Raw genomic sequence first — 72,089 nt, 5'->3', positions numbered from 1 at the left:
TATCCATATCTGTCTAATATATGATTTGTATCTATATCCGAAAAATAAAAACGAAGACGGATATAATTTTACCACTATCCGATCCGTTTGCACCCCTAAATGTGATACACGATTAGAGGTGTTCAAACGGTTCAGTTTTTAACCAAACCGGAATATTTCAGTTGAAATGGATTGATTTTTCAGTTTAAATGGATCGGTTTAGTTGAAATTTTGAATAATTTCAGTTTAAATGGATAGGTTCGGCTTAGACTTCTCAAAACCGACTAAACCAAACCGACCGGTTTATATTGGTTCGACTGATACGACTCTAATTTTATTAGTGTTATAATTATTTTATTAAACCAAATCGGACCGAATCAAACCGAACTTTAATTGTTATGTATGACAATGTATTCTTTTCGTTAATAATAGTACCCATAAGTTTACTTCGGTTTGAACCGAACAAACCGAAATTTATTTCAGTTTGTTCGGTTTGGTTCGGTTCTATTTTTAAAAACCGAAGAAAATTTTAATTTGATCATTTTACTTCGGTTTGAACCGAACCGTCAACACCTAACACAATTGGCTTAGTCATTATAACAAATACCTTAGTTACAAGATATTGATTATTTTTCCCAATTTATTTAAGAGTTGAAGATTTTTTTTTTCCCGAGGAAAAGAAATTTATCTCGTGGGCAACCGTTAATTGCGATTGTTGGAGGGTTGAAGAATTGGATTCAAATTTGCTCTGTTTTTTTTTTTGAAAAAAGGAACATTTTATTCTTCCATCTAAACTGTTCAAAATCAATCACACGGCTTCAATTACATTCAAGGTTCTAAATAGCGTTTATAGCGAAAGCTATAGCGAATAACGTAGCTATAGCGAAAGCTATCATAAATAACATTTTTTTTATATCAAAAATTATATTTTATATTTCTACTAATAGTAAACATGTCTCATAAAAAAACACATCAAATTGATTAAAAAGTTATAATATTCAAATTATCATTCAAAATATTCCTAATTCAAAAACTATTGATATATTTTATATCCAAATTTCAAAATATATCACTACCATATATTAATGCATGATACAAAATTTAATTGATATAGCGGTATAGCCCGCATACATTTCATTGTATTGATATACCTTGATAAAGTAAAAAAAGCTCATCTGAACATTAAGGTCCATTAAAATTGCAAAATTATAAGCCCATGTAGCATAGCAGACCACTATTGCCGCTACGCGCTATAGGGGATCACTATTAGCGCTATAGCAGCTGTAGCTCAATTAGCGTAGTTTTACCTTATAACTTAGCTTTCTAGGTCCAAAACTGCTATAGCTAGCTATTTAGAATACTGATTACATTTGATTCGTTTTAATAGATTATATTGATATAAAAGAAAAAAAAGTAATTGAAACTGTGTGATCATTTAAAAACGGTTTGGATAAAAGAACATGAGGGTGGTCCTTTTCAGATATAAATCGGGAGAAATTGTGAAGTGTGATTGTTGTAGGACCACTGGACCAGACATAAATTGTTTATCGTCGAAACTATTAAAAGCACATGACATGGGTATTATCACCATTCTTGATTGATTTGATCAGACGGTTCCTACATCTCTCCAAAGCACTTGCGAGTTGCGACAAGCAAAGAAAGCTTCCCAACCGCACGAGCAAGCAAAGAAAGGAACCCAATCCATAACAAATACCAACAAAAAAGAAATAAAGAATAAAGGAAAATTACTTAAACAAATAAAATGAGAAATCACTGCATACAAATACAATAATCCCTTACTTCTCCTTCTTCCTGTTCACACACTCAATTGGGATTTGGGAGAGAGAGAGACAAAATGGGAAGAGCATTTGTTTATGTTATTCTAGGCGGAGGTGTGGCGGCGGGATATGCTGCGCTGGAATTCTCTCGCCGACAAGTGGCCCCAGGCGAGCTATGCATCATCTCCGAAGAATTAGTGAGTTCACTTGTTAATCGCTCTTCTTATCGAATATTCTCAAACCTCCTTGCAATTTTGGTCAATTTGCATTTTATCATTTGTCTTAGCTGCAAAACTTTGAGTTCCTATAACTTCTGCATAAACCATCTGTACCAGTATAATACCAGCACCACAGTATAATATCAGCATATGACAGTAAACAAATTATAACAAAAGGCAAGAACATCTGGGCCAAAGCCAAGGCAAAATTTGCAAAAAGCCTGTTTTTTACACTCAGTCAGGCCCTTCCAATTATTGAAATTATGCATTCTTCGTAAAACTTTAAGCATGCATTGGCACCAGCTGTCCCACTAGTTATGTAATAGGGTTCTTCTAGTCCCGAATCTTATAAGTTGAATTATAATGATATTACAGGCTGCAACTTTAATTTGATGATATGATGGATACTGGTTAATAACAAAATCCCAATAACTAGGTTGTTTCTTTTGTAAGCTTCAAGAATGAAAATTTACTATGATACTTTATAAAAGGAGATCCCTATTTGAAATAAAGGATATAATTGACTCTCGATGACATATGCCATACTTGGAAAATATTACATGTTTCACAAAAAATAGAAAGGAAATTCTGACACCTCTGATATGAATCTGACTAGACTTCTTATATATTTTGCTGTTGAATATCTGATCACATTTATTAAATTTTTTATAGGTTGCTCCTTATGAACGCCCTGCATTGAGCAAAGGCTATCTTCTACCAGAAAGTACATTATCTTACTTTCTGTCTATGTAATCATAGATCCCGCAAGTACATTATCTTTAACACTTACTTCTATTTTACTTTGAATTATAGATCCGGCAAGACTTCCTCAATTTCACACTTGTGTTGGTGCCAATGAGGAGAGGCTAACCCCAAAATGGTACCAAGAAAAAGGTACAGATATTAAATAGTATTTTACTAACTATTTTTGTCCTTACACTGATCATCAACTAAGGTAAAACTTTGTTTGGTGCATTGAGGTATTGAGCTGATTCTTGGAACAAGAGTAAAATCGGCAGATCTAAAAATGAAGGAATTACTAACAGCGTCTGGAGAAACAATCACGTACAATTATCTCATTATTGCAACAGGTGCTCGGGTACTCTTCTTAACTTAAATTTAGAAACTTTATTATTTGTAGCAGTTCTCTATGCAGCTAGTTTGTTTACTTATATTGTATAATTTTACATGGCTTGTAATTGGGCTCTCCTGCCAGTCCTGATCAGGTTGTATCGACATTTTTTTTGTTGGGTTATCTTTGTGTTTTGCATACTGCCGCCGACCTTAACCTGTACAAATTAGCTGGTACAGCTAATTTTTTTTTAAGCATGATAGTACATGATTGGGATAATTTCTCTTTCAAGACAAATATCTTGGTGGTTTTTATTTTACCATAATAAATCTTATCTTCTTTCATGTAGGCCCTGAAGTTGGAAGAATTCGGAGTGCAGGGCTCAGAGGCAGAGAATGTATGCTATTTACGAGATATAGCTGATGCTGATAGGATGGTAAATATAATGCAGTCATGCGCTGGGAAAAATGCAGTGGTAATTGGTGGGGGATATATTGGTATGGAATGCACAGCAGCTTTAGTCACAAATAAGATAAAGGTCACCATGGTTTTCCCTGAAAAACACTGCAGTAAGTACTGCTGATTTTTGTAATTCCTTTTTCTCTTTTATTGCTTTCTATTTTTTGTCTTAATGCTGATCTTAATATTTACAGTGGGCCGGCTATTTACGGCGAAGATGGCAGAATTTTATGAAAACTACTACAAAGCGAGGGGTGTAAAATTTGTTAAGGGAAATGTTCTGACATCTTTTGTAAAGGACCCATCTGGCAAGGTAAATGATCAAGTCTATATATCTATTAGTTATAATTGGGAATTAAATTTTGCATATTGTACCATTTTGATTTTTGAGGTATCACTTCTAGCAATATAAATTTTATTTTCTTACTTGTTAGGTGACAGCTGTTATTCTGAGAGATGAGACCCGCATCCCCGCTGACATGGTTGTGGTTGGCATTGGTATCCGTGCAAACACAACCCTGTTTGATGGTCTAAAGCTAGCACTAGAAAAGGGTGGTATAAAGGTAAATAGTAGAATGCAAACTAGCGACAGCTCAGTCTATGCTGTCGGTGATGTGGCGGCCTTCCCAGTAAAGCTCTTTGGAAATGACATCCGCCGGCTCGAGCATGTTGACTCGGCCCGTAAAACTGCACGGTAACTTTCTAGTTATTTTTAATTTCATTTTTTTTTTATTTGTGGTGGGCAAACAATTCATTTCAGTACCAGACCCCTTATAGAAACAGACTTTTCTAGTTGTAGTCATTGGTTTTAGTTGATATATTTTTTATTTATGAATTTGTCTAATTTATTTATTTCATTTTGTTTCATCATATTTTTCAATTTTTATTTTTGTCAATTTAATAGGCATGCTGTCTCAGCAATAATGGCACCTAATGAAACTGGTGACCTGGACTACTTACCGTTCTTCTACTCGAGGGTTTTTGCCTTATCATGGCAATTTTATGGGGACAATGTTGGAGAAGCAGTTCATTTCGGGGACTTCACAAATGGCCGGTTTGGTGTGTACTGGGTTAATGAAGGCTGTATCATAGGGGCATTTTTGGAAGGCGGAGCCAAAGAAGAATATGAGGCCATTTCCAAGGTGGTCAAGACAAGAGCCAAAGTGTCCAATGTCGGTGAGTTGGAGAAACTAGGGTTGGGGTTTGCTTTAAGAGAGAGCCAGAAGTTGATTGAGAGTACTGGTACTGGTGGTATTGCCAGTTCAGGTACAGGTACTGGTACGTGTTCAATTATGCAGAAGCCACTGTACAAGTGGCATGCCACTGCAGGGGTTGTCGCAGCAGCTTCCATAGCAGTATTTGCATATTGGTATGGGGTAAGGCGCCGCAGATGGTGAAGAGTATTGTGCAATGCCCTGTTGCTTTTATTGTTATTTAAATTGGAATTCCCTATTTTAAGGGAGTGATTGTATAATGGAGAGGAGACACAGAAATGGCGTTTCTAGTTTTACAGAAAAATAAAATATAGTTGCATTGAATAAATAGCTCCACTTGTATATTATCAAACACAACCATGGTTTATAGTAACGATATCCGTTATATTATGTGTCACATGTTGATTGTTTGCTTCTCTTTCTTTTAAATAAATCTTTGTTGTGAGTTTACTTCCAAGCTTACTGGACAACCATTTTTTTTATTATTCTGTTTGCTAGAGATCGGTTTTAAGGGGATTCAGGGGCTTTGAGATAATATTTTCTTCTATATAAAATTCATCTAAAAAATATTTAACAGCTATAAATTTTCATCTATATATTACAGATTTGTTCTCTGGATGAGCCAATCTATAGTATTTTTCTTTACATACCTATAACATATTGCCTCTATTTAATAGCATTTCCTATGACTATTAGTTGAGATTCAAATGTCTAAAACTTTTATAAAATACTCATTTCCCCTTCTTCAAACAAGTGATTGTCGGTTGAATCGGTGCCTTCGTATCTCCAAATGCATTCCAACAAAAAGGACCATTCGAATGATTGATTCCCTGATCTGTTGGCTGGAGCTCGATGTCGGCCAGGTGAATATTTGTACATGGTGTATTATCGCTGCATGCTAGGTACACAGGCTGTACCGTGTAGGTCCCAACAATGCCTTGGAATGTGATGTCCGACAAGGTGACAGCCGATGATTTATTTGCACAGTGGCTCTGGATCTGGCCGTTGCAGTAATACTGATCAATCACAATTGGTGTTTTCACATCTGACACTTGAATGTTTGAAAACCGTACATTTTTAACCGATCCTGAGCCTCCCTGTTTATTGTTACTAGTTAGTTAACAAGGAGGGTGGGGGATAACTTCATAGCACAAAGCGTTATTCAATTTCTTTTTTCATTTTTGAGGAAAGGTACTGAAATTTTACCTGCCAAGTTTTGATTCTGGCAGCTGTCTGGGTACCAGTCATGTTTATATTTTGAACATTTATGCCTGACACAACTGCCATCGTATTATCTTTTCCTAGTCCTCCGATACTGATACCATGGCCTGGCCCACAACTGACATCATGTATGAACACATTTGAGCAGCCTGTCTGTATCGATACACAGTCATCACCTGCTCAAAATAACCCATAAGTCAAGCTTCAATGGATTCCTGATCTCAGAATGTAAAATGAAATTCAGTATTATTTTGAGACGTTACCGCAAGCCAAGGAGGAGTGGTGAATGGTAACACCAGCTGAATTCTGGAGATGGATTCCATCAGTATTTGGGCTATCACCTGGTGATGAAATTGTAATTCCGTGCACCTCTACTGATTGGCACGTGTCGAATTTCAGGTGGAATTGTGGGCTATTCCTGATTGTTATTCCAGTTACTGTCACATTGTAGCTCCCATAAAACCTCACTGACTGGAAAATCAACAAGTGCTTTATCAAAATGGGATACATCTCTTGAAGATGATAAAATTTTATTTTGGTTTTCGTAACAAATATAAGTGAAACAGTACATTCTTACCGTTGGCCTGGTTTGTGACACACTTCCAGTAATATCCTACAAGAAGAAGATTGACACAGTTAAAATTGATTGTAAGCAAATTACATTTCTTTCACCACTTTCTTTATCTATGTTTCAATAATCCCATTGTTTAATATGAAAAAAAAAAAAAAATTGGTAAGAGATTACTTACTGGCTCATCGTCAGAAACAGAATCAGAGTTTATATTCCACCAATAATTGCCACGTCCTTCAACAATTCCTTGTCCTTGGATTGTTATTCCTCTTAATTTCGTGAATTCTATCCACTGTAGAAGCCCAGATGTAAAACCTTTATGATTTAATGGTGCAACTATTGTGCCATCTAGCTGAAATGGGAAAAAAAAGAAAAAAAAAAAGGAGATGTCAAATATGAAAAGAAAAAAAATGTTCTATACGAAATAGAACTCAGAAATTAGGCTTTAATTATACTGGCATGCAAAATGAAATAATTGCCTGGAAAACTAAGTTGGGCTGACAAACGGGGCCCGCAAAAGAGATGGGCCCAACTAAGAATTCGTAGTTGGAGGGGACCACCATAGTTGATGCCGCTATCTTGCATGCCGCTGCCCATGTATCTTGAAATGCCTATAACAAACAACTTGATAGTCAACTTTGTTTCCCCAATTTTTCACAGTAATCTTTTGCTAATTACTGTATAACATTTACAAATAATCTATATTTCCTATTACAACTTTTGTCTATTTCTCTATGCGATGGTCCTCTTCTGGAAAGATGCATATATAACATAACATTAATGATGCAAATTCATATATAGTTCACAAAATTATTCAATTATTTATCATGGATAAGTCTAATATATACTAAAGGACATCACCCTTGATTGTTTCAATCATTTTGATTGTAATTAAGAAGCCTCATAAAAGTTTGTGTTCCAGCTTTAACATTGAAATTCAAAAATAGTGCCCTTGAGGGAAAAAAAAAAAAACAAGAATTAACAGTCTTTTAGAACCATCACCTTGGTATCGTCAGTGGCACCATCACCCTTAGCCCCATAATCTAGCACATTGAAAGTAGTACTGAGCAGCACCGGTGGCGCTGGTGGTACCGGTGCATACGGGCTTGGACCTGATGGTGGGCTCGGTGGGGGAGGAGGATTTAGTTTTGGGCTTGGATGGTGTTTGGAGCTATGGTTATGATGTGTGGTGCCATTAGCTTTTCCTTTTTGTTTCATTTTGGAAAATGATGATTCAATTTCATCTTTGGTTCTCCAGTGAGTATTCTTTCTAGCATGACATCTCTCTACATAGGTGCTTGTAAGGGTAATAAAGAGGATTGTAAGAGCAAAAAAGTGTTGCCTAAGGCTTCTCATTGTACTTTTTGTATATATCTAGTGCTAGTTTTATGCTGAAACTTTTGTGTGTGTGTGTGTGTGTGGGATGGGGTTGCCAAGAGAGAGGTTTGATGATATTGGAGAGGGAATGTAGGCTGTGTTTAAATAGGGAAAGTATTTTGGAAGTTTGTAGCACACAAAGAAAGAATTGATTGCAAGGAATCCTTTGTCTTATTCTATCATGATTCACATTTTGTTGGTGTTGCTTAATCAGGGTTTACAAGTGTACCAATGGTACACAAATCCAGTACCAGCACCACACAGTTAATCTTTTTTTATATCAACCATTTTAGAATTTTAGTTATCCTTATTCTATAGATGCTTAATTATATATATATTAATGAATTGAGAGAAAAAAGTTATTATATAAGTTCCAGTATATAATTAAATTTTATGACCACACACAATATATATATGTATATATATATACTGCCTACAAAAATACAAATGCAAACTTTTTTGGCACTTGAGTCCAGAGCAAGCTTGTAGTGACCCTTGAGATGGGTCCCATTTGTAGTAGGAGAAGTAGCTAATAACTAATCTCTTGTTGGCATTGCAACGGTCACGGGAGGGAATCTAATAATGGAAATAAATCTGCTGCGATCCAAAAATCCCTGCAATCCCTGTGGTTCCAAATCTGTCCGTTCATTTGTTTAGAGATTTGCACATAAAAAATAATTTCTCCTTGAGATTTGTGCATTGTAGAGAATGTGAAGGGAGGGATTTGGAATGCAGGGATTGCATGGAATTTTGGATCGCAGCAGATTTATTTCCTCTAATAAGTACTTGGTTGTGTCTACTCTTTAATTTATCAAGGGACAAGGGGATGGAAATTTTTTATCTATATAAATTATTAAATTCATAATTTCATGCGTACGAAAACACAAAGAGTACTTCATTTCCAACAAATCTAGAAAGATTTAAATATATGGATCGGTATCAATAGTCTAGATCTATCAATATATTTTATTTTAAAGAAAAATAGACGTCGATGGAAAATATTTGGAATATAGATGCCACAGAAAATCCAATTCTAGGTGGACCGGCATCAACAGTGAAGATCCAATTCTAGATAGATTGGTCTTAATGATAAAAATAAAAAAAAATCCTGATTAAATGTGACAACTCTTTTCTACCAAATTAAATAAATAAATATATATATATATAGAGAGAGAGAGAGAGAGTGGCTAATATGCATTCGGTTGCATATGGACCGAAGTGCTACCGGTCCAAATTTGATTTTTCAAAATCCAAACGGTCAATCTGAACCGTCCATCTTGTTCTCCATATTAATATGTGCTTGGAGACCAAATTTTATATTTTTCTGAATTTTTTTACTATTTATTAAGTATTTTACAAAATTGTTGATCCAACGGTGGCTGCTGATTTTACTGTTTTGTTAAGCCACCGTTGGATCAACAATTTTGTAAAATACTTAATAAATAGTAAAAAAATTCAGAAAAATATAAAATTTGGTCTCCAAGCACATATTAATATGGAGAACAAGATGAACGGTTCAGATTGACCGTTTGAATTTTGAAAAATCAAATTTGGACCGGTAGCACTTCGGTCCATATGCAACCGAATGCATATTAGTCACTCTCTCTCTCTCTCTCTCTCTCTCTATATATATATATATATATATATATATATCTCGATGGATCTAGACCATTGAGTCCGATCCATATATTTGGGTCGGACTCATTGAGCTAGATCTTTCTAAATTTGTTGTAAACCAGATACTCTTTATGTTTATGTACAAGTGACTTTAATAATTTCTATAGATAAAATTTTTTCCAAGGGGATCATCATTAGCAAATAAAACTAAAACTAATCATATCAGGAGCTAGCTAGTAAGCTAGGTTGGGCCTACAAAATTACTTGTAAAATCTTTTAACCCAATCCTTCACTCAATGAACTCTGTTACTCTGTAGTTTGTATGCATGCATGTGCTTCTGCTAAGGAATTTATTATTGTGAATTTTTTTCCTTGCCTACTAGTATGTTCTTCTAGTGATAATGGTTGAGAAGTAACAACTTAGATAATCAGTTCAAAAGTCAGCACAAGCTACCTTAATTAATGTTATAAATAGTATCTATACAATGTATATATAATGGTATTAAATATTAAGAATAATTATTTCAATCCCCACACTCCAGTACCCACATTGTACCTCCATCTCTTAAACAGATTTTAACTTTCCATAAACTAACTTAACTAACTAGTTTAATTAAATTTATTCACAACACTGTGATCTTCCAAGTTTAATTAAATTCATGGGTATAAATACTTGAAAGATAATAAATTAATACTTGCAAATTAAGTTATTAATACTTGCATGTCTAACTTGATATAACTATATAGAGGGACCACTCAAATTACATGGGAGAAGAATTATACACGTTTTTAGAGGTGGGGTTTTTTTTTCAATATCTTCCACATTTCTCACGTTTTATGAGAAATTTTGCGAATCTAAAACCATAAACGTATTCTACGCAATTTTATCTTTCAAATGAGATCAATAATGACGTACTTTTTGATTCATCATCACACAAGTATTTATACCTCATTGTGCAAGTATTTATACCTCATCGTGCAAGTATTTAGACCTATACTTGTAAGTATTTTATCTCTAATCGTGGACCCCGCATCTCTGCATCACATTTCCCTAATCGTCCCTGTATCAACCTTTCTCTAACAAAAATAGTTGACCACATAGATATAAATACTTCCGTGCATAGGTATAAATACTTGTAATACTTGATATTAATACTTTTAAATGTCAGCAGTGTCATATGTGAAAAATACTAGGTATAAATACTTAAATGACGAGGTATAAATACTTGTGTGATGACGAGCTCAAAAGTATATCATCATGGATCTCATTTGAAAGATAAAATTGCGTAGAAGACATTCGTGATTTTAGATTGACAAAATTCCTTATAGATCATGAGAAATATGGATGAGATTGAACAAATAAAATTGGGGGGATAATGGGGGGATGAGAGTGCGGGTACTCATATCACATCCCAAATATTAATATTGAGAAAATTTTAATGGAAAATGGACCGTCATTATGACATCATAAATTCATCAAAACCCGTTAAAAAACTCAATCTTTACAAAATTATAATTATTTAACAAATTTCTTAACAATTTTCGAATTAGTTCATATTTGATACATTAAATAAAAAAAAATCTACAATTTTAATTTCAATAATATTTTTGAAAATAATGTACCATAAAAGTTAATTAAATACACGTTACAACTACCCCATATAAAAATATAATTACAAATTTTAAAATAATGACATTATAAAAGGAGAAAAAATTAAGATAAAGAAATAATAACGGGTTAAGCCCAGTAAGCATTTAATTTGGTGGGGCCTAAACTAATTAAGTACTGCTGTAGATTAGGTTACATTATATTATAATATAGTGTAATATCACAGTATATCTCTGAAACAATTTGCAAATTTTTACTATTTGAGAGAAACTCTACGCCAAGTTTTTCTCTTGTCAGTAGCTTACATACCTTGGCAAATACTCGACCAAAGAAATTAAAGTAGGTGTGGTTTGGATCTATTAAGCTACACTGTTCTATAAAAGACTCATTATCACAAACCTTGACTTATTAATTAGGCAGTGGTTTGTTAGGATTTGGTAAGATGAAAGTTACATATATATCCTTAAATAAAACTATAATAAGAGAGAGCTAATGGCCATATTTGTAGTTTACCAAAACAAAACCCTACATAATATATATATATAGAGAGAGATGAGCTACGGTGAGCCATGGAGTAAAACGCGTTTGTACTCCATGCCGTATTTCATTTTGGAAGTCCAAACGACCGATCCGAACCATTAGATGTGATCTCCATATTGAAATGTGCTTGGAGACCAAATTTTATATTTTTTGAAATTCTTTTTACTATTTATTAAGCAATTTTGAAAATTGTTGTTTTGTTGTGAACAGTAAAAAGCAGTAAAAATTTCTGGACCATCGGATGAGCGATTTTCAAAATTGCTTAATAAATAGTAAAAAAAAAAAATCCAAAAAATGTAAAATTTGGTCTCCAAGCACATTTCAATATGGAGATCATGTTGAGCGGTTCGGATTGGTCATTTGAATTTTCAAAATAAAAATATAGTGCCATGGAGCACCAACTCATTTTACTCCATGGCACACCGTAGCCCATCTCTCTCTCTCTCTCTCTCTATATATATATATAAGCAAGTCAGGAAAAGATTTGTTGGGTAAAAAACATTCAAATTCACAAAAAAATATAATAGACAACAAATTATTACACTTTTTGCCTAAAATAATGTACTCTTTAATCTTTTATCTAATTAATATTTAATTAAAATAAAAAGTTATATCACAAAATATAAAAATTACAAAAATCACACACATAGCTCATTGGTTAAGGCAATTAATGTTCTCTATCAATATCAATTTTTCTTTTATTTTAACATATATTTTTTTTATACTCAATCAATATCAATTTTTAATCATAAAAAATAAATTAAGTTTAATATCTAACAAAGAACAGGCAACTGGTTATTTTGTTCATGATCAGTGAAATCATTATGTTTTTTTTTTCTCTTTATTTTTAATATAAATGGGTCCGTTCAACATATATATTCCAATATGAATAAATTAATTAATGAGATTTTTCTAGAAGGTTTGCTTGCTTCTATCATTGGCTGATCCGTTGTCATAATATACAGAATTTTAGTCACCTTTCTACATGACAAAATAAATTGAAAATAACAGATAATTAAGCACATGCATGCATTGAAATATCAAATCAAAATATATTCATGCAAATGAGTATCAAATTGAATAATTGAATCGTCAATTAAAAGAAAGTTCAACAAATTAGGGATTCAAAAGCATGCATGCATGGCGATCATTGAGCCTTTAGATCGACTGTTTGAAAAAGGTAAGATAAACGATCGTTATATAACCGATCACAAATGGTTCTATCAACCACATGTCCATGCCTACGCCGTTTTTTATGGAGGCGCATGCAATCTCTCTTTTTCATATCCCTTTTATTGAAGCTCTATATATAATTAATAATTAATATCACTATCGAAAAAGCACCTTATCTAGCTAGCTGTAAACGAGATGGAGCAAGCTGGACCTAGGTCTCCTGAGCCGAAAGCCTTGGCTCAATTTATGACAAGTCAGCCCGAGCTAGCTCGCGAGCTGATGAGCTAGCTCACTGGACTTTATTGGGATGCTGTTATACAAATTCAAAAATATAAAATAAGAAAGCTCATTCCACTACAGCAGAAAAGACTATCAGCGACCGGTTTTCCGGTCGCTGATAGTCATGACGCCGGTCTCTGATAGTAATCCCGGTCGCAGATATCTGATTCCGGTCGCTGATAGTCCGGTCGCTGAAAGCATTGTCGCAGATACTCTTCTGATGACGTCACCGGTCGCTGATTGATGTCATCCGGTCTCTGATAAGTTTTCTGCGACTAATTTTTTTTGTCGCTGTTGTTTTTTGCTGACGTCAGAAAAAAGTATCAGAGACCGGTTTTCCGGTCGCTGATACTCAAAACCGGTCGCTGATGATTCTACCAACATTTTTTTTTGTTTGTTTTATTATTTACATTTCTCCATAATATTTGATAACAAACATACAACATTACATCAATACACATAAATAAGACAACAAATATCAAACATACAAGTGCCAAAAAAACATAACAAATTAAACATACCAAAAATCAAACATAAATGCCAATCATATCTCAAATAATATCTAAACAAAACATTTAAACTACATAAGTCATTGTATCATACCAAATAACATCTAAACTACACAAACCTATATCTAACTTGTCAATACCAGTACCGTTCTAATTTGGTACCACCCGGATACAATTATTTAAATACATGATAATTAAGTACCGTTCTCTGGCTGCGATCAAGGTAGCTTCTGAACTCAAACTCTGCTGGCCCTCTTCCTAATTGCTTCTTCAATTCTTTTAGCAGACTCCTCTTCCAATAGCTAGATTAATATCAAATTAACGAAAAAAAAAATTAATCCAGAATCTCACTAAGCAAAATCGAACAAGGGAAAAGAGAGAAGATACCAGTGTCGCCTCTGCTGGTTCACCGAGCCTCTGCTGGTCCACTCAAGCTCCTTCTAACCACGAATTGAAAAAAATACGAATTGAATAGAAAATCGAATTGAGCAGAAATTTGAGAAGAGATTCGAGGTTCTAACCTGTTGAGCAGAGATTTGAGCACAAAATCGCAGCAAATCACCAAAAATCACTGAAATTTGAATTGGGCGCGGGGGAAAATTGAAAAAACTAGGGTTCTGTCTGGCGCGGGGGAGAAGGCTAACGCCTTTTTTTTTTTACCCAATACTTTCAGCGACCGGTAATGGCGCCGGTCGCTGATATGGTCGTAGATGCCAGTGGTCGCCTGATGAATGGAATTTATTTTATTTTTTTTCGAGAAATTGAATTTCTGCGACCGGCGTCATCCCCGGTCGCTAATACCGGTCGCAGAAATTCCATTTTGCTGTAGTGTTCATACATGCAACAGTCAAGCCCACTAAATATTATAAATACATGCAACAACCCACCAAATATTATAAATTCATGTAACAGCCAAGCCAATTCATACAATTAAATTCATACAACATATAAATAAACACAAAAATCAGCTAATGGGCCGAGCTGGTTATGGACCGAGCTGGCTCGGTCTAAGCTGACCTCTAGCTCAACTTGTTTATTTTGACCTGAGCTTGGGCTGAGCTGGCTCGTTAACAGCTCGATCCACTATCGAGCGAGCTGTTAGCGAGCGAGCTAGAAGCGAGTCACGAGCGAGCCACGAGCCATGAGCCACGAGCCACGACAGCCCTATGCATGGGTGATAGATAAAATATAATGAAGGCTAGAGTGGGAAAAATGGCACGGCGTAGCCTGCTCCGTCACGGAACGGCACGATTACGGTACAGAACTGTATGGCACGTGTGTCGTTTACATACCGTGACCATCTTTAGAAAATTTGGCATGACATGCACGGTAGTAGTCACGTGACCACGCATAATTAGTACTGTTAAATCTTGATCAAATAGTAAATCTTTAATAAACTAACCTAAATTATAATTAAATTGTCACGTGAGTCAAGTTTGGTTACGGCACGTTTAGACACAACGTGACTCGCGTAGTGTGACCATTCGCGTGCCATGATCATCTCTTGACATTTTAATCACAGCACAACATGAGACTAAAATCACGGTGTATTAGTCACAACACAACACATGACGGCACATTTTTTCCACTCTAATGAAGGCTATTACATATGATGCACCAGAAGTTATGATCTGCTATGGTCCAGTTCAAAAATGGGACCATCTTTTAGGCTAGTTTCAGATTTCAACTTTTGAAGCACATAGGTCTCAATGACATGCTTTAGCACGTGTTGCATGTTTTTACTCTATTTGTCCACAATGAGAAGAGATGGACTACGAAATATTGCAATGTATAACTTTTTTTTGTATATTACACTATAAATCACGTGATTCAGAATTCAAATAATCGATCCAAACCGTTCTTCTTGTTGTCCATATTAATATGTGTTCAAAGACCAAATTTTACATTTTTTAGAATTTTTTTACTATTTTTTTAGATTTATTGAAAATCGCTGTTTTCAGACAAATCTGGACCATAAAAAAACAGCGATTTTCAATAAATCTAACAAAATAGTAAAAAAATTTCAAAAAATGTAAAATTTGGTCTCCAAACACCTATTAATATGGACAACAAGACGAACGATTTGGATCGGTTATTTGGACTTTGAATCACCTGATTTATATATAGTCCAATGTACAAAGAAGCTATACATTGCAATGTAACATAGCCCATCTCCAATGAGAATATATAAAGAATAAGTAGGGATTATATTATTTAACTTGATATATAATTATGACAATTTCTTCTAAAAGTTAATATTAAAAAAAAATTATATACTATTGTTTGTCTAATAGATCGATTAATTTTGAATCAGTTTATATGCAATATGAATATAATTGGATATTTATAAAATATTATTAAATTTGAATTTTTTAAATTTAAATTATATATTTGATGAAGGATAAATTAAATTTACATCAAAATTTATTATTTTATATATATATATATATAGAGTGTGTTGGGCTATGGTGCATTGCAATGTATAATCTCTCTTATACATTGGACTATAAATCGCTAGTTTTGATATCCATATTAAAATGTTATTGTATACCAAATTTTATATATTTTTTAAAATTGTTTACTATTTTTTAGAATTTTTGAAAATCACTATTTTTCTATGGTCCAAAAATTTATGAAAAACAACGATTTTCAAAAATTCTAAAAAAATAGTAAATTTTTTTCAAAAACTATAAAATTTGGTCTCCAAGCACATTTTAATATGGTGAACATGTTGAGCCCGTTAAATCGACTGTTTAAACTTCAAATCCAACATTTTATAGTCCAATATACAAAAGGAGTTTTACATTGCAATGCACCATAGTCCAACACACACACACTCTCTCTCTCTCTCTCTCTCTCTCTATATATATATATATATATATATACTAGTAATCGTGCTCGTGCACAGCAACGAGAGCAAATTATGTAGTAGAAAACATTAAGCTCCTTAATAAGGAGAAGAGATAATTTAAACCAAATTTGTAGAGAAAAATAGTTAAATACTATATTTATCTACAAGATGACACATGTGAACTCTAGTGTAGTGGTAAGAATTTTGGCACCAACAGAACCCAACTGAAAAAAAGGGTGCGCGGTGCACAGGCTCGGTCCGCAGGTGCCGTGCGTGGTTTAGAGGCGCGGTCCACGGGTGCGGCGCGCGGTCTATGGGCACTGGGATCATATGCGGTGCGACCAATGCATACTTAAGTGTTGAAGCTCATAATTTTGAAAATTCATCTATGTGCGATCTGGAAATTCAACGGCTGAGCATCATTCCGAAAAAAAAAAATCAGGACCCTTGCAGGATCTAGACATTAAGCTCCTTAATAAGAAGGATATATATATATATATAGGGTCTGTCTAAATTGCTGCTGGCAGCATTTCGGCAGAGGTGCTGCCGGGGCTATATTTAGCCGTGTGATATCCAAACAACAAATACAAACCGTTAGATATTTAATCTATATTATAATCTACTTGGAGACCAAATTTTACATTTTTTTGAATTTTTTTACTATATATTAAGCTGGTTTGAAAACCGCTGATTTCAGTAAATTTCTGCAGCATTGAAATCAGCGGTTTTCAAACCAGCTTAATATATAGTAAAAAAATTCCAAAAAATATAAAATTTGGTCTCCAAGTAGATTATAATATAGATTAAACATCTAACGGTTTAGATTTGTCGTTTGAACATCAAAAAATAGAAAAAATAGTGGCAGCACCGCCGGCAGAAATGCTGCCGGCAGCAAATTAGCCACGGCCTATATATATATATATATATATTCACAGCACATACCTATGTATGCATTGCAAAGTACCATAGCTTTACTTGTATATAAAATTTTTATAACCGTTGGATTTTAAAATTATAAATTTTAAGTGTGTTAATTACTTGTCGATATGTCCACACCAATTTGATATACAACAGAAATATTCACCCCCGAATCTGCACATGCAACTTTCATACTATTGATATTGAGTGAGAGATGAGAGAGAGAGAGAGGGGCTTTTGCACAGTTTTAACTTTTGATACAAGTTGGTGATGAGAGAGAGGTTTGGAGCATCCTGGCGTCGGGGGCAATTGAAAGAAAAGTCATATCAAAACATCAATTTCTCTTCTGCATGCTCAAGGTAAAACTATCATCATTATCATCATCATCATCATCATAATAATAATAATAATAATAACAACAACAATTATTATTATTATTATAGTAACAGAAAATGTCAAGAGAGAGGCGCGCAACAATTAAAAGTGAGGGATTATATTTATATTTTTTAGTGCTTTATTATAATTGCAGATATTCTTTATTAATAACTTAATATTGAAATTCCGAAAATGAAATGGCCGATCTTATTTTGAATTTGTTTTGTATAATATTAATAAAAAATTGAAAAATCAAAGGTTTACTATAAAATAAGATGAAATTAATTCAGAAAATGAAATTTGATTTTTATACAATACAAACTGCATATTTGAGGATTTTTGACATGAGTACATTTATTTAGAAATAAAATAAGATGATGAATAGCTCGCATTTATCGTTGAAATTTAATTTGAATTATTTAAAAAATACATGGTCGTGATTAGGCACAAAAATATATATAGACATTAGATCCCTCAAGAATATTGTGAAAACTGAAGCGGGTTGGGGAGAATTCGCATCCTCTGAGATATCTCATATTTTGCGTGACTTTTTGGGAAATCACAACCGTTGAAATATCAAATACGTTCAGCACGAATCTGAAAGCTGAAATAATACTGGCTCCCGCACCATTCCCGAATAGACACCGGACACATCGGTCACGCAAAATATGAGATATCTCAGAGGAAACGCACTCGGTTGGGGATTGGTTTCACTTGAAAATTGAAATTGTTGTTGTTATACATAAAGCATTGGAGCGTTTCTACTACCTAGCATAACAGCCTACATCTAATCGAGTTCGTATCCTCTCAGGTATTGCAGAGGATTACTCTCATTTTACGGTTTGAGATTAAATCTCAACCGGTTTGGAATTCGGGTCAAGACAGTATTATTGGGCTTTGAGATTCATGCCAAGTTAAAAAGAATGGAAGGCAGCTCACCTGATTCTCTTAAACAACATCGATAAGCGTGCTGTATTCATCAATAAAATGCCTTGGATTAAGCCAAAGTCGATATACTGCTACTAGGCTAATTCACTGAAAATGTACCAGTAGGAAGTTGGCCTCGCCCAGGAAGAAAACTGTTCATGTCCCTTATAAGTTATAAGTATCAATGATACTTGGTGATATTTTTAGCATAATTTCTGTAAGTTGAATGTCTTCATGTTTTCACGAAGAAACAATATGATTATTGTTCTAGCTCTTTTGTGACTTCGCTTTTCAGCTTAAGGCTGTTATATTTTTTTATTAAGGGAAGTTTGGTAAGACTGGGATTTTCTGAGATTTGAAAACCACACCTGTTTTCTAGAATCTGGAACAATATTTTTTTTGGAAGTTTGATATCAGGCATCGAAAGCTCATAAAAGCCTAATTCATTTTTTTTTAAATGTGGGAAAGCCCAACTAAAGGCCTGGCACTATGTCAGATTAAGTTGAGTTGAAATGTAACCATATTTTGGAAAGCTTGTAATATTGCTATTATATTATTTTTTAAAATTTTGTGTTCGCTTTCTAGAGCACAGCAAGTCAGCAACACACCAACCAAATAACTAACCTTATTGCTCTCTCTGACTCTATATATAATATGCTAAATTAAAATAATTGATGGGTAGGTTGACAAAACACTTTATTCTTGCACTCAATAATTATTTATTTGACTTCAAATATCGTTATTCATGTCTGATTACGACTGAAAGAGTGTATCTAGAACAAAAATCAGAGCATCACGCTAATTATATGTAATTTCTGGTAAATAATTACGTGCCATAATTTTAGTTTCAATTAATGAAAAATAATCTTTAAAATTACAAACTGTGCTGAATTAACAAAAAGATTAACATATATATTACAGTATGACATGTACCATTTTACCACATTTGTTTTAGTTATAGAATCACAGGAAACATAAATATCATACAAAAATATTGGAGTTGTTGCAACCATGCATCTAAACCAACAACTTATATATATATTAACAGATGGTGTTAGATTACCTTCCTCCTCTTATATATAAGGGCCCCACAACTGCCCAAGGAATATATAAGAGGAGGAAGGTAATCTAACACCATCTGTTAATATATATAAGTTGTTGGTTTAGATGGTTGCATATATGCAACTGACAAAAGGGCCCCATCACTCATCCTCCAATCATAAAGCTCCACATCAGCCAAGAAAATAAGAAATCTTCACGTAACTTAATCAGCACATATATGATCGATGTTGACCTCACCTATTGTCTCGATCTCTTATTAATAGCCCCTAAGTCATGGTGTAATCTCATTGCTACTATACACTCCTGATAATTCCTCAAGGGAAAAAAGGAAGTAAGAAAGCTTTGAATCCAATTAAAAGAGCAAAAATATGGTGAACTTGGTTGATGCGCAAAAGCCGTTACTACACTGGCTTGTGAAAAGGGCAGGTCTTCGAGAGCAGCTGGTCGAGATCGAACCGGGCACGTACATGAACTTTTGGGCACCAAAAGAAACCATCCAATCCAAACCAACCGATGCAAAGCACAAAAAGGCCAGAAAGCCGAAGCCACCAGTAGTCTTGATTCACGGTTTTGCGTCCGAAGGCATCATCACATGGCAATTCCAATTTGGTGTGCTACTTACAAATTACGCGATTTACATCCCCGACTTATTATTCTTTGGAAAGTCGACATCAACAAGTCTTGACCGATCGCCCGATTATCAAGCCAGTTGCATCGCCAGGGGACTGACGAAGCTGGGAGTTGAGCGATGTGATGCTGTCGGGTTTAGTTATGGTGGCATGGTTGCATTTAAACTGGCAGAGGAGTACCCCGACTTGATACGGTCTCTTGTTATATCAGGATCTGTCATTACTATGACCGACTCAATCAATGAGGCTAGCTTGAAGAGGTTGGGTGCCTCGTCATCAAACGAGCTCCTCATGCCAGAGACCGTGTCCCGGCTTAAAGCTCTCCTCTCTATATCCATGCACAAGAAGTTGTGGTTCCCTGAGAGACTGTACAAGGACTTCCTTGAGGTGAGAATATAAGAAGTTGTGGTAAATTTTTGTTATTGGTCAGAGAAAATATCAAAATAAGGTTGTTTGTTTATAATTTGGCAGTCAATGTACACAAGTAGGAAGGAGAGAAAGGAGCTCCTGGAGGGATTAGTCATCAGCAACACAGATGCCAATATCCCTGTTTTCAAACAGGTATTTTAATTGCAATTATATATAATTCAAACATGAAGGAGTAACTACCAAAAAATCAAAATTAATTTCTTCATTTTTGAAAAGAGAGATTTTTTTTATTTAAACTATTTCATTTTTATCAGCAAAAAATGATATCTTCAAATTCATAAATGATCGATCGCCACATCACTATTGGTAGGTATCAGGGTTCTAAATAGCTAGCTATAGCTACGCAATAGCTGCGCTGTAGCTTTTTCGGACCTCAAAAGCTATAACGCTATTAACCGCTTTTCTTTTATAATGATTCTAAATAGCTAACTATGGTTGCGCTATAGCTTGTTTGGACCTTATAAAAAGATATAGCGCTATAATCGCTATTTAGAACCTTGGTAGGTATTGATATGTTTAGTGATAATAACTAATTTTAATTGTCTCATTTTCAGAAAATATTGCTGCTATGGGGTGAGAAAGACCAAATTTTTGACATAGATCTTGCCAAGAAGATGAAAGAGTATGCATGCATCTTTATCTATTATAATCATTTTAATTACCTTTTCTTTTTCTCACTATGACATTCTTTTGGAGAACAATTACAAATTGAAAATGTAGCTACAATATTGTATTTGAGAAGTTCTCTAAAAAAATTTGAATATGCATCTCATCAGGCAATTGGGGGAGAATTGTTTCATTTATGGAATAAGCAATGCTGGTCATCTATTACATCTCGAACGGCCATGCGCATACAACCGTGCGGTGCAGAGGTTCCTTGCGTATATTAACTCGATCGAAGATGCGAGTTCGAACTAATGTCGAAATCTCAAGCTTCGGAAGGGTGCTAGCTGAATGATTACATTATTTGTGTCAATAGATAACATTTGTATTATTTGTGTGATGGCATATAACAGCACATCAAATTAAGTTTATATTTATTTCGGTCTTAAATTTATTAAATTTGTATTGATGTTTAAAAGAGCATACAAATTTGTCAATGTATTCTTTAATTAAAAAGCATGTTTAATATGGAAAAATGTGAACTACTAAGATTGATCAGTGGGGATTGTCTTCTCCAAAATTTGGAATATATATTATTTACCCTTTCTAACTTGCTATTTCAAAAGTACTCTGTTTGTTAGGGTCTAAGTTCACTATTATCAAGTTCAACCAAAATAAAATAAACTTTTGTTTAATTTCAAATTTATCAAAGTTTAAATAGCGTTTACCGCATCATAACGGAATGACTAAAAAATCAGTGTCATGCCTATATAGCGCCAATAGCGCTGTAGCTTTTATAGTTCAAAAACACTATAGCAGTGCTATAGTGCCGATATATATAGTGCACTGTGTAGAACCTTGAAATTTACTATTGTAGCCTTCCTCATTTACGGTTTGATTCTAAAAATGAAAGTACGAAAAAAAATTGTATATGAAATGCCCTTGTTTTTTTTTTTTTTTTTTTTTTGAAAGAAGCCCTTGTTTTTCTTGTTCTTTTTTTTTTTATATGTTTTTCCTCAATCCTCAACTTGTTTTTTTTTCCTCCTATTTTTCCCATATAATTACATTATTCTCACCATTAAATACTATTGGCCCTCTCTAGAAACGGCTTCAAATTTAGGAAAAACAAAGTCCTAGTCTAATTAAATTGGTAGCAAATGTTTTCCCCCACTCTATACTCTCTCTGGACAATTTTATTTTATTATTTATTTTTTTTGATGAAAAATGAGGATCTGAGTCCATCTTTTTTTAAATGGAATGGACTAAATTTTAGATGATTCGGTAACTCTCTAAGTTGTATAGAAAAAAAAGGAATCTATAACAAATTTGAGCTTTTTATTTTAAATTTGTAGAAACTGATATTTTACCATTAGAATCATAGAATTTCATTAAAACAAGTGTAAAACTAGATGGAAATTTGTGCTATTTTAATTAGTTCATTAGACATCTGAATTCACATAAATTATTCCATTCGTGTCAAAATATCATTCAGACCGAATTTATTTTTCCTCACTGGTGTCCAATTCAGCAGCTCTCATTTTGTAATGTGGACAGAAAATTTATCCGTTGACTTAAATTAATCATTATAAATATAATACTGTGCAATTTTTTTTTTGCTATGTAACCTTTGCTTTTTGAAAATTGGGCCAATTCATAGTAGTCTCAAGTACCTCTATGGGCCTTTTCCTGGCCCATTCATTGATGCATTACGATATCTGAGTCCCACGGAATTTTTTATTCATAGTAATTATAAAAATGATATGTACGGAAATAGATAGAGTATCTCGTTTTCAACTAATATAGTAAAATCTTTAGCACAGATCACGATTCACATTTTATGGATATGAGGCAATGCCCACGATCCATTTTAAAAAAAAAAAAAAAAAACTTAGACTGCAGTATAAAGTAAATCGGTCAAAATTAGAAAGTTAATAAATTAATTTTAGTGCATTCATTTTTGAACGTTTTTTGACCGCTCGACTTTATACTAAATTAATTTGAATGTTTAAAATTTTTACATGTAGACGGATCACTCGTAAGGTAGGCGGGTTTCAACGGTTCGAATTTGTTATTTGAAGCTGATTTGACAGGTTTTAAAGTTGAGTTCACCAAGAGACTTGTTGAACTTAAGAACACCCTAGTTCTACACAAATATATATAGTTTATTTTGAATAAAAGTTGGAGATCAAACCATTGAACTATTTAATATTTACAAGAGATTTTCGCACATGAATCAATTCTACGATCTTTCAAATAAAGAGCATTGTCTTTGCCACACCATTACAGTATTATATGAGAAACTTAAGTGTTTGCTGGGTTTTCATTGGCTTAAGTATTTGCTCTAAAGAAGTTCAAGAAAGATGGTCTAAAAGGCTAAGGCATTGTTGTTCAGTCAGCTTAAGCATGCCGAACATGACCAGCTCTCCCTAAAAGATTAAAAAACAATGATAGAGACAAAGAGACAGACATGACATGACTGATAAAAATCCAGAATAATTAAGGTGGACATTGTTTGATGGTTAATAGAAGATGAAGATAGATAATTTTGTTGGTATCGATGGAAGTTGTAAAGTGGGTAATTAAGTTGCATGGTTCAGATGGTGCCAAAAATAACTTGGTTGTGAATTGTGATATCACCTAGGATTCTTGTGCTCTGAAACCAAGATTTTGATTAGAATTTGAGAGGAGCAGAGGAGAGAAGGCCAACATTTGAAGGGGGGCCGACATGACCCGTAAAAAGAGGGCACCAGGCCTTATCTGTACCTTCTTGACCTGACTGAAAAGCATCGCTTTAGGGGCTTTTCTATCTCCTCTCTCTTGTCTTATTTGTATAAAGCCTAAACGGCTGTGCAATTGTTAACTTACCTACCTACGGGTTTTTCCTCAAAAAAAAAAAAAAAAAAAAAAAAAAAAAAAAATTGTTAACTTACCCCGGGATCAACGGGTTTGCACAAAAAATAAAAAGGGTTTTGCACCGGGTTTCCATTTTCTACCCATGTGCATTTAAACTTGATATGATATTATCATAACTAGTTTGATTTCACACAATGCATATTCCTTGAAAATTTAATTATGGTTATCAGCCTCCAATTTTAAATTTAACTAATTAATGTACAATTAAAAATAGAATAATTATACTATTTTTCTATCTCCAGTCCCCTAAGAGTAAATTGTGCAACTATTTTTACCTCGGTGTACAAGACTCTCCTAAATAAATTCAAAATTTTGTATGTATATACATTACTTGTAAAGTAAATCGGTTTCAATTATTTAGATTTGTCGTTTAACGCTAATTCGATATATTTTTGAAGTTGTACTCACCAAACATTTTTGATAAACACATCACACTCTAACTTTACTCCTCTCAATTTATAATTATTTTCATTTCCTTTTTACCGATATACCTATGTTTATTGTCTACAATGAATATAAATATCAAGTATATATTATATGTGCACATTTGTTATCCAATCTTATCATTAAAACTTTTATTTATTATTCCAAAATGAGTAAAATCAGAGTTTTCTTAAGCTCACTGAGTTTATTTGAGTGACTTCAAATGACTAAGTTAAAATGTTGAAATCAATTTACTCACCAGCTATACATTTATATACAAAATTTATAAAGTTCTGAATTAATTTAGTATAAAATTATGCGGTCAAAAAATAAGATCTATAAAATAATTATAGTGTATTTATTTATCACCACCTTTTGACCTCATGAGTTTATTATAAATTTAATATAAAGTCAATCGGTAAAAAAAAATTATAAGTCAAATTCTAATGCATTTATTTCTCATCACCTTTTGACCTTATGACTTTATATAACTATATTAAGTTAATTTATAAATTTCTATATAAACGTATCACTCATTCAATTAGATCAATTTCAACCGATTAAATTTATCGTTTGAAATTAATCTGATAGAATTTGAAGTTAAATTTACTTTGAAGCTTGACGAGCTTAAAAACACTGAAATTTCATATACTTCTTTTGTTATGCATGTAAGTATTGTTGATCGTTATGTATAAATTCATATCAATATCTGTTAGGTGCAGTTTGATTCTTGAATTTTAACATCTTTATTCTTATCCATATTAGTTCAAAAAAAATGCTAATAATCAGATATATAATTCATAAATCATAATCTACAAAAAAGGTAGTTTTCTATATTCTTAACTATGCTACATTGCATGTGTTGTTTGTTCTTTTTTGATCATCGATCTTCTTTTACGATAATTTGCACGATCTAATGGACAGGGACAGATTCAGGATTTTTGTGAGAGGGGCAAAAAAATATCGAATCGAGTTTAAATAACTAATCGGATTTAAACCCATTGACTAATTGGGTACTCGATAAAAAAAACAATGCTTTGACTTATATTTTCCAATGCTATGACTTGTAATTTTTGATGCTTTAACTTATAATTTTAATTACCAATCATAATTCAATAAAATTTATTTTGATTTAACACTAAATTTAACCCGAATTACAAATCAAACAATTAGAGGGGAACAAAAAAATTCCAGGAAGGAAGAACAAAGTCAATAAGTACTGATTAATCACTACTAAAATTCAAAATCCGGGGAGCCGGCTGCCCCCGTTATATGCTAGGTCCGCCCCTGCTAATGGATCAAATTTTTGTTGAATTATAGAAAAATTATGCAATTAATACTTCCGTGCGTTGCCATAAATAGGGTCCACCTAATTCAATTATTGCATGATTTGAATTATTATATTGTGTGATTCTTTATTGCGCATTTTTTTTTTAATGTTGTATTCAATCTAGCTATATCTTTATATTTGACTTTTCTCTACCAAATTATTTTTCGAGCGAAGTCCGAAAAAACAAACATAATTTTAGTGCTAATTATTTCATGAGGAGGGTTCAAATGCACCCAAATTTTTGTGCACCCAAATGCATCCTATCTTTCAAATTATTTTTCTCCGTTTTCAAAGTGCGAATAGTCAATCCGAACCGTTAGATGCGATCTATATATTAAGATGTGCTTGGAGACCAAATTTTATATTTTTTGGAATTTTTTTACTATTTATTAAGCCACTTTGAAAATCGCTGATTTTACATTTTCTGGACCATTGGATCAGCAATTTTCAAAGTTGTTTAATAAATAGTAAAAAAATTCCAAAAAATGTAAAATTTGGTCTCCAAGAACATCTTAATATATAGATCGCATCTAACGGTTCGGATTGACTATTTGGACTTTGAAAACGGAGAAAAAAGATTTAAAAGATAGGGTGCATTTGGATGCACAAAAATTTGGGTGCATTTGAACCCTCCTCTTATTTCATACAATTTCATTAGCTCTGTAATATGGAAGAAGCCAATTTTGGGCGCTCTTAGCGAGTCTAAAATCAACAATGGAGAGCGATCAGTTGACAACAATTATTTTAATAATCTCGACGATGAATTTTCAAAATTTTATATAAAATTGGAAATCAATAGGTATAGTTTATAGACAATAAAAATCCCCGCCAGGTACGTACATTAATTGCGAAGAGAGAATCAAAATAGGTTGAAGCCCTTAATTAATTCCAATCCCGGTTGAGAAGAGGAGGAGGTGGAGCGAACAAAGGATGAGCAACAAATGCCACAAATTGATTTGCTTGTTTTCACCAAGTAAAATAGGGTAGGAAAATCCAAGAAAAAGCAATATAATTAATTTGGTAGCAAAGCAATAATCCTTTATTGTAATATATAATAATTCATTTTGCTGTTATTTTCTTCTCATCAGTTTTGAATGGTTCTACTGTACTCACTTCTGACCCATATAATGACGACAGTGAAAATCTCTTTAGTTCTGATACATACTTTTGAGTTATCACTGGAGACTTCACAGTAGAGATTGGATAGAGACTATTTGAGAGAGATGAGGGTTAAGATGAAAGGTTCAAAATTGAAAATTATTAAATACAATATTAAATGAACAACAAAAGGGGAAGGAAGAAATAAAATATTATAGTGTTTTTATAGAATATTGGAGGAATTTTTTTAAAAAATAAAAAATAAAAACGCTTGATGGATACATTTAAATAAATAAAGTAATTGGTATATGCTTACATCACCGTGTTGAGAGTTCTGTTGAAGTGGAAAGATAGTGACTTGTCACTGCTGGTGGCTTTTGTTTTATTTTAATTGATTGCACACTAAAATAGCATTAAAAAATACTGCTTTAGTCTAACTATTACAAAGAAAAGGTGGCTGGCCAGGGATTTGCCACGCATGTGGGATACTATACTGCTACCTAACTAAAAGTTTCTATTTTTCTAAGCATAATCCCTCCATTTTAATTAAATGGAGGTCTCCAGTATTTTCAATATAATCAGGGAGGATTAGATCAACCATGTTAATTTTTGAAACAAAAGGCAATCATTGGCTAGATCTGTTCTAATGTGGACCATACCATATCCTATATATTATATTATATTATATATTATGTGGATGCATGTTTCTCCGGAGGTGACTAAACTTTGTTACATGTCATGTCATGAGTTAACTTAATTAAATTTAGTTTTTTAAAACTAATTCCATCAGAAACTTTTCCACATCATCGAACTTTTTTAAATTATTTTTTAAAATACATCATAATATGTGTAATTGATTTAGACACATGTCATGATGTTAACCCTAAACTCTTCATCTATAAAATTGATTAGCAATTTCAAACGGTTGTCAAAAAGTAACAACAACAGCAGCAACAACAACGACAATCAAGTATTTAATTTCTTAACTCCTATATTCATGTAATTGATTAGCAATTGTTTTTAATGCCAGAGCAACCAATTTGATTGACCGTGAAATTAAGAATGAAAGCGGAAATAAAAAATTTCATTAGTAAATTGTTTCAAAATTTATAATTAAATTGCTTTCATAAAAGTGAAAATTAAAGTGTCAACAGAGATTTTAAAAATATCAACTATAATTTTACAATTCAATTTGCAAGTTTTAAAAAGAAAATTCACATAGAACTATAGAAGCAAATATAGCGTTAGATAACTGAAATATCGTTAAGAAAGAAGCTCTATCTTTTATATACCGCTTTTTTAAATATTTGACATATGTTTTTTTTAAATGTTTAATATTCATATACCTATTTTTTTTTTAACCGTTAAAAAAACACAAATAATATATACCTCACTTTTAGACATTTGAAAACACTGAAAACCTGAATACATCTATTCGAGTTGAATTGTGAATAGATGCTTTCTCAATTATCGGTAAATGCATTATTATTTTAATCTGAAATATTATATTAAAGCGTTTAAGCATTCAATTCATGTGCTTATTATTTTTCAATACATTTTAATTATCTGAACGTATAATTTTAATAAAAACTACTCCAAATAATATTTTAAAACTTAATATAATTTTGTCAAATGTTTGAAAATCAGAAAAATAGTGACGTTGTAGAATTTGAATCAATGCTACTTGTTTTATTAAAAAAAAAAAAAAAATTTGGTTATATTTAAAAAAGAAAATCAGCAAGCATTGGTCCCTTTGTTTTTCTGTGGGAGGCTCTGACAGAGCAGTAAGAGTGGTCTCTGCTTCTAATTGTGTACCATGGGGCCCCCAGCATTTCAATTCCCACAGTAGACGCCTTTCCAGATCTACATCTTCTTCATTTCTTTTTAAATGGAGACGTCCAGTTCTTCGTTTTCTTGGAAGATAATTGGATAATTTGATTTCACACACGTGCAGATGTGCTGTGGTAGCTTAGCTCTTTAATATCTTTCTTCAAATTACTATTGTTAGGGTTATCAAGTAATATTTGATCCCACTTGATATACATATCAACTTCGAATTCAATTTCAAGTTTTGTACTAGAAAATTGTGACAATAAATGGCAAGAACCTACCATAATCTCGACAAATTAAATATTTCAAAAGCCTAATTATTTTAGCATTTATGATGGGCACGCAGGTAATTTTTCTTAAAATATATTGGTAGATTAATTTAGTTAAATATATCTAGAAGATTTTTCCACTTAGAGCACAATTTTAAATCATATTAAATTTTATAATACAACTTAATTCTGCACCAATAAATAAATAAATAACAAATAAATGAGATGTGATGTAATAACGCAGGACTTTAATTCCAACATATCATAAAATTAATGCTACATAACTATATAATATATTTTTTTAATAAATATTGAAGATTAATTTACCAAACTATTTATATTTAGAAGAATTTTCATCTCGATTTTAAACTTTTAACCTCTCACCAACGTCCTTCCAATTATTAATAACTCACTCCAACAAATACAAACATACAAATATATATATATATATATATATATATATATATATATATATATATATATATATATATATATATATATATATATATAGTTAGGCTGGGGTGCTATGGATAGCATAGTGGCCTCTATGCTACGGCTCAATATTCGAGTTTCCAAAATCCAAACGGTCGATCTGAACCGTTCATCTTATTCTCCATATTAATATCTGCTTGGAGACCAAATTTTATAATTTTCTGAATTTTTTTACTATTTATTAAGCCAATTTGAAAATCGCTAATCCAACGGTTTTACTGTTTTGTGCAGCCACCATTGGATCAACAATTTTGTAAAATACTTAATAAATAGTAAAAAAATTCAGAAAAATGTAAAATTTGGTCTCCAAGCAGATATTAATATGGAGAATAAGATGAACGGTTCGGATCGACCGTTTGAATTTTGAAAACTCGAATATTGAGCCGTAGCATAGAGGCCACTATGCTATCCATAGCACCCCAGCCTAACTCTATATATATATATATATTGTTAATATAAGCTGGTACTTTCAGTGTCTTCGGCCATTTTTATTAATACTCTAGAAAATATATTTTTTTAAACTATCCTTGTGTTTGGTTTTTTTTTTTTTTAAATACCTCGATCGCCAGGCCCATGGGCGCCCACCCCTCCTAGCATACCGCCCGGGCCAGGGGCAATCCACTAGGGACTAGACCACCTGGGGTCCGGGCCTCTTTTTTTTTTCTTTTTTTTAGAGAGATCTTAATATTTTGATTTAAATAATTTTGTGAAGCAAAATTTTTCTTGTTTAGAGTGTATACCAAAAAAATAAGACATTTGATATATTTATGAAGTGATGTCGTAACTCTTTATAACTTTGATTTGGTTTGTCAGTTGGATATCACAAGTTTAAAGATAACACTAATTAAGGACTTGGCCTCTGACAGCTTGTTGATCTTCTTCTCTTTATTTCTTGTACTAAAACAGTAGTTTAAAGCTACTAAAATATATTAAAATTTTAAATTAGATCTCTGTCCATGCACAATGCACCCTAGATTGACATCTGGTATGGTATCAAGTCCAAACTCAGCAGTCAAGCACTAAATAAAGGCCACTGGTATAGTGCAATGCACTAAAAACATCAAATTTGACATCTTCTGGTAAATCAGCAAGTCTAGACTGATACAGGGATCAAACTGTAAAAATGATTATACCAGCATGTAGAGCATTCAAAAATACACAGAATTGACACAAATTTCAATTTATTTGGATTTTTCTATAATTAGTTATGAATTTCCAAAGTTCGGCTTTTGAAAAAACTTTAAACAACTATAACTTTGGCTAAGAAAATCAGATTTGGGCGTATTACCACTTTTCGGAAAGGGGGGGGACAAGATGGAACAGAATATTATCTCGGGGATCACCTCCGGATATGTGAAGTATCAGAATTTCAAAAAAACGTCGTTTAGTGCCTCAAAAATTCAGTTTAAGTTTCGTTCAACGGTAGGTATACAACGATCGGTATTTTGTTTAGTCAATAGCCTAAGTGATTATTCAAGAATGATCCATATAATTATTTTAAAATTCATTTACTATTTATTGTGTTCGTTTGCCTATCTCCGAGCAAATGGTATATGTTGATAATAATCAAATAATTCAATTATTCTCTAAAAAAATGGTATATGTTGACAATAAGCAGATGATATATGTTGACAAGAATCAAGGCCAAGTCCTTAGTGTTATCGTTAGACTTGTGATATCCAACCAACAAATCAAATCAAAGTTATAAAGAGTTACGACATCACTTTATAAATATATCAAATGTCTTATTTTTTTGGCGTACACTCTAAACAAGAAAACTTTTTCTTCACAAAATTATTTAAATCAAAATATTAAGATCTCTCTAAAAAAAAGAAAATAAAAAAGAGGACTACCCGGACCTCAGGCGGTCTTGTCCCTAGTGGACCGCGGACCGCCCCTGGCCTGGGCGGTCTGCTAGGAGGGGTGGGCCGCCCGTGGGCCTGACGGTCGGGGCATTTTAAATAAAAAACCAAACATGAGGGCAATTTTTAAATTTTTTTTTTAGAGTATTAATAAAAATGGCCGCAGTGTCTTCATCTTTTTTAACATTGTATTTTATTCTTTTTATAGTTTAACATAATGAAAAATTAAAACTCAAATTCACAAAATAAAGTCATTAAAATCATAATTAAATTTAATACTGAACTAATTTTTTTTTTATCAAAATGATCGACCTTGCAAAAAAAAAAAAAAAGGTTTGGATTTGAATTCGATTCTTTAATAGGGATAACGCCATGAAAAAATTATATGTGATGATTTTGTTTGAGAAACATCTCAAGATTCAGGCTATTGCATATGATATAACCAGTAAATATCTTCCTCTTGTCAATATAGTATTATTTCGAGGGATCACACTTGTTTTTTTAGTACAAGTAGCTACAGATTTGGGTACCACCTTTTACTATTATCTTACTATCACAGAAACTTTCTTTTCTATTCAATGTATAATGCTGAGATTTTTGTAGTTATCACCTCAAACTTTCATAATTTGTATTTGACCACTGTTTGGGTCAAAATTCAAAAACTAGTACGTGTGTAGACCTGATCTTTGCACCATTTTTTTTAATGTTATATTTCGGTTAATAATTGAGCAAAAAAAAAGACCATAAATTTGATACGCAGAGTCAGTCTGTGTACGTGACAACTTTTGAATTTTAATCCAGACGATAATAAAGTACGAATTATGGAAGTTTGAGATGGTAACTAAAACAATTTCGGAATATAATGATTGAGGCTAACCTTGACAGGCTAGTCCTTTCAATTTGTTAAAATTTTCCTATTTTACATTTTTTATTTAAAATAATAATATAATCTTCTAATTAATTTTGTGCATAGAAAATTGATATGCATCACCAATGATGTGTTTTATCATTTTTTTTTTTCAATTAAAGATGTATTTAAAATTAAACTTTAAAAAATAAAGCATTACAAAGCACATCTGAAATTAATTTTCTACATTATAATACAGTTATAATATGAATTTGCATCTGGACTTACATAATGACCAAATTAAAAACTAACAAAAGTACATAATAATTTTCAATTGTTTTTCTTTACATGAGGTGATGTTTTCACCAATAATAGAATACTTTAATAACTTGTATAAAATAAAGAGGAGGGTTCAAATGCCTCTATTTTTTGTGCCTCCACCATGCCTTCATTTTTTAAAACTTTAATAACTCAAAATTTAAAACTTAAAAGTCAAAATAAAACCGTTAGATTTTGATCTATGTTATTTTCTCTATGTACTCATAAAATATTATTACATTTCAATTTTGTTTTTATGTGAATCAATAAGTTCAAAAATCAACGTCTAGAAATCATCCACATTAGTGCATTTTTTATAAGATCTTGATGACAATCAAAATAAAATTGAAATGCCATAATTTTTTACACGTGCATAGATAAAATGATGTAGATCATATCCAACGGTTTTATTTTAACTTTTAAGTTTTAATTTTTGAATTATTAAAGTTTTTAAAAAATGAAGGCATGATGGAAGTACAAAAAATGAAGGCATTTGAACCCTCTAAAATAAAATAGAATTAAATTTTCTAAGAGAATTTACTAATCGGTCAACATGCATGTATCATTGTATCCAGGGGTACATGTAACCTTCTCCATTTATTAATCAAGAGAAAAAAAATAAATAAAAAGCAGATTAAACATGTTCAAGGTAAATTATTACAAATAGGCAAGGTTGGACCGAAATTTTTTTAGTTATTACCTCAGAAAATCATAATTAAATGATTACCACCCAATCAGTCATATTTCAAAATTTACTACCTATGCGGTCCCCAGTCGGCACACCAAATTGGATTGGTGTGCAGGCTGGGGATGCGCACCAATTCGGTGCCCCAACTGAGTATGCACATCGAATTTTTTTTTTCCGTTTTGCAATAAATTCATATACAATTCATTCAGTTTTTGAAAGTATGCACAATAGGGATTTTTTTTCTTTTGTTCTGACTACTGAGGTACATGTGTACCATTATCAATTCTTTAGGTACTGTTCGGATTTTAGTACTGTTGACGTGGAAAAAAAAATTCACTCAGACTGAATTTTTTTTTTTCATGTGAAGAGTAAAAATCAGTTTAATTTTTTTTCAATCTCATTCCTATATATCTGCCGAACAGGGCCTTAATGTCCATACAAAATTCTTCCAAAAAAATCACTGATGCATTTGAAAAATTTTCATCACTGAACGTGCATTAATATTACTTTATTTCATGACATGTTATTACTTCATCATTGAAAAAAAAAACTTTGTGCATATATTTAGTTGGCGTACCGAATTGGTGCGCATCCTTAATGTACGTACCAATTCAATTTAGTGTACCGACTGAATCGGAATGAGTGGTGAGTTCTGAAATATAGCAGACGTAAGTGCTAACTAAAAAATTTTCGGAAGATTGGAGGATGTTTGAAGAAAAAAAGAAAAAAAGAAAAAAAGAAAAAAAGAAAAAAAGAAAAAAAGAAAAAAAGAAAAAAAGAAAAAAAGAAAAAAAAAAGAAAAAAAGAAAAAAAGAAAAAAAAAAGAAAAAAAGAAAAAAAAAAGAAAAAAAGAAAAAAAGAAAAAAAAAAGAAAAAAAAAAAAAAAAAAAAAAAAAAAAAAAAAAAAAAAAAAGTAGGACCGGTGCAGGCTGTGAGGGAGTGAAACATGAGCCTGTCGGTGGATAATGAGCAGACTCTCACAGCTCTTCTAGACTTCTCTCTCTTTTTTATCATCTCTTCTCAAGCAAAAGTTAAAAAGGGTTTTCTTTTCTGTATGTTTTGTTTTGCATCTTTCTCTGCTTTCTGCATGCCTTTCTTCCGACTTCATTATCTTAGTAATACTAATAATACCTTATGCCTTGTTTAATTATCACTATTGATCTCTATTTAATTAATTGTTCTTAACCAAATCAGAAACCCTTTCCTTTCCCCTCTCTCTTTATCTAGAACATTCTAAAGGTCAAACCCAAGTCTTCTTAATTGCTTCCTTGTTGGAGCCCTAGCTTCCTTTCAAAAAACCCAACCTTGTTAATTTATTTGACAATAAAGAAAGAGATGGATTTAAGGAGACAAGAGGAAGAGAGGGGCTACAATCCTTCTCCATCTCTCTCCCCAGCTGCACCTTCACCACCACCACCACCAGCACCGCCATTACATCCAATTAAAGATTCGGCTTTCTCAAAACCCTTGCTTCCTCTCAACTCCTCTCTTCTCCAAAGAGGAGAAACTAGAAATGGAGGGACCGGGTACGCTCTCGCACCCAGTCCTTTCACCCCTACGCCGCATCGACATCATGCAATGATGGGTCGAATCGGAGGTGGCAGTCTAAAGTTTCCTGCTTCTGTCACCACTAGTAGTAGCAACAGTATGCAAACTGAGGTGACATGGCACTACCGTGAGTGCCAGAAAAACCATGCTGCCGGCATCGGTGGCCATGTTGTAGACGGCTGTTGCGAGTTCATGCTGAGCGATGACGTGACTTTGAAATGTGCTGCATGCGGCTGCCACCGTAGCTTTCACCGCAAGGTTTGTAGCCCTAACCCTAACCCTAGCGGTGGAACGCCTGTATATTCTCAGAATGGGGTGGCGGTTCATAGATCGCTCTTGCCTCCTTCCCTCCCTCCTCCTCCAATTCCTCCTCCTTCACAACCGCATCGATCAACGACTGATCAGTCGTCGAGTGAGGAGATGATTGGTGGGACCCCTCATCAGTCTCAAATAACTGCAACGGCGAGTGCAAGTCCTACTAAGAAGAGGCATCGAACGAAATTCACACCTGAGCAAAAGGAGAAGATGTTCAAATTTGCTGAGAGCCTCAGTTGGAGGTTCCAAAAGCCTGATGATGCGGCTATAGATGAGTTTTGTGCCGAGGCCGGTGTTAATCGGCAGGTACTGAAAGTATGGATGCACAACAATAAGTACACCTACAAGAAGGAAGAACAGTATCAGCCATTAACTTTGCCACCACCACAACAGTTGCCACAAGAAGGGCCACACCAAGATCATCAACAGATTGCTTGAGATTATTTAGATCTTTTGATCAGAGAGTCATGACTTCAATTTCTTTGAGACAGATGCACAATTAGAAATACAAGGAATGCATGTCTATATCCATATTGTGTGTAGAAGATGTAGGTAAATGTTCAATCTTTCTTCAAATTAAATTAGTGGTTGCTTTATTTAATAGCAGGGATCTAACTTTTATATATGTGCATGCTGCATCAGTACTAATTAATTTCTTCATCAAGTATATGTAGTATGCAAATTCTGTGTAGTTCATTAATTAGCTAGGGGCCTCTTTAATTTCTTCAGTTCTTTTATGCAATCTTAGTTGGTAGTTCATTAAACAGCTGTTTTTCTAACAAATTGATCCATGAGAAGCTAATGAAATTTATTTCTTTCTAATTATGTCTATGATTATTAATTATAGCTATTTATTACGAGTTAATTGTTCATGATAGATGCACAACCCTAGGGAGATAATCAAGATCAATCTAAAGTACCCTTTTCTTTGTCTGTCTATGTCAGAACTTTTAGAAAGCATTTGTTCCATATTTTGTGTACCCATCAAAATTTTTATGTCACATTAGATTCCTTTAAGGTTCTAAATAGCCATTAGAACACTATAGCTTTTAATTAGTTCCAAAAAAGTTATAGCACGCCTACAGTTAGCTATTTAAAATTTTTATAAAAAAAAAGCAATTAATAGCATTACAACTTTTGAGGTCGGAAAATGCTATAGCGTACTATTTAGATCTCTGGATTCCCTGGATTCTCTATTTATATGTTTACAAATTTTGTAGTCTTAAAATTATTTGCTTTTGGAGTTCCACAGTAACTCTGAAATCTCTGAAATTCCGAATTCAACTGTTAAACTGTTTCGAGATGCATGCACAGAAAAACCAGCTGTTCCAAGATGTATGCACAAAAAAAGTTGGATGATTGGATTTGAAATTTCAGAAATTTCAGGAGTACTGTTCATGAATCTTGATTTGAATCCCACGAAATTTAGTTGCGACGGCATGCAAATTGTTTATGATGCTATTGTTCATTTAATGATATATTGGTAGGAGGTATTTAATGTAACAAAAAAATTGTTGTAATTAAGGCAGAACAGGAGTTGCGTACATATATTAGCCTGACCCCTTTATGGGGCAATCAGTGTATTTCGAGATCAGATAGATTCTTTATTTTTGGTTCGTGTAATTTCTCATTGTTAATTATGACTTATTTAGTCACATTATTCGATTTCTTAATTTCTTCCCGTACTATAAGATAAATATTTTCGTGGTCTTACCTACAACATTAGGCATTTCCTTATCCTCAACTTTAAAACAAATGATTGCAATATATCAGAAAAATTTACGGTAACTGTGGTTTTTTTTATTTTGTTGAGAGGCACTTGTAAGATTTGAATGTTTCTAATCAATTTGTACATAAATGTAGGCGCTGATTCAAATATATATACTTTCTTTATGTTATTTTTGGTGGGGATGAAGTGCGAAATATATTGATATATAATCACCATATTAGATATATACTCATGCTTAGGGGTGGCAACGAGCTAGTTGGCTTGGTCCGAGCTACTGGATCGAGCTACAGCCGAGCGAGTTAGACCTAGGGCATCCGAGCTAAAATCTAAGCTTGAACTCGTGACAAGCTAGTTCGAGGTAGCTCGCGAGTAGGTTCATTAGGTTTGGCTGGATCTTGTTTTAAGAAGAAAATAAATTATACAAACTTTTTGGATCGAGCTGAACTGAGCTAGACAATATAAAATGTATACAAATTCATACAAATTCCACAAATTGAAGCCTAGCCGAGCGCTAGCTAGCGAGCAAGCTAGATCCTAGGTTGAACTCATTAATTCTGGACCGAGCTAGTGGTGAGCTGGCTCGTAAATAGCTCGGTCCAATAACGAGCGAGCTGTTAATGAGCGAATCAGGTGCGAATCACGATCGAACCACGAGCTACGACCTTTTTTTGCCACCCCTAGTCATGCTGGCTAGAATGAATCATGGCATGCCGAAATATTTATTTATATCAATTTTAAAAAAAAGTTAAATCAAATAATCACGATTTTTGAGAAAATACCATTTTCATCGTGTCCTCATTTGACTTTGACAGTTTCAAACTGCGGACAACACTTTTTTTTTTTTCCAACGGTACAGCGACTCTATTTCTCTGATAAATGCATTGTACTAAAAAAAGCAAATGAATTGTACTAATAAAAATTTCGGCATGCATGGGCTTTTAAAATAGCTCTGGTGTATTATTAAACGCGCTCAAGTAAATATTTTGTCGACATATTTTAAGCAATGAATAATCATGGCATGCATGTGCATGTTTTCATGTCCGCCATCTTTTCTCTTTTTGGGTGTTAATTCCTTTTGAAGCGGTGATGAACATTCTTTCCATGTACTTAAAAGTACTTAACCGTACAAAAGTGTGATTAATTAATTAAATTCAGATCAAATGCAATTAGTGGGTCATTAGTACCTTTTAATTCTGTTCCTTTATCTCAAGCAGCGTTGGGTTGGTTAGGTTAGGTTTAGGTGGAGATAGAAACAGGTTTTGGTGGCACCAAGTCTTGTCTCCACTACTGTACTGAATTCTGAACTTAGCCAGGTGCTTGTCAGACCACACATGCAATTACTCAGAGAGAGAGAGAGAGAAGTTAGGTATTGAATAATTGAATTGTCTGAGGCATCAATTGTATCATGCTATTAGCATGAATACTGCTTGTTGTCTTTATTTATCAGACCGCCACGTAAAGTACTAGTTACAGTAATTATAACAAAAATAATACATGATTAAAGACAGGCACATGATTTCAAATAAATATGCCTTCTGCATGCACATAATTTTGGGTGGCCCTGGCCTGGAATGAGATATCAACAGGAAAATTTACTTTTCTTCTAAAACAAAGAGAAGTTGACAGCAAACAGAATTGCAGAATTGAATAGATAAACTGCTCAATCTTAAAAAGCAAGTAAATAGTAATACATAAACCTTCATTGCAAGCGGGTAAATGCAAAAATCATCTACCTTGTATTAACCAAAATTTTATCACAAACCTTGGACCAGATGTTGTAAATGTAAAGCACAAGTGAACGGAAAAAAAAATAATCTGTTGAGCTCTGCATAGGCTCATGCTGTATTGAACCCACAATAGACACTGTCACCACATAAGTGGACGAAAAAAGAGCTTATTGTTTACTATCCCTCATCAAAACTGGCACATCAGCATTAGAGAGTTGAATGCGCTTCTTATGCTCATCTATCTTATAATCCACAATCTGCATAAACAAATCTGCATCCAAGACACAATCAGGTCGCCCGTAAACAGCAGCCTGAACACTCGCGATAAGCTTCGCTATCTCTCTCCCAGAGAAACCCTCAATTTTCTCTGCTGCAACTCTAATCAACTCGTCATCAATACCCTCAACAACTATCCTCTGTCGTTCCTTCTTAAACAAGCCCCCAAATTTCAGTTTCTCCTTATCATCCCCTTCATTTTTGTTAGCTATGTATTGGTCAAAATAAAGTTTTATTAACTGGAATCGTTCTTGTGGGCCTGGGAGGGGGAACTCGATAACCTCATCAATGCGGTCAGTCACGGCAGTGTCGAGATCACCCGGACGGTTGGTTGCTAGCACCAGAACAATGTCACGTGATTGGTCACCAGTACGAAATAGAAGTGCATTTAGAGCACTTCTTTGCGCCTCACTCATGTACACACTGTTTCGCCTGACACATTGGCAGACAAGTTGGAGACACATATTAGATTTTGTAAACATTAAACAACATGTTTATTAGACAAAATAAGCTGAACAAAGGTTGCAAAACCTACTCGCATAAAAAGGCATCAGCCTCATCTATGAAAAGCAAGAGGCCCCTTTTGGATTTCTTGGCCCAGTCAAATATCTGATGGATTTTTGTGACAGCTTCTGATCCAAGTGGCGCCACATCACCTCCTGTCATCATTGCATAATCTAGACCCTGCTCCAAAGGAAGATATACACTAATAAGTATAAGAAATAGAGAAATATAGAGCAACAGAGTAAGAAAACAAAATATTGTTCTTGGTAAGAAACTTGTTGCCAAATAAGCTAACATTTTATACAAAAATTACCAGTATACCACTAACCAAGATACTTTTAAAAAAAATCCCAATAACCTTCTCAAAAGGGACATTTGGAATGATTTTTCATGTTTGATGGCTCAAAAGTGACACAAAAAGAAAGGAAAGACCCTAGTCATAAAACTTCCAACAAAAATACAACAAAATAAGAATTACCGATTTACGAGCTATGTGCCTCGCGACAAGAGTCTTGCCGGTACCAGGTGGACCGTAAAACAACATGTTGCGAAATGGGGCACCATGGGACTTTGTGTTCTTGGTGGCACGGGCCAGTCGCTCTATTCTTTGTTTCAGAGAAGGATGAAGAATTATACTGTCAAAGTTGATTGTGCCACTTTCTGAACCTGACTTGCGTGTAAGTTGAGATACCATCCTTGACCAAGGGAACTTGGCAATTGATGATTCACGGATTAGAGATGGTTGACCGAGGATTCTATTGACATAACCCCACAAAACTCTAGCACCTTCCCTGTATTAGCAAGGTGATGCATTAATACCACGATGATACAGTGATAATCCTAAAAAAAGATAAAATATAACAAATAACTGTTGGATTTATTAATTAAAACCTAGTAGTGTAGACACCAGCAGCTAATGCAGTAACTCCACCAACTGCCATCACTAATTTGCTCCTGTCTGTCAATATCATTCTGAAACCACCTGTTATGGACATATATAAATTAGTGACTGGTTATTACATATGTTGCTATCTTAATTAAATAAAATTAAATAAAGGAAGCTAAGTGGTTTCTAATATAGCATCTACTACCCCTTTTGGTTCCTAGGGCTTTAAAGTTCTCACTGCCCCTAAACATTCCAGCAGTGTAGTCCCTCTTGCAACTTTTGTTCAATAATTGGATGCAAATCCTAGTCGGCATCCACATGGAAAAAATGACTCACTCCACATTAGCAGCTTGACTAAGATTTTATGCCTCACATAAAACTGTTATTGTTGAGATTTCGAGTCTGAACCAAGACAGGAAATGTGCAATACAGGGGCCACCAAGCAAAATACTCTAAATTAAATTAAACTACTAAAAACCTTCAATGTGGCCAAAAGTAGTGTTAATGGCAGCGAGCCACTTCTCTCTTTCACCACTCATTTTCTCAACAAGCATCCTCCTGTTGTAGTCCTCTGTAAGCCTGGCCTCGTGCGCCCGGCCTTCGGCCTCAGCCATGGCCTTCACACGAATGGTCTCTCTCTCGATCTCAGCTTTCTCCTTCTCAGTCTGGCGCTGCTGGGCCTGGATCTGCTCTTCTGTGGCCCGCCGCACCTGCTCTTTTCTAACAGCTGACTCCTCCTGCATCCTCACCAGCTCCACATCCTGACGTCTCTGTGCCTCGTGCTCTGTCTATAATTCATTAAATTTCAAAATTTTAGACTGTGCCATTGAATGATTGTTCTGCCTGGGATGAGTCTTATAAATTAATTCACAAGTCACACATATAATAGTGCCTGCGTGTATGTGACTACATAAACTATAGGGATTACTGGATAGTCAATATACTTTATCAATTATTAAGACTCAAGAGATCCCTAACCCAACATATAACTATGTGCATAACTATTGTGTTATGCAATGTAAATAATTATACAAGTTTTACTAACATTTATATAACCCAACTGATAACCTGACATAAAGATCCCTGCTCGCACCAAGTTGAGGTTGTAGGAAAAAACTGAAAGCCAAAATTAGTACCTTACCTGCATTCTTTTCCGGGCTAGTTCGTCCTCATATCGGGCCATCTGTGCCTTGGCTTGGGCCTGTTGCTGAACTAGGTTTCTTTGCTCTTCTGCTATTTTACGCTGCTTTTCCTATAAATGCAGTAATATTAGGTCAACTAAAAGCAGTAAGTAAACAATCATGGAAAGGACTTTATAAAGAAATTGTTGCACAACACAATCAAGTCTATTTGTTTTCTTTATAACTTATACTATATGACCCAATCGATGCTTAAGTTTTTAGTATGTCAGATAATTATTATTCTGCAATTAGTGAAGTATTAAAAAGAAAAGCAGAAGAAGAGTAGCACTCACTATCTGAGCAAGAGATTGGTTAGCATGATACTGGGCCTTCTCAGCAGCCAGATCTTCAAGCCTTGTCTCTTCCTGCTGCCTCATAAGCTCAAACACCTGAAATCATTAAAATTTAGCGCCTTCTGCTACAAATTTAACCTTAATTAAAACCAATTGAATAGTACATTCTATCAAGCCTTGATAGTGGCAACATTCACTACCTTATATGAGTGTACTACCAGTCATAACTTGTACCTGGTGTACTGGTACAAGTTGTACCGTACAACCAAGGACTAAGTAGGAACTTCAACAATAATAAATCAGGTTTCAGAAACCAATGTCCAATAACAAGAAGTATATCGACACCACAAAGAAAAATTAGAAGAAAAGAATACGCAAACATTTCATTTGGGCATAGAAACAAACACCTGCTTGGCATGAGGAGATTGGTTAATTTCTCTCAAAACCTTTGCGCCGCGCTCAAGAGATTCTGGATCAAACCCACCAGAAGATGGCTTACTGGACCCAGACTGGTCTGACGAGTGGGACCCAGGTACGTTAGCGGCAGGCCCAGCGGGAGGAGCTGCCGGAGCTCTAAATGGGTTGAAGAAGCGACCATCGGCGTACGCTACTTCCGTCATGGCCACCCCGGCAGCCACGGCGGTCACGGCTGCGGTGGCGGCTGACGTCCGTACGAGACGCCACATCAGAGGAGAGTTGAGAGAGGTTTTAGCGAAGGCGGAGACCTCCAGAGGTTTTACTGCTTTTACTGGAAAAACAAGTTATTAGACCATAATTTAGGCCCTTAATTTATTTTACGTGTGTTTTATTGGGCTTTTATTTCGGGTCATAATATATAGGCCCAAAATATTGGTATGTACGGGCTTGGTTAAATTATGGTATGTAGGCCCAAAATATTAGGATGTACGGGCTTGGTTAAATTAGGTATGTAGGCCTAAAATATTAGTATAAACGGGCTTGGTTAAATTATGGTATATCGGCCCAAAATATTAGTATGTACAGTCTTGGTTAAATTATGGGCCAGTTTGCTTTGTTAATTGCTGTATGCATGCTGTGTTAAAATTACGGATCAAAAATCTATTGGGCTTTTTTTAAAGTGTATAAATTGCGAAAGATTCATGAATATTTGTACAGATCTTATACTTAAATTTCTGGGCCCAATGAATATAATATTGGGCTTTTTTAAGTATGACTTTGTTATCTTTTTTTCTATTCTAATGTTCAAATTTCTTCCGCTTTTTATTTATTTTTTTTTTTTTATTTTTTTTTTTGAGAGAGAGAGAGAGGCAAAACATTCCCCAGAAGAAAACAGAAAACATAAAAAGAGAGAAGGAAAAGAAGAGCATACATTACTTTTACATGATAAGGACATGATTAACAATTTGATTATTCTCTCTAGCCATAAGCCATTAGAGAGATAACATACTAGATTAGAATAGTTAACATGAAGAGATATATATATATTCACACTTAATTAGTCACTTGCACACACTAGCTTCATGTGTGCTACTAATAACAAGACATTTACTTTCTGGCTTTTGTGTAGCCTAGTCTGCCTATTTAGAGAAATCACTTGTTGTTGCTAGCTGGTTCCTTGCATTTTATCAGTGCAGCTTCAAGTACCTCACCCTGAAATAAATAATATATTAATTACCCCATTAGAAATACTCTTGATGAATTACACCTCAGTTATTATTAAGTCATAAACCAAAACTCCTTATTTGGTACCATGCATATTGGTTATTGGCACAACAGAAATATAGCACTGATTTCAGCCTGTTTCGGTAAATATTGATCAGACCTAGAAGAGATTTCAACACTTCAACAGTGAGTATTGGAGCAATGATGAGGTACTAGGTGATATATATATAGCAGGTTTAATTTGTTATTATATATAATTGCTCTAAATTTAGCTCTGTTTCATTAACTAATAAGCAGTTGAAATTTGCGGACAAAGCGACCAGCAAATTTTTCAAAAATGATAAATATATGTGTTTCAATTTTTTTTTTTTTTTTTGGAATAAAATGATCTCAAATCTTATCACGTCAGCAAAAAAGAGAGGAAAAAAAAAAGGATTAAGATCAGACCTAACTAGACCTTTCCTTTTCATGGAAAGTTTTGAACCACAATATTCATGGAAAAGGAGATATAAAGTGAATTTTGGTCTAAGAAAAAGACTAGTTTGAAAATTAAAAAAATTATATAATCTCTTTTAAGTAATAATTTGGAAGGTCTATATAGTAGAACTGTTGATATGTTGTGTTTCCTTATAAGACCTTTTGATCATTATAAGACCTTTTGATCATTGCTTAATATGTTGTGTTTCCTTACTATATATATATATATATATAACATTATCTAACTACTCTTCATATCTGAAATATACTAAAAACAATCAGAGAGAAGGATTAATTTTTGGGCATACAGGATTACATGATATATATGCATGGTCCTTTTATTTGCAATACAAGATAACTCTTACTCAAAATTACATGATAATTAATTAGCTGATATGTTAATATATAAATAAAATAATAAATAACTTTACAAACTGCATATAGAAAGAAACGATAATATTAACATATTTATAATATATATATGAAAAGAAATATAGCTCCCAGTTTTAATTAACTTAATTAGTGAGTGAAGTAAGCTGCACCTGCACCTATTTCATAATTCTGTATACTGGCGACTTCTTCCAATCTAATAATAAATTAAAGATATTTATTTTTTTCATTTGGACATGTTGGACATGTGTCAGATTGTGACCAATCACTTCAGAAGCCCCTAATCAATATGTTATCTTCTCTCCTTTCTCTTTCTGTTACAATCTTGAATAGAACACTGAAGTGAAAGATTCTATAGGGACAGTGCCAACATAAAAAGTAATTAGTGACAGTTAATTATAGTTTAATGAAAAATTATAAGAAGAATTAACATTTGTGACAGCCATAGGGATGTGAGCAAAATGCATGTCTTTTAGTTTTAATGATACAATTAATGAAGAAAATTATATCATTGAATATAAACTAACAATGAAGCAATAATCAAGTTGCTCCCATTAGCATGACTTAATTTTGTTTATATGTATAAATTATGTGCATGCAAATATAGTGGCAGAAAAATGAGAAATTAAATTCACCTCTCCTCATTGGTAGTACCTCCAGAGGAAGAATTGGTACAGCTACCGGAGTAGCTTGATTGGCCGGACTCGATTTGTTTCAGGTCATCTAAAAGCTGTTCATAATGCCTCTTGACTTCTTCCGCCGACTTGCCACCGACCAAGCGTGCCACATTTTGCCACCTGTCGGGTGTGTCCTTGTCATACACAGCTAATGCCCGCTCGAACAGTTTGTTCTGCTTGGCGGTCCATGTCGAACCCGAGGAACGGGATAACGATCCTGAAGCCATTTTTGTTTTGCTCTCTGTTTAGTGTAAGAGACCAGTTATTTCACCTGGAATGGGGGAATTAGAATCAAGGCGGCTTTGCTTACTGTTTGAAGCAGTAGCACAATGTTTGCTTCTTATATAGGGAGAGAAGGATGGGGTTCTGATGGTGATGTGGCATAGCAAGTTGCATTATCATATTTTGGAAGAGGAGAAAAAGGTGCTGGTATAATGTGGCAGGGTAAAATTTCATAAGAGCCACAAGTTTGGATAAAGGACAAAAATCAAGTGCTTATTTGTTAACCCAAAGGGAAAAAAAAAAGTGCTTCTCTAGTTTGGATGAAAGTTAAAATAGTTAGAATAGTGAAATTTGAAAATAGTAAATAAGAATAGAGAAAAATAGTAATTTTTAGATTAGTGTGAAAATTGTACTATTCAGATTAGTAAAAATGTTATTTGGATTGTACATTTGGAATAGTGAATAGTTGTAACCGATAAATAATAGTGTTAACAATGTGCTAATTAAGAGAACATATAGGTAAGGGCGGTCTTAAACGAATTGTCACAACGTAGAGATAACATAAAGTTATGTCAATTTTGTCATTTCGGAAGTGTGTTGACGAAAATTAGAGAAAGAAACATTTTTCTCTCTCTTCACATTTTCGAATAGTAACTATTCCAACATTTACAAAGAATAGAGAATAGCAGTTATTCTAACTATTATGGATAGCAAAAATATCGTTTGGATGCACATTGCTATTCCGAATAACCGTTATTCTAGAATAGCCTCTATTCTTGACACATCCAAACATAACCCTAGGTGTCTATCTATGTAGAATTTGAATTTGATGAAATGTGCAAATATACATATTGTTTTAGTTGGTATGTTATTGATTAAAAGAATTTATAATAGTTGGACAAGGGATACATGTATCTTCTTGTTTGTACTTTTTATTTAAGCTCTATTTGTCTGCCACTGTGTCCGTGGAAAAAAAAAATTCACTCAGAGTGGATTTTTTTTTCTCATGTGCACACTATTTCGACCATTGAAATTGAATCCGAAGTCAAGTCCATTTCCATTCCAGGCCCTTAAAGTTTATATATCTATAATAGAAAATGGATATCTTTTGAATAAACTGCAAGTAAAGGTTGAAAATAAATACAATCTCATGCAATGTGAACTCTTGAAAAATCTCAACATGCATGCAATTCGTTACATTTATATATGTTAAGTACCATATAAAAAAAATATAACTATTTTTATTTTCAGAGAAGTATTTTTGGGATGCTGATAAGAAATACATGAATAATTTTGGAAAGTGAAAATAGTAAAACATTTTTTCTCAACTATGAACCCCGTCTCAGTTAATTCTTAATTAAGGATTAAGCCTGTTTAAAAATGGCAAAATTGATCCCAATTCCCAAATTATGTTAAGAATATGAGAAAATGGGGGGGCCCCTTTCACCTTCTTTTGTCTCCCTGTCTCAGACCTTTCTAGTTGATTGTCTTCTTCTTATAGTGCTCTTATCGTAAGCTGTTTGTGGTCACAATGACTGACCACAATCATCATTTAATGCTTGTCGTTCAATTATAAAAATAACATTGAAAAATATATATTCTAAGAAGAATTTAAACACATCGTTATATGGAAGAACCAAGTTTTTATATATGAGTGAGGCTATGGCACTGTATATAGTGTATATTGACCTGCGCTATGGACTCAATTTTTTAATTTAAAAGTTTTAATGGTTGATTCAAACTGTTTAATATGGTCTCTATATGAATATATATGTACTTATAAACTAAATTTTATACTATCAAAAAAAAATTTACTGTTTATTTAGATGGGTAGAAAACCACATCTGAAAATTCTGGACTATCCAAAAATAATGATTTTCTACCCATCTAAACAAATAGTACAAAAATTCTAAAAAAATATTACATTTAGTTTATAACATATTCATATGGAGACCATTTGAACGGTTCATATCGATCATTAAAATTTTAAAAACAAAAATATTGATCCGAAGTACGGACCAATCCGCGCTATGCATAGTCTTTGTGTATTACAAAATAGCATGCGACTTAAAATGTTTTATCACATTCAAAAGTCAAAACACATGTGATATAAGATTTAGAGTGGAATTTAATGTGATTTGATATCTGATTTTTTTTTGGCCCATATGAAAGTATATGGGCAAAATCTCCAAGGTCAAATAAATTTTATTATCTGAAAAAAATAATTTAATAATATCAGTAAAAAATAAAAATAAATTTGAAAAATTAATCATAATCACTAATTTATTATATTTTTTTCTCTTATTTCTCTTTCCATCAGTATTGTTACACATTTCTCTATCAAACCACTAACTTTCTAGAGTGAGTATCCCTCATATACGGATCTAAATCTGCTCTTTTTTTTAAGAAAATGAGCACCCTCTTTTTTTTTCATCTGAACATTTCAAAATCCATCACACCACTTTAATTACATTTGAATCGTTTCAATAAATTAGATTGATATAAAAGGAAAAAAAAAAAGTAACTAAAGTTGTGTAATAGATTTTGAACAGTTCAGATGAAAGAAAATTTGATTCCCTTAAATACTAGATGTAGCTGAGGAAATCATAGCTGAATGATTATATTTGTGACTGCCTTAGATGTTGGAGAAAGATTTTTGAGATTCGTATCAGATTGAAATGAACGGTTTGAATCCATTCTGCCAGGTCAGGTTTCTAACTAAATCTGAATTCAGCTTTCTATATATCTAATTGGATCTGAATGAAGCTTTCTATCCCTTCTCTCTTGACCCCATTTTACCAGTATATCATGTTCTCAGCTATACTTTTTGCCTCACTTTTTTTTTTTTGTTCTCGAAATTGCATGGTCACAATCCTCGAACGTCGACACGTCAAGCTCTTCTTCAAATAAATTGAAATCTAATAACTCGACTGAATTGAGATCATAGTTTGTTGTCAAATAACTCCATACATGTTAAATGTGAGAATCAGTTTCTCATCTAGTAACAACAATAAGGTTTTTTATGTGAGAGGTAGCAGGTTTGAAATTCGGATGGAGAAATTTTATTGTAAATATTAAATAGTTTTTTTTTAGTAAAAATTAGAGATCAAATCATCCAACTATTTAATATCTATAAATAATTCTCTTTCAAGTTTCGAACCTATCACCTCTTTTGCCACTAGACCGAAAACTGGTTCTCATAAATATTAAATAATTAGATAATTTGAACTCCAACAGTAAAGAAAAAAAAATCTACATTGATGGTTTTCACTTCTTTACTAGATCAAAGATTTGATTCTTCATCTTTCATCATGAATTTAATTATCATTCCACCTATTTTATTGTTAATAATTTGTCATATTGTTTAATTAGTTGTGTTATAAGATAATAAGGGATGAAATACTCACATGATTAAAATATGATTTTCGATGCCATCTTTGGATTCATTAATATGTTTAAGACGATCTTCTGATATATATTTTCAATTTAATATATTTAATAAAAATAGCTAACAAATTATAAATTTAAGCATGCTTCAATTATCCGTTTTGTTTATGACATAATATAAATTAATTAAATATATGACATAGTAAACCGTTTAAATCAATCTTGTTAACGAGAGCTTCTGGTTTTCAAAATTTATTGAATCAGTCTCAAACGACAAATTAAAACTGTTCAAACCGATCTCCTTAACAAGAACTTTATTTCCATATAACATTTTTTTTAATTTTCGAATTTATCTACTATCTAGTCAAACAGTCAAAATATGAAGGATTTTGTGCGCATTTAATGCACTATATCTTTCATCTTTTTTACCGCTTGACTCGATAGTAAATAAATTCAAAAATTAAAAAAAGTTATATGGAAACAAAAATCTCGTTAAGAAGATTGGTTTGAAGGGTTTGAATTTGTTATTTGAAATTGATTCGATAGATTTTAAAGGCTGAAAACATATTGTTAAAATATTAGAGGAAGCTCCGTACTCCAATTTACTTTATTTATTTTTTAATTCAATCCCTTTATGTATACTATAATCAGAAATTAAATATACTAAATTACCCGCAATTTGAATTAATCCGTTCCACAATTCGAGAAAGCCATCGGAACAAATCTAATCAAGCTTTAGACCTAACTATACATTAATAAATAAATCTAGTACATCGCTAGTTTTTCTTCTTCTTCACAATATGTGCTTATAAATATTTTCAAGAAATCTTCATTAAGAGGATTTTATATTTTTGGAAAATATCATAAAAGAATATTAAAAATAGAAAGAATGTCTTAAAATTTAGATGACATAGATGAACCGGTAAAAAAATTCTCCAATTTAAACTTTGGATTTGGAAAATTATTCTACAACTTTTTCACTTAAATTTTTTTTGTCCAGTTGTTGTACCTCTTTTGTTGGACCATATGCCGACATTTTTATTTTTATCCATTTTATAATATGTTTTAATAAAAATAACTAGGTTACTGGATTTTTATTAAAAATACTCTAAGTCGCAGAAAAATCCTGCAACTTGATTTTTTTTTTTTTTTGGACCAATTAAAATCAAAATCAAAATCAAAATCAAACTGCTGTAACAGGCTTTATCAGAACTACATGTAAAGGATATTATTTTTAAAGAGAATGCGGCTTCAAAATTTTACTTCAATTAATTATATATTATTTTATATTTTGGTTATTTTTCATCGAAGATCTTCGAAGTTTAATCGCCGATAATCCTAAATTAATTTTTATCACAAAGAAGTCCAATTAGATATATTTTATTTTATTTTATGGTTATTTTTCACCGAAAATCCTTGAAGTTTAATCGCCTATGACCCTAAATTAATTTTTATCACAAAGAAGTTCAATTGATATATATTATTTTATTTTATGGTTATTTTTAACCGAAGAACATAGAAGTTTATTCGTTGATATCCTTGGAAGTTTAATTTAGGGATATCGGCGATTAAATTTTCAGGATTTTGATGAAAAATAACCATAAAATAAAATAATATATATCTAATTTGACTTCTTTGTAATAAAAAATAATTCAGGACTCGGAGAATAAACTTCCAGGGTCTTCGGTGAAAAATAACCATAGAATAAAATAATATATATCTAATTGGACTTCTTTGTAATAAAAATTAATTCAGAACTATCGACGAATATACTTCTAGGGTCTTTGGTGAAAAATAACGATAAAATAAAATAATCATATAATTTATAATATTAACAATTTGTATGGTATGATTCTATATGAGAATTTTAGGACTATCCGCGATTAAACTTTCAGGGTCTTCGGTGAAAAATAACCATAAAATAAAATATATCTAATTTGACTTCTTTGTGATAAAAATTAATTTATGATTATCGGCGATTAAGCTTCCAAGATCTTTGATAAAAAATAACCAAAACATAAAATAATATAATTAATTGAAGTAAAATTTTGCATTCTCTTTAAAAAATAATATCCTTTACATGCAGTTCTGATAAAGCCTATTATGGCGGTTTGATTTTGATTTTCATTGGTCAAAAAAAAAAAAAATCAAGTCTCAGGATTTTCCTTCTACTTGGGGCCTTAATTTCAAGTCGCAGGAAAATTTTGCAACTTGAGTATTTTTAATAAAAATCCAATAACCTGATTATTTTTATTAAAACATATTATAAAATGGATAAAAATAAAAATGTCGGGATCCTATGTGGTATAATTGTATAAAAATAGCTTATGTTCTTCGAAGTTTGAAATCCACAGACTATAGTAACAATATACTCAATAAATTTGTGTTTTTTTTTTTTCGTTTCCGAATCGAACTCCGAATTAATGCAAAAAAACATATAATATGTTTTATTCGCTAATAAAAAATGCTAGAAAAATGCGAAAAAAACATGAATTTTAAAAAAAAAATTGTTTGGGTTTTTTTATTGTACTGAATCATTCCCAAATTATAAATCTTTGATCCCGCCGAAACCGAATCGGAACTATTCGTTTGTCACTATGCCACATACTATATTTCTAGTGCATTATTTTCTTCACATAATGAATGCCACAGCAGAACTAAGACAATTGAACAAAAGAAAAAGAAAAAAAAATTGGATAGGTGAAAAATTTTCCTTTCCCAGAATTTGTGTGAAGTTGAAAATGATTCTCCGATCTATCTATGCATGGAATTTTGCATGTACTTTTTTTGTCTATTATTTTTGCAAAATTTTGTATAAACAAAAACATCTCCTTCATAGACAAAATAAGCATTGATTTTCTTACTAGCTAGGTACCATGATTCCTAGGACTAGAAGTAAAGAAGCTTTTTTATTTAGCAGACGACAATTATGAAGCCACGTGTATAAAATTAACTTTTTGCTATTTGTTTTGCTATTAAAGAGGTACTACTGAGATCTCGTCGGACTTGCCAGATGGCGTAGCATTTCGAATTTGTACAAAGTAGGTCTTAGGTGTCGATCTTCTTCGTACAATTACATGTCATACTTTTCTTACTTTTCGCTTTTCAGAAAGTTTTTTAGAACACTATTCATGGTGACGGTTTGGTTTTTCTGCGAAACAATATCTTCGATGTAGATATTCTAACGACAAAATGGTCATAATGCCTAAGAGATTCACCTCAAAAAAAAAGACAAAATGGTCATAATGCTTCCGATCGATTGATGGTATCAATTTATATTTTTCTTTATTAATTTTTAAATAGTTTATAATGACAAAAGAGGTGATTGTCATTGTATAGTTTAGATCGATTTTTGTTTATAAAATTTAAACGGAAAATTTAATCGGTTCAATATGATATTTATATAAAAATATAATTGTGATCAAAATTTATATTTTCTAGATTTTTTTATTAATTTTTTAGATGTATAGAAATTACTTGATTAAAAAATTTTGAACATCTGAAAGCAATATTTTTCTATCTATTAAAAAGATAGTTACAATTATACAACAATATATAAAAAAATTGATCCTTAAGTAGATTTTTGTGTGGAGATTATGTTGAATGGTTGGATCAACTGTTTAAATCTTAAAATCTACAATTTGAATTCACAACACAAACCAATTATTATATGTATATCACCATAGTCTCACTCATGACAAAAAAAAAATCCTAAATAAACACATAAATTATATTCAATAAATTAATCTCTACTCCACAAAGATATTAAATTTCAAAAAAAAAATGACCTATATATGTAACATCCCGTATATATTTTTTTAATTCTTACGAAATTATTTTTGTACTTCTATATAAATATGAAAATTTAAAGGTTTAAATTGTAAAATTTCATAGCTTAAACCCTAAGGAAAAAAAAATAACGTGGCATTTTGGCCACGTGTCTGTATGCATGTTTTGACATGTTGAATTTTTACCACCGTTAAATTTCTCTTTATAAAGGATCATTATCTCTCTCACTTTATTTGATTAGGAAAAAAAAATGAGTACTCAAAATCAAAGTGTAAAAAAAACCGAAGAAAAAAAAAAGAAAATGAGAAAAAAATATTTTGGAAAAAAATTTGATATCAATATCATTCGATTGCATATCTTATTGGAATTATGACTACGTCACGTTGATTCTGAGTAGTGGTTGCAACTCGATTGGATTTCTGAATTGATCACTATCAGGTAACCAGACTTCTCTATAATCAGTGTTTTCGTTCTGTTTGGTTGAATTGAATTTTGAATTTGATGATTGAATAGAGTTTTGAATTATGATGCATATTTAACGGGATAGCGGATCTGTGGTTCGAATTTGATTTGTGAAATGATATGATTGTGTGAAAGGAAATGATATGGATATTGTGTGACTCGTTTTACTGATAACCTAGACCCAGGTGCTATCGCTGGTTAAATATGTAATCATAATTTTATGTGAATTTGTATAGATTAATCCAGTCTGTTTAAATTGTTGTTTTAATAAGTCAATTATAGAGAAGTGCGTCGTTAAATAATCGATTACTGAGCTTTGTAACTGACTCCATATTGTTTCTGTTTATTATTTTTGTTGCGACGTAGCTTGACAGGACGATGGATGGATGCGAGGGTGCCTCTGTTGTCGCGATTCCTGGCCCGACGGCGAGGTTGTGACAATATATCATATTGTCAACTCCATCACCCATCTAATTGTATCCTTTTTCTATATTTACTATGATCGGAAAATTCATATATTCTTTACTCTTCTTCTCAATTTAAAAAAAAAAAACATATATTTATATTTCTTCATATAAACTTCTATGCGATTAATTTTTTTTATTTTTTATTATATAGCTTTATAGTTTTGAATTTTATTAAATTTTACTTAATTATAAGATTATTTTTATAACGATTATCATTAAACCTTTTACTTAATTTTACATAAATATTATTATTGAAAAAAATCACTATTTTTGAAAAAGAATCGAAAGGTTGGGCTATTTTAAGAGTTAAGAGCCAACCACTTTTCGAGTGGTGCTATGGTAATATACATATTAGAGTAGAACTAGGGTGTTCTTAAGCTCACCAAAGTGTTTGGTGAGCTTAACTTCAAAATCCATCAAATCGATTTCAAATAACGAATTCGAACCGTTGGAACCTGTCTATCTTATGTGTGATGCGTCTACATGTGAAGTTTTCAAACATTCGAATTAGTTTAGTATAAAGTCAATCAGTCAAAATTAGAAGGTTAATAAATTAATTTTAGTGCATTCATTTTTTGAACGTTTTTTGATCACTTGACTTTATACTAAATTAATTCGAATGTTTCAAAATTTCACATGTAGACGCATCACACGTAAGGTAAGCGGATTTCAATGGTTCGAATTCGTCATTTGAAATCAATTTGATGGATTTTAGAGTTAAGCTCACCAAATACTTTGGTGAGCTTAAGAGCACCATAGTTCTACTCTACATATCACACAACAGTTTGTACTATAGATTTTTATTTTTAAAATTTAAACAGTTATTTTAAATATTCAATATAATTTATATATTAAAATATATTTAGAGGGAAAAAAAATTCTAAATATCTTTTTATATTTTTTTTTGGATATGTCGAGAATAACTAGATCTAAAGATTATGAACCATTAAAGAGAGTACTGGTTTTTCACATTTCTAAAAAAAAGTAGTAATCAAATTTAGAAAAATGTAAAATTTTATTTTCAAATATATTTTCATAAGAAATCATATTGAATAGTTTAAATAAATTATTTAAATTTTAAAAATAAAAATATCAATTGAGTTCATATATAGTATATTAGTATGTCTATGTATTACCATAGTCAGCGATTTTTATTGTTCGTTAGAAATAAGTTTTTTTGAAATTTAAGCGTTGGATTCTAAATTAACGAGAACTCTGATATTTTAAAGAAAAAAAAACTCTAAGAATTGTAAAATTACCAAATTAACCCCTTAATTTTTATATGAACACAGAGTAAAATGAAAGAGATTTTTTTGCCGATAGAAAATGTTAAAAAAGAAGAGAGAGATATAGAAAGAGTACATGTGATTCTTCATGAGTAGAAAGATCAGTAGAGAAGACACCGATCTAAAATATCCAATATTAAAATCGGTAGGGGAGGCACCGATCCTAACTCAATTATCTGTTTTCTTAAAAACGTTTTAAATTTTAATAGAGAAAATTAAAAACAAAAACCAAAATTGAATTAGAATCGGTGTCTCCCTACTGATATTTCTACTCGTGAAGAATTATACATACTCTTTCTATTTCTCTTTTTTTTTTAATATTTTCTACAGATAAAAAATATTTCAAAATGAAATGCAACTAAAATTAAGAAAGTACCACCGGTCCTATGCAGCTATGCTTGTGACGTTTCTGGGAATATTTTCGTCATCACAATAAAATATCATCCATATATACCCCCATAACTTTCTTAAATCTCATATCTATCTTACTCCGTATTCTTAACATTACCTTATATTTTGGGTTGAAATCTTGACCGTCCGATTATAATTCGAACTAATTTAGTCTACGCATGTAATGCATGATATCTCTATATCTGTATCTATTTTGTGTTCTCCCAACCGACCAAATCCCACCCCACTGGAATAAGGAGCGTATTTTTTAAAATTATTTTATATTTCAAAGAAAGAAAAACCTCAAAAAGTAACTAGAAAAAGTTTTCGGAAATTGTGGAGGGCCTTTGTGATTAATTACAAGTATCTATTTCCTCGTATGTTTTGTATTTTTCTGTTGTAATTTGAAGTAAACCAGAAGAAATTAAATACAAAAATAGGATAACTCTTTAGAAAAAGCACGGATTTGTTTTTTTTTTTCAATATTAAGAGAGGTATGAAAATAAATATGTATGCTGGAAATACTTTTTCTTCATTTTAAATAGTTTCTATCTAAATATTTGACCATTAGACAAAATTTTAAATAGTTTCTATCTAATTTGTCTAAGCCCACTGAAAAAAATACAAAAAGTTTCTTCAAATATTATGAAATTATGATAATATTTTATAAAGAGAAGAGAGAAGAGAGAGTGTTGGAAACAAATGAATTCACTTCTATCTAATTTTTTGTTTTCCCTTGCTTTTAACCTGCTGGGAACGTTTTTGGAAAGAGAATATGGAATTCATTGTGGTTGTTCGGCAACAAGGAATTAAGCCTTCTTAAACTTAAGACTTAATTTGCTTCCGTTAGCTTTTTTAGCCGCTTAATCCTGTCGAACACTGTTAAATCCCGTAGAAAAAGATCCTTCCGAACATGAAGTCTTTATATAGATCTCATTTGTAGATACAAGTCGCTCCAGTGAGCACTAACTAACATAACATAATTCTATTACAAGTAATGGTGAGCCTAATACATAGTCTAGGTACAATGAATCTGTCTAATACTTTCTCTAAAAAAGAAAAAAGTTGTAGGCTTTCAAGAAATCTAGTATCGCTAGTTGTTCTCCATCATGGAATTTTTTTCATAAACCATAATTGAAAAATGGATTCTTAGGGAACCAATATGATTACAACTTTTTTTTCAAAAACCATAAGAACCGTGGGAACGTCACGGTCTGGCATTTTTTTTTTCCAGACCGTGTGCTTCTCACGGTCTTGCCAAAATTTTTTTATTTTTTTTATTTTTTTTTAAAAAAAAACAGATTTTTTTATTAAAAAAAAGCAGATTTTTTTTTCAGACCGTGGGGTTCCCACGGTCTCAATTTTTTTTTTTTTTTTTTTTTTTTTTTTATAAAACAGAATTTTTTTTAATTTTTTAATTTTTTGTATTAAAATATTAGAAATGTTGAATATGTTTCTTTGAAAATAGATGAAATACAATATAATTTGATTTATTAGAAATACTGCAATAAATAACCCGGATCAATATTTTTCAGGTCGGATTTTTCGCGGCTGTAAGAAAAATTAATATATTTATTTATGTGTTATTAGAAAAAAATAAAAATGCTTAGATTCTGAGTTATTGATCCCGATTCAAAAGTCACTTCTAGGTAATCCAGAAAATATTGTGATCCCTCTAGGACATTTAATTTATAAAAAGTTATATCTATTTTGAGAATTCTTTTTTAATAACAATTATTAAATAACTTAAAAGTTATTATTATTTTCAAAAATAGATACAACTTTTCATAAATTAAATTTACTAGAAAGATCACAATATTTTCTGGATTACCTAGAAATGACTTTTGAACCCGGATCAATAACTCAGAATCTAAGCATTTTTATTTTTTTCTAATAACACATAAATAAATATATTAATTTTTCTTACAGCCGCGAAAAATCCGACCTGAAAAATATTGATCCGGGTTATTTATTGCAGTATTTCTAATAAATCAAATTATATTGTATTTCATCTATTTTCAAAGAAACATATTCAACATTTCTAATATTTTAATACAAAAAATTAAAAAATTAAAAAAAATTCTGTTTTATAAAAAAAAAAAAAAAAAAAAAAAATTGAGACCGTGGGAACCCCACGGTCTGAAAAAAAAATCTGCTTTTTTTTAAAAAAAAAAAAAAAAAAAATTTGGCAAGACCGTGAGAAGCACACGGTCTGGAAAAAAAAAAAAATGCCAGACCGTGAGATTCCCACGGTTCTTATGGTTTTTGAAAAAAAAATTGTAATCATATTGGTTCCCTAAGAATCCATTTTTCAATTATGGTTTATGAAAAAAACTCTCCATCATGTGCTTGTAAGCATTTTCAAGAAATCTTCATATACTATAAAAATATTGTTATTTTACTAGGTACGTACCATGATTCCTAGAAGTAGGAGTAAAGAAGCTTTTTTTTCTTAGCAAATGACAATTATTAAGCCACGTGTAGAAAATTAACTTTTTGCTATTTGTTATTTGTTTTGCTAATAAAGAGGTACTATACTGAGATCCAACTGTACTGTATATTAGAAATATAATCTAGTACTTTCCGATCATAATTCCGGTTAATTCGGCCCACATAAGTAATATATCAGTGTTTTTAAGTAGCGTGATATAGCGACGCAATAGCAGCGCTATAACTTTTTCGAACCTTGAATGCTACGCTATGGGATAAAAGTACGTTATTTCAGCTACAACCGCTATAGCGGTAATAACGGTCTGCTATTTGTGCGCTATGCTACATAGACTTTTATATAAAGACTTAAACTGAAAAATAATTTTAAATATCAATTTTTTCCAAGATCCAAATTGATTTTGCTTTTAAATAGAAAAAAAGATAGTTTATTCTATGATGCCTATGTTTTTTTAATAAAAAAAATAGTTTATGTTATGATATTTAAGTCATTTTGAATGAAAAAAAGATAGATAATTTATGATATTATTAGAGATATTTTGAATAACAATTTAGACTTTGGGCTGATTTAATATGAATATCCTAATTTCTTAATTAATTTTGTGTTACTTATTGCTCTATAAGACTTTAGATAATGTTGATAATTAGAAGAAATATAAATATATTTTTTTAATTAAAAAATACTATATATGATAGTTTTCGTTATAGTTACGCTATTTGCAATAGCTTTTTTTTTTTAGTCTTTTCGTTATGATGCGATAATCGATATTTAAAACCTTGTAATATACTGATGCCCTTATTTAACATTCATGCTAATATTACTGATTATATGATATTGGTCATATTTGCACTTACACTAACTTGTTTTCATTTTGATATGGTCCGACAATAAAGATTCAAAAAAAATACGAACTAGCTAGTTCAATGACACATCACTAATTAAAAAATTAAGTTCAACTCAACAGAGAATAAAAAAGAAAATAAACTCAACTCAATATTTTAAATTCATAATATTTCAATAATCTCCATTACAAATTGACTTTGAACATTTATATAGTCATATTCCTTCAACTCTCAACTATTTTTTTAATATCAAAATACACTTAATTAATACCCTTCTTCTAGATAGAGACACTCAATTCAAATGACCTTCTTAGAAACCCAATTATACATTTGAAGCAATACACAAACAATCTTTTGACTCTATTAATGACACAAATAAACTCACATCTAACTAATTAACTAATGACAAACAAACTCCATACTGACCAGTTTTTTTGTCGTATCTTTTTTTACCATAATGTCTCATGTTTATGAAAAAACTTTAAATATAAAAGTTGTAGAATTTTATGTAAGTTTTTCACATTGATTTGAATCACTATAATCAGAGCTCGTATGAAGAATTTATGATCAAAATACTGATACATGCCAATCTGATTATAGCTTTGTCGGAACTGCTGATACTAGTGTCATATATTATGTTTGTCCATAGAACCATATCTACTTTAATTGATCAATAAATTATTCTGATCAATAAAAGTTCAATTAATTAGTGCAATTTATATAGTTAAAACAACTAGTATTTGAGATGCCAAGATACATAACAAGATTGCTTTGATCCTAAAAAAAAGGAGCAAGTAAAAAAAAATACGTCAGCAATATGATTCTCAGGCCACTTTCATTAGATTAATTGGGAATAGTATAGTTTGTGCTCATGAGATACTATACCAAGTTAGATTATCTAAGAAAAAAAATGTATTCTTCTTAAACTTGATTTTGAGAAAGCTTTCGATAAAGTTAATTGAAATATTAGCTGCTATATGTTTTGGTGAACTATTTATTAACTGGATTAGGGATATTTTGCATAGTGGTAGAACATGTGTATCTCTTAATGGTGCATTAGGCGATTATTAATTAATTTTGATAAAAGTGAACTTATTCCTTTAAATATTTCTGATCAGGAATCAACTTTCTTAGCTAGATAGCTAAATTGTAAAATCAGTTCTTTGCCTATTTCTTGCTTGTGTGTTCCTCTTCATTGGAAGAAATTAAGTTTAACGGATTGGTACCCATTAGTAGATAAAATTAATAAGAGATTACAAACTTGAAAAGGTTCTCTATTGTCATTTGGGGGCAGAGTCACCTTATTAAATTATGTGTTGTCATCCATGCCTTTGTATTGGCTCTCTATATATAGAATACCAGTCACTATTAGGAAAAAAAATTGATATCATTAGAAAAATATTTCTTTGGGCTTTAGGTACCACTGGGAGACGAAAATAACATCTTATTAAATGGTCAACTGTTTGTTTATCCAAAAAACATGGGGGTTTAGGTGTATTAGATCTAAATTATATGAATATTGCTTTGTTAGCTAAATAATGGTTTAGATTTAAGGATCCCACGGTAACAGGTAAAAGGAAATCCATTCTAATTGCTAAATATGATTTTACTGGTCTAGCTTCTACTAGATTTTCTTTGTTTTGGGTTAGTATTTTGGACCTTACAGAAATATTTAACTTGGGCATTAATAGGATTGTAGGTAATGGTAGTAATACTTCCTTTTGGTTAGATAGATGGCATGATAATTGCTTTTTATATTGTGTCTTCCCTAATCTATTTAGCATTGCATCTAATCCATCTATTGTTGTATCTGTCGTGTTCTCTAATTTTCTATTTAGTTTGCAATTTAATAGGCAATTAATGGGGATTATCCTTTTTGAATGGAATCAGCTAATGAGGCTTTTCCCCTTTCATTCTTTAAATTGAAATCAACCAGATAGAGTTTACTGGAGATGAACTTCTACGGGTATTTTATTGTTAACTCTCTTTATAAATGATTATCATTTAGGGGTATTCCTAATAATATTTTTAATAATCTCTGGAAAGCAAAGATTCCTCTTAAGATCAAAGTTTTTGTTTGGTTGCTTAGGAAAGATAAAATTCTAACTAAATGCAATTTAATAACTAGAGATTGGCACGACATTGTAGATTGTGCATTTTGTGGTGCCTGTGAGACTGTCGATCATTTTTTTGTTACTTGTCCATTTATTTCTACTTTGTGGTCTTGAATTGGTAATCATAACAATTTTGTTTATAATTGTACAATTGTATCTGACCTATGGAATTTTGATTATTGGATATCTTTAAAGGATGCATTATTGCTTGAATTAATTAGGGCTGCTACTTTGTGAATTGTTTGGTTAACTAGAAATAAGATTTGTTTTCAAAATTCACAGGTACCATCTATTAGTTATGTAGCATCTTCTATTATTGCTATGACCTCATATTGGTGTAAGGTGTGATTAGATAATTCATATTTCAAGTTAACATTAATTATGTCTTTTGATGTTTCTCCTTTGACTCAGATAAGCTCCCTGCTAGTACTACCGGGCTTAGACTCACAGGACATATCCAGCCCTCTGCTGGATTCAGACGTGGACTCTTCTCTTGGTTTAGAAGGGTCGGCCCTTCTAAGTGACAGGGCAATTTTTGATGCTGTTGATGCGGCAGCTGGTTTACACTCTCCTGATTTGTCCTCTTCTTCTAGTATTAGAGATATTAGTGATATTAGTGGCATTTAGTGAATTTTCTTGTGTTCTTTGCTATTATGTTAGTATTGTATCTAGGTGATATTCTTTTATGTTACTATGTTTTGTCTTTTTTGGTTAGTAGTTACAAGTTGAATGGTGTTCCACTAGTTAGGTCTATATTCAGTGCTTTGCACTAATTTTTGTATGAACTATATTGTTTTGCAATGAAACAGGATCCAATTTTGTCAAAAAAAATAAAGTATATTATTCATGATAATTAAAGGAGCAACAAGTTGAGCAAATTAATAATTTTTTTCCGAAGAAATGCTTAATTATTCTCACCGATTTTCACTTGTAAAATAGTGTCCCAAGATAAGATTACTCAACTCTTTTGTTTGTTAATTGTTTCTTTAATATTAATTATGGCTCGTATTGATATGATCTATATACCCATATATAATATAATCAACATGTTCATTGCCATAAAACTTAACAGTCTTACAAACATCCAACAAAAGATAAGAACATGAGTACTGAAATGTGCACACAACACCAAAAAGATGGCACAACTGGCCTTACAAAAAACCAAATAATAAAGTTCACACTAGGTAAATTGCAATTCTGACAAAAAAAACAGAACAGAGAGTGAGCATGCTAATAATTAATTAAGGGACATCCTCTAGTCTGTCAGAGTGATCGCTAGAGATCCATCCCCATTCCCCATTCCCCACTGGTCTTTCTGCTTCAGGGGGAGACACTTGTAGAGGTACTGCATCCAAGTCTCCAGGGAGCCACTCATTCACACATGCATGTTGGTTTTGAAACAAGAGAATTAATGGTTTAAAATATATATAACAGTTTTTATATTTCTTGTAGAGTGAGTCTATGGTACTATGCATATCATGGGTTACAATGTTACCGTGCTACGGCTCTATATTCGAGTTTTCAAATCTTAACGGTCAATCCGAACCGTTCATCTTGTTCTCCATATTAATATGTGTTTGGAGACCAAATTTTACATTTTTTGAAAATTTTTTACTATTTTTTTAGATATTTAGAAAATCACTTGATCTGAAAATTCTGGACCATTCAAAAACAGTGATTTTCAATAAATCTAAAAAAAATAGTAAAAAAATTTCAAAAAATGTAAAATTTGGTCTCCAAACACATATTAATATGGAGAACAAGATGAACGGTTCGGATTGACCATTAGGATTTGAAAACTCAAATATAGAGCCATAGCACGGTAACAAATCGTAATATGCATACTACCATAGACTCACTCTTTCTTGTATATATATATGATCCTAGCTACAACTTGAAACAATGAATGCGTAAAACGTACATAAAATATATATAAGTAAATATATACATATATACATATGTACGAATTAATAAAGGCGGATTTATATGTATAGGAAAAATTAATTAACGGGATTTAATTTCTAAATTTGGTTAAATGTATTATATTTTTTTGTAATTTGAGAAAATTAATTTTACTAGATGTAATTTTACCTCCATATTTCTGTGAAAGTTTTTTATTTGACTACATACTTATAAAACAAAAAATTCTAGATCTTCTTCATTAATTGTGTGAATGCACGCAGGCATGCATGTCTAATGAATTGTTAGTTAGTAGTGACATAAAAAATTAAGTCCATAAATATCAATAATGACAATAGCTTTTTTGCTGTCATATGTTTGTACCTGGTGTTAATCAAATTTGTATTATTAATCTTTATGAATATTCATAAGGTTAGCGTATTATAACCTATAGCATAATAACATTCCATACTATTTTATTAAAAATCTATTGGATATGCTTCAATTATAAATTCAAATTGTTGAAACCGATCTTGAAATCTTTTTCAGGAGTAATGTATTTGCATGCAAAGATTATAATTTTTTGAATTCATTTAATATAAAGTCAAGCGGACAAAAATAAAAGATTTATAAGTTAATTTATACTCAACGAATGCGAAAATTTATAAATTTTATATGTAAATCAAGAAATGCATCACTTGTGAAGTACATCGATTTTCAATGATTTGACTTCGTCGTTTAAAGTCTATTCAATAGATTTTAGAAAAAATAGCATGATATGTCACTATGCCACAGATAACACGCTAGCCTTTCCCAATTTTATAGAATCTGAATAACAAAAAATATTTATCAATTAAGACTCCTCTAGATTATATATATTGTAGTATTGCTAGAAACATTGAGTGAGTCTATCGTACTATGCATAACACAATTCCGTCTGTAATACGTATCAATATTTTTGTTTTCAAAATTTTAACACTCAATCCGAACCGTTCAACATGAATTTCATATGAATATGTACTTGCAGACCGAATTGTATATTTTTTAGATTTTTTATATAAAAATAGTAAAAAAAAGTATAAAAAATATAAAAAAATATAAAATTCAGTATGCAAGTACATATTCATATGGAGATCATATTGAACATTTCGAATTGATCGTTAGAATTTTGAAAATAAAAATATTAATCTATATTATGGACCAATCCGTGATATGCATAGTAACATAGACTCAGTACTCAAAAACATTTGTTACAACTTACAAATAAAGAAACAATTGAAACATTTTACCCCACGAATATTTGCAAGAATTCAGGCCCCAAAAGAACCGTAGTAAGCTCTACAGTGAGATTCTAAGCAAAGCCCAAAAGTTACTAGCTGTAGTTGTACAGACAAATTCACGGGCTTGGCTGTAATACATGTCTCCTTGCCATAATTGTCACCTTGTCACTTATTTGAATTAGGGTTTACAATTGGCAGACCCCAAACCTCCAACACCTATCCAAGCAAGAAAATGATATAGGCAGCACAGTTAAATCAACCCAAAATCTACACCTTCTAGTTCTAGCTATCTATATATATAACATGTACAGTTATTATATCAGAAACCTGAAAAATATCTGTGTAAATCCTGGGTAATGTTACCAGAGACTTACAGTACAATTATTGTGTGGGGGAGTTCCTATTTCTGATTTATGCTATGTTCCAAATAGAGATGCTGTAGAAAAAAGAGAGAGAATTAATGTGTATATATATAGTTGGCAACTTGGCATTGTACTTTGCTGTTGGATTTGCTTAAATGTTAGCCATGAAATGAGTGTATCCAACTATGTTTTGGCTGCTAGCCCAAACTAATAGGGGCTTAATTATGTCAGATTTGAAGCTTATCTTTCCCTTTATTAAGGCATTGGTTCTTTAAGTTATGTTCCCCATGCATTCATTGTACCTGAACAATTATTATCTACGTAGTGGGACCATCTTCTCAGTTAGTTGTGACAGAGAATGTTCTATGAAATTTGCATGTAACAGATCAATATATATATATATATATATATATATACCTACATTGCAATTGATGATGATATTCAGACTTTCAGTACTAGGTGTGCCGACCTCTTATACCTTTTATTTATTTTCTCTGTATTGGAAATACCAATTGAAATGATTAAAAGAACAGCTTTAGTACTAGAAATAAAATTTTGTTGGTGGAAGATGACCTTAGTGATTTGTCCTTAGATGCTTTTTTATTCAAATCACTGGAGACAAGTTGTACAAAAAATTATCCCCACCGAAAGGCTAAGCATGTAATAAACTAGACTCATAAGACTAGAATTTTGTGCCTGGGGCAATGGTGAATTCATGTCTATTGAATGGGGTGAATTGGTTTTTATTTATTTTAAAAAAATTATAATTTTATATATAATTTAGAGTAACTTGTTATAGGTATCATAAAATTAATTCCTATACTCAGCTTGAAAATTTTATACAATTGACTCTAATTGTGCGTTTGACCTTCATAATTTGAAAGTCTAGTTCTAACTCTAAGCTCAGGTATTATAGAATTAGAACCGAGTCCTGTCAGTATATCTGATATAAATTATAGTAAACCTAAGAAATCATGAGAATTAGCTAGGGTGTTCTTAAGTTCACCGAGCTCCTTTGTGATCTTAACTCTAAAACATATCGGATTCATGACTTTAAACGATACATCTAAACCATTGAAATCGATACACCTTACGAGTGATGCATCTACATGCAAAAAATTTAAAAGTTCCAATTAATTTGTATAGAATCAAGGGGTAAAGAAATGTTTAAAAAATGAATGCATTACAATTAATTTAATAAACCTTTTAATTTTGACAACTTGACTTTGAACTCTAAAATTTAAAATTGTGGTATGTAGACCCATCCAACATAAAATAGATTAATTTCAACGGTTTGAATATGTCATTTGAACTCAATTATCAAATAGATTTTAGAGTCCACTTGTAAACTTAAAGAACACTCTATTTCTACTCGGAAATAATAATATAGGGACGTACACTTACATGGAAAAAGTTACCTTTAATTTGCTATACATTTTTCTAAGGAATGATTTTGTTGGAACAAATGAAACATTGATGTTTAATTAATATATTACAGGAAAACTAATTGGGGTAATGTCATGAGATCTACTCTTAACTTTCCACTAGTGACAACTGACAAGTAGCCTTTTATTTTTTGTGACAATCACCACCCTAAAGTCTCTTAATATTTTTTGGTATTATTAATTTGAGTATAAAATGACTAATACTTCCAACAAACAAACTTGTGACAATCACAACGTAAACATACACGTGATATATTTTTTTTAATAATTATTTCACATCGAGAATACATTCTTGTTTAACCATTTTTATTATTTATAAAACAATAATAGTTATATGCATTTTGTTATTCATGAAATAGAATATTTTCTATGAATATAGAAGTTAAACCATACAAAGTGAGATACGAAAATATAAAAATAGAAACCAAACATTTGATGTTTTTTTTTTACAAATATGTTATTCAATTTTCTATTATTTAAACAATAACTTGTTAAATTAGATAAATACTAATTTAATTTTAAAATAATCACAATATAGACATTCAAGAATAATGTACAGTTTGGTCATTTCTTATTCAAATTTAACTACTATATATGGATGAAATTAATAATTGGGGGGGGGGGGGGGGGGGGGGGGGGGGGGGTGCTGGATTTGAGAAGTTTAGGACTCTGATGTCAAGAATAAAAATTTGGGAAACTATTTGACAAAAGTGAAAAGTCTAAGTGCAACATTATATTATCCCAAATAATTGGGGTGTTCATTTTTTTTTTCTTTGCCAAAATAATTGAAGGCTCGTTGTTACTATATAGTGCATGCATTAATACAGAAGATGGTAATTAGTAATTTTTTTTACTTTATCTCAAGATCTATATATAATATTCTTATAATAACATGCCATTGGAACATTGCAATCAATTATTGAAGAAAGGATGCAGAGGATCATCACAAAGTAGTAGTGCTTGTTCATTGTATTTTGATAAATCAGTTGATATATATTGAGCAAATTTACCCAAATATATCTTAATTAAAGTATTAATTGTCCTTTTATCATTCTAGTCTTTGAAGTTTTAAATTTTTAAATTTGGTTTTCATAGTTATCAATATGTAAAAAAAATAAAAAAAAATAGATTCAAATTCTCTTCATCAGAACATCATGCCAATGTGATGATATGCATTCTAATATAAATAAAACCACACAATATAATGATATCCCATATTGTTAAGATAAATGGCATGAATATTGATATTACCATCTACAAGATCGATCAAGTACTTGTGGTATGGACGCTAATATTCATTCATTCCTTAACATATTTTAATCTTATGCCGAAATTTTTATTTATAGTTTTATACCATTTCTTGAAAAAAGATAAATAAAAAAACCCTCGTTTCCGAGAAATTCCATTTCTACTACAACCGCACTTTACGGATGTAGCCCCATTTACTAGGGACCGCACTATGCAGATGCATCCCCATATATAGATCCGCACTAGCATAGTGCGGTCCCATCATTTTTTTTTGTCTAAAGAAATTTATATTAAATTAGAATTGGGAATTGCATCCTCTGAGATATGTCAAAAATAATTGAGAACCGGGTGAGAAACTTTGAAGCTTTCTGGGAATCGCATCCTCTGAGATATGTCAATTTTTTTGTCAAACTTGAAATCGGGTAAGAAAAAGAAAAAAGAGGGTTAGCACTATGCAGATGCGGACCCGTATTTGGGACCGCATTTGCAGAGTGATATATTTAAACAAATGACTTATTTTTTAAAACAAATGATATAGTGCGGCCATAGTAGAAATAGAATTTCTCAGAAATGAGGATTTTTTTTTTAAACAAATGATATATTTAAAAATTTCGGAATCTTATGACTTATTTGTCATTTATCATTTTAAAGGTCAGAATGATAGAAAAAAAAATACTGTTTCTTCAAGGATTATTTGTGTACTATGTACTCTAAATTATTATACTTAGACCATGATGAAAAATGAGAACTTGGGCTAAAAATCAAAGCATGCCTTTACTAAAGATACCGTGTCAAAATCATACACAAGTTGGCAGAAAACTTTAATATTCCCAATAGTAGGGAACTGCAAATAGTTGATCGATACTTCTAATTATAAGAGTTTGGTCATAATATGAGGAGAGATCAATGTCATTTATTTTCATAATTTTCAAATATAAAATTTAAATTTTAAATCAGACATGTTATAGGACTGATTTATGTCATGCAATTAATATGCTTATGTAAGAATAATATTCAACATATATGTTTTATCATACATCAAGCGAATTTGAAGTTTCAATGATATGAAATTAATAGTCTTTGATGCATTATCAAAGATATTCAAATTGTATAAAGTTTGTTTTCTACGATATCTATCTATATATATAGAGAGAGGAGATGGGCTATGGTGCATTGCAATGCATAGGCCATGGTGTGCATTGGACCATAAATCACCGATTCAAAGTCCAAATGATCGATCCAAACCGTTCATCTTGTTCTCCATATTAATATGTGCTTGGAGACCAAATTTTATATTTTTTGGAATTTTTTTACTATTTATTAAACCACTTTGAAAATCGTTGATCCAACGGTGGCTTCTGATTTTACTGTTCCAAACAGTTACCGTTGGATCAGCGATTTTCAAAGTGGCTTAATAAATAGTAAAAAAATTCCAAAAAATATAAAATTTGGTCTCCAAGCACATCTCTAGAGAGAGAGAGGGGAGAGAGGATGGCTAAGCTGAAAACTTTTTTTTTTCTAACCCTCAGAACAAATGACTAGGTTTTTCGATTTTCAAAGTCCAAACAGTCGATCCAAACTGTTAGGTGTTCAATCTATATTAAAATGTGCTTGGAGACCAAATTTTATATTTTTTGGAATTTTTTATTATTTATTAAGATGGTTTGAAAATCGCTGTTTTGCAATGGTACATAATTTTAATAAAAACAACGATTTTTAAACTATCTTAATAAATAGTAAAAAAATTATAAAAAATATAAAATTTGGTCTCCAAGCACATTTCAATATGGAGATCGTGTTGAGCAAGTCGGATCGACGTTTTGAACTTTAAAATCACAAAATATCAGTGTGAAGTAAAATAGTCGTTTTTATTTCGCAACTCACCGTAGCTCATCTCATATATATAAATTTATTTATGATTTTTAATCTTATTTAAATTGATTTGAAGAATCGTTGTCAACATATATTATCAACCTTATAATAACATGAGGAGGGTTCAAATGCCTCCATTTTTTGTGCCTCCAGCATGTTTCCATTTTAAAAACTTTAATAATTCAAAATTTAAAACTTAAAAGTCAAAATAAAACCGTTGGATATGATCTACATCATTTTATCTATGCATATATAAAATATTATGACATTTCAATTTTATTTTGATGGTCATCAAGAGCTTGTAAAAAACGCACTAATGTGGATGATTTCTAGACATTGATTTTTGTACTTATTGATTCACATAAAAACAAAATTGAAATGCCATAATTTTTTATGAGCACAAAGAGAAAATAACATTGATCATATCTAACGGTTTTATTTTGACTTTTAAATTTTAAATTTTGAGTTATTAAAGTTTTTGAAAATAGAGGCATGGTGGAGGCACAAAAAATGGAGGCATTTGTATACCCTCCTCTAATAACATATATATGTCCTTGGATCATTACTATTTAAGTTTATATCATTGAACTTCTCTCATGATATACCAGTTTTTCCCTAGAATAAAAATTTATGTACATACAGACATATATGCAGAAGACCATTACAAACTAATGCTGTTCCTTGAAATTATTGGATATATATATATATATATATATATCAGTTAATGTAAATTATACTTGAACTGCAATTAGAAAGAGTGCTTGGGCTAAAAATCAAACTATGCCTTTACTAAAGATGTCGTGTCAAAATCAATCACAAATTGGCATGAAACCTTGATACTCTTAATTAATTGGAGGGGACTACAAATAACTTGATCTCATAAATGCCACTTGACACTTACATATGTTATAACTAAATATCATTTCTGTTTTTTTTCATAATTCTGAGATTTACCACAAAAGATGAATTTACTTTACATTAATGGCTGTCGGCTGATCATGTTAGAGAGTGTACTTCTTTTATGCGTTAACAATTTGTGGAGAATTTAGAGCTTAGCATTGGCATCTATCTACATATCTATCCATCTTTTTATCTGATCTCTATCTGATTGGAATATCCTAAACAATGCACCCAACTTGAAATATTCATTTTCAACCATTTGTCTATAAAGAGAAAGAAAGTGACCTTTGCTTTAACCATATATAACCGAACTTCTAAATTATAATACCTTATTATTACTTTTTCATATTTTTTGTGGTTGGGCCTTTACATTCTGAGCCCCACAATTTAACACTGGTTTAATCACACCACTACAGGCTTCTACAGAAACTTCCATACAAAATATATAAAAATGTAATAGTGAGGCTATGGTAATATGCATATTGTAGATTGACCCGTATTATAGATACATATTTCTATGTTCAAACCGTTAAACATGATCACCATATGAAATGTATTAGGAGGCCAAATTTTACATTTTTAGAATTTTTTACTATTTTTAGATAGGTAGAAAATCACTACTTTTGAATGGTCCAGAATTTTTAGATCAAGTGATTTTTACCTATCTAAAATATAATAAAAACAAATTCTAAAAAATATGTAAAATTTGATCAGCAAGTACATTTTCATACGTAGATCATGTTTATCGGTTTGGATCGACTATTTAAACTTTAAAAATTGAGATATAGATCAATAGCACAGGTTGATCTGTAATATGAATATTATGAGAGCATTGTTTCTTTTGACCTCTCCTTCTGTTGTATAATCTGTTTAGTTGGATTCTATGGTTAACTATCTATCTAGTGGAGAAAGCACAATATAGCCTTCTCAAAACTTTATCAGACTACTATCCAATAGTAGAAACTCTTTGAATAATTGGTACTGTATAATACATTTCTGCACCAGCAACAACTGGTACAACTTGCAATTAAAAGGCTAAACTGCCTACTGGTGTTTTTGGCTTCAGCTGTCAATAACAAGCATAAATAAAAAGTAATTTAAGATCTCTGCTTGTACCAATAAACTTTATCAGACTACTATCCAATAATAGAAACTATTTCAATAATTGGTACAGTACAAGACATTTCTGTACCAGCAACAACCAGTACAACTTGCAAAAGCTATATAGTACTGGTATATTTACCTTCAGTGGTCAATAAGAAGCATAAACAAAAGTAAATTTTAAGATCTCTGTTCGTACCAATATATTCCTATAAGAAAGTTAAAAGATATCGGCATTTCAACCCCAATCAATGATTTAAAAGAGAGGACGAAAGCATCGATCTCTAATTATTGCCATACGAATCACTAGGGATCGATGAGGGAATTGGCATATGATGTGTAAAACTGATAAAAAGAAGAAAATGTGTCAAAAACAAATGGATATTCTTGTTGCATCTCTCTTTCTTGGATCAATGTCAATGTCCACCTGATGTGAAAACAAAAGGGGGGGGATCACATGGGAAATATTAGAAGATATACCGAATCCATGGCCAAGGAACCGGCCACGTAAAGCTGAGGCATGTCAAAAGAAGTACTTACCATGCATATAAAGATAGCAAAACGAAGGTTCTCTGAGCAAAAGTTTTGAAAGGGTGGATATAAGACTCAAGTTCTTTATTCTTTTCTTTTTGTATTTTATTTTAGGAATAATTCTAGCATGCATCCAACATTTATGATTCATTAAATTTTTATAGTACTTATATTTGAAAAATGTTATTCAAATTAAACATTTAAATTGTAGGTGTATTTAATCCAGTCAATTTAAAATTTATTGGTCATTCAACATAAAACCATTATAATTTCACTGCTTAAAAATTTACAATTACTTGATGGATGGTTAAATTAATTTCAAACTAGCTCAAATTTGATACACATCGTATATAAATAATCTAAAACAAATATAATATTTTTAAATTTCAATAATATTTTTCAAATTATGTACCATAGGAGTTGGATGTATCATAAAATGTATGCTACAATTATTCTAATCTATTAATCAAATTTGATCAAGGTGATGAAAGAAAAGTATAGAAAATTGCGTAGGAAATTCGACAAAAGCTATATATTGGGCTTTTAGGTGGTTTGAACTTCTTGTAGGAATCCAATATGAGCCCATGTAGCTCCTGGGCTTTTTAGGAAATGCAATATGGGCCCAGTATACCACAAGCCCAGATTCAATTTCTTGTCCAGGTCCAACGCTACTGATAGTAGAGAAGGAAATAGAAGCTCAAAATATTATAAAAGTATTTTCTTTATCATTTATCATTTTAACAATGCCCATTGCACGAGACACTGTATAATTTATGCTCTGATACTTTTGGTTAAAAAAAAAAGAGAGATTAATTTTAGTTGTTTGATTGATACCAAACGCAAATCTTGATGCAAATTAAAGGCACGAACGCAAATCTTGATGCAAATTAAAGGCACGAACGCAAATCTTGATGCAAAT

General features: G+C 31.8%; 6 protein-coding genes across 7 annotated transcripts; 3 read left to right on the top strand and 3 right to left on the bottom strand.

The window, feature by feature from the left end:
• The first annotated feature begins 1,647 nt into the window (after nt 1–1,647).
• On the top strand, nt 1,648–5,105 carry MDAR4 (monodehydroascorbate reductase 4). The gene is made up of 8 exons (XM_078292615.1): nt 1,648–1,954; nt 2,648–2,699; nt 2,789–2,869; nt 2,956–3,074; nt 3,397–3,616; nt 3,701–3,819; nt 3,941–4,200; nt 4,411–5,105. The coding sequence occupies exons 1-8, from the start codon at nt 1,835–1,837 to the stop codon at nt 4,901–4,903; spliced, it is 1,464 nt and encodes a 487-aa protein (XP_078148741.1). The 5' UTR covers nt 1,648–1,834; the 3' UTR covers nt 4,904–5,105.
• A 171-nt stretch (nt 5,106–5,276) lies between these two features.
• LOC144544194 (polygalacturonase At1g48100-like) lies at nt 5,277–7,965 on the bottom strand. The gene is made up of 6 exons (XM_078292613.1): nt 7,515–7,965; nt 6,992–7,123; nt 6,687–6,864; nt 6,205–6,453; nt 5,927–6,117; nt 5,277–5,817 (listed from the first exon to the last, which is right to left on the bottom strand). Exons 1-6 carry the CDS (start codon nt 7,866–7,868, stop codon nt 5,452–5,454), a joined length of 1,470 nt encoding a protein of 489 aa, XP_078148739.1. The 5' UTR covers nt 7,869–7,965; the 3' UTR covers nt 5,277–5,451.
• Nucleotides 7,966–20,045: 12,080 nt separating this feature from the next.
• On the top strand, nt 20,046–21,941 carry LOC144544367 (alpha/beta-Hydrolases superfamily protein). The gene is made up of 4 exons (XM_078292867.1): nt 20,046–20,765; nt 20,850–20,939; nt 21,362–21,429; nt 21,584–21,941. The coding sequence occupies exons 1-4, from the start codon at nt 20,118–20,120 to the stop codon at nt 21,723–21,725; spliced, it is 948 nt and encodes a 315-aa protein (XP_078148993.1). The 5' UTR covers nt 20,046–20,117; the 3' UTR covers nt 21,726–21,941.
• Nucleotides 21,942–34,807: 12,866 nt separating this feature from the next.
• On the top strand, nt 34,808–36,038 carry LOC144544446 (zinc-finger homeodomain protein 5-like). The gene has a single exon (XM_078292956.1). The coding sequence runs from the start codon at nt 34,816–34,818 to the stop codon at nt 35,779–35,781; it is 966 nt and encodes a 321-aa protein (XP_078149082.1). The 5' UTR covers nt 34,808–34,815; the 3' UTR covers nt 35,782–36,038.
• A 2,732-nt stretch (nt 36,039–38,770) lies between these two features.
• Nucleotides 38,771–42,700, bottom strand: LOC144544376 (uncharacterized). Its single transcript, XM_078292881.1, has 8 exons — nt 42,347–42,700; nt 41,940–42,035; nt 41,607–41,717; nt 40,944–41,253; nt 40,471–40,561; nt 40,058–40,370; nt 39,611–39,759; nt 38,771–39,507 (listed from the first exon to the last, which is right to left on the bottom strand). Exons 1-8 carry the CDS (start codon nt 42,623–42,625, stop codon nt 38,967–38,969), a joined length of 1,890 nt encoding a protein of 629 aa, XP_078149007.1. The 5' UTR covers nt 42,626–42,700; the 3' UTR covers nt 38,771–38,966.
• A 567-nt stretch (nt 42,701–43,267) lies between these two features.
• Nucleotides 43,268–45,641, bottom strand: RL3 (RAD-like 3). 2 transcript variants are annotated; one of them, XM_078292785.1, is made up of 2 exons: nt 45,083–45,641; nt 43,268–43,568 (listed from the first exon to the last, which is right to left on the bottom strand). In XM_078292785.1, the coding sequence occupies exons 1-2, from the start codon at nt 45,349–45,351 to the stop codon at nt 43,544–43,546; spliced, it is 294 nt and encodes a 97-aa protein (XP_078148911.1). In that variant the 5' UTR covers nt 45,352–45,641; the 3' UTR covers nt 43,268–43,543. The 2 variants fall into 2 exon arrangements, with proteins under 2 accessions (XP_078148911.1, XP_078148913.1); XM_078292787.1 differs by having other exon boundaries at nt 45,102–45,640.
• Between the last annotated feature and the right edge of the window lie 26,448 nt (nt 45,642–72,089).

The sequence above is a fragment of the Carex rostrata genome, chromosome 26 (assembly GCF_964058835.1).
Source record: "Carex rostrata chromosome 26, lpCarRost1.2, whole genome shotgun sequence".
Lineage (NCBI taxonomy): Eukaryota > Viridiplantae > Streptophyta > Magnoliopsida > Poales > Cyperaceae > Carex > Carex rostrata.
This window is presented reverse-complemented; position numbering and strand designations above follow the sequence as displayed.

Coding starts and splice junctions, on each gene's coding strand:
- LOC144544446 (XM_078292956.1), top strand. CDS start 34,816: ATGGATTTAAGGAGACAAGAGGAAGAGAGGGGCTACAATCCTTCTCCA.
- LOC144544194 (XM_078292613.1), bottom strand. CDS start 7,868: ATGAGAAGCCTTAGGCAACACTTTTTTGCTCTTACAATCCTCTTTATT. Junction 6,454..6,686: donor TTCTGACGATGAGCCAGTAA/GTAATCTCTTAC, acceptor ATCATCTTCAAG/AGATGTATCCCATTTTGATA. Junction 6,118..6,204: donor CCACTCCTCCTTGGCTTGCG/GTAACGTCTCAA, acceptor TATTTTGAGCAG/GTGATGACTGTGTATCGATA.
- RL3 (XM_078292785.1), bottom strand. CDS start 45,351: ATGGCTTCAGGATCGTTATCCCGTTCCTCGGGTTCGACATGGACCGCC. Junction 43,569..45,082: donor GGTACTACCAATGAGGAGAG/GTGAATTTAATT, acceptor TATTTATTTCAG/GGTGAGGTACTTGAAGCTGC.
- LOC144544367 (XM_078292867.1), top strand. CDS start 20,118: ATGGTGAACTTGGTTGATGCGCAAAAGCCGTTACTACACTGGCTTGTG. Junction 20,766..20,849: donor TGTACAAGGACTTCCTTGAG/GTGAGAATATAA, acceptor ATAATTTGGCAG/TCAATGTACACAAGTAGGAA. Junction 20,940..21,361: donor ATATCCCTGTTTTCAAACAG/GTATTTTAATTG, acceptor TCTCATTTTCAG/AAAATATTGCTGCTATGGGG.
- LOC144544376 (XM_078292881.1), bottom strand. CDS start 42,625: ATGTGGCGTCTCGTACGGACGTCAGCCGCCACCGCAGCCGTGACCGCC. Junction 42,036..42,346: donor AATCTCCTCATGCCAAGCAG/GTGTTTGTTTCT, acceptor TAATGATTTCAG/GTGTTTGAGCTTATGAGGCA. Junction 39,508..39,610: donor GCTGATGCCTTTTTATGCGA/GTAGGTTTTGCA, acceptor CCAATGTGTCAG/GCGAAACAGTGTGTACATGA.
- MDAR4 (XM_078292615.1), top strand. CDS start 1,835: ATGGGAAGAGCATTTGTTTATGTTATTCTAGGCGGAGGTGTGGCGGCG. Junction 2,870..2,955: donor AAAATGGTACCAAGAAAAAG/GTACAGATATTA, acceptor TGGTGCATTGAG/GTATTGAGCTGATTCTTGGA. Junction 3,075..3,396: donor TTATTGCAACAGGTGCTCGG/GTACTCTTCTTA, acceptor TCTTTCATGTAG/GCCCTGAAGTTGGAAGAATT.